Source organism: Pristis pectinata, chromosome 2 (genome assembly GCF_009764475.1).
Source record: "Pristis pectinata isolate sPriPec2 chromosome 2, sPriPec2.1.pri, whole genome shotgun sequence".
NCBI classification, from domain to species: Eukaryota; Metazoa; Chordata; class Chondrichthyes; order Rhinopristiformes; family Pristidae; genus Pristis; species Pristis pectinata.
This window is the reverse complement of record NC_067406.1, coordinates 111,840,907-111,912,995: the sequence shown is the minus strand read 5'-3', so window position 1 is coordinate 111,912,995 and position 72,089 is coordinate 111,840,907. Positions and strand designations below refer to the sequence as shown.

The 72,089-nt window shown below is 39.2% G+C and overlaps 1 long non-coding RNA gene across 1 annotated transcript; it reads right to left on the bottom strand.

Annotated features, from left to right (window-relative positions):
• Nucleotides 1-27,424: 27,424 nt before the first annotated feature.
• LOC127567386 (uncharacterized) lies at nucleotides 27,425-64,855 on the bottom strand. Its single transcript, XR_007955868.1, has 3 exons — nucleotides 64,731-64,855; nucleotides 51,498-51,557; nucleotides 27,425-28,343 (listed from the first exon to the last, which is right to left on the bottom strand). It is a non-coding gene; the product is annotated as an uncharacterized LOC127567386 (long non-coding RNA).
• Nucleotides 64,856-72,089: the final 7,234 nt, after the last annotated feature.

The following is a 72,089-nucleotide window of genomic DNA, read 5'->3' as shown; positions in this document are numbered from 1 at the left end:
TCATGACAGAAAGGTAGTGAATTTCTTGACCGTGTTCAGGATAGCTTTTTGCAAAAGTAGGGAGAATTATAACTATTATGAGAGGTTTTGTGGGTACAAAACCCACTCATCATAAAAAAAGGGTTGCATTGCATTGTGGTGTTAAGCATGAACATGTTGTTCTATCTGTATCCTTGTGTATGTTCATGTTTTGATCCAATTGGAGAGGAGAATCTTACGATATACCTGCTTTTCAGCAAGGTAGCACTGTCATCAAAAGTCGTTCTACACAAATAGTTTAAAGTTTCAACATAAATAGTTTTGTTGTGCTGCCTAGCAAATAAACCATGTACACACTGTGTCTTAATCCATCTATGAAGACATTACCATAAGTAATGATAGATATTCAAATACATATTTAATTATTTTCAACAAGAATACATTCCACTAAGAACAACAGTCCAAATGGAAAAGGGGATCTGTTCATGGCTAACTAAGGAGGTTAAGGAAAGTATTGGATTGAAAGAAAGAAAGACCCTTCATTGACCTGAAGCATTAACTCTGTTTCTCTTTCGACAGATGCTGCCTGATCTGCAGATTGTTTCCAACGTTGTTTTTATAGCAAAGACTAAAACATTGATAAAGGGAGAAAATTGACCATAAAGTAGCAAGAAATATATAAACAGGTTGAAAGAATTTCTACAAGCATGTATAAAAGAATAGAATAACAAAAATCAGTGTTAGAAGCTGAGAAGAGTGAATTATTAATGGCAAAAAGAATTGATCAACATGCTCAACAAATATTTTACTCATGTATTCAATGGCAGACATTAAAGGCACACCAAAAATAATAGGAAATAAGGGGACATAGGAAAGTGAGCAATTTAAAACCATCATCATCATTGGAGAATAACTACTAGATAAACAACTGGGATCAAAGATTGCAAAACTTTAGGATCTAGCGGGGTTATAAATGACATAGTAACATTTGTCATCTTGCAGTTTTTGCTTTGCTTTTGAGATTCAATTTAATTTAACCGAAGAGATTTGTTCATGAATGCAACAAACCACTATGGGTACAGGTATATTGGTTATAAGCACACAGATTCATTAACTAGGTTGTATCCAGCAAAAGAAGTAGTACTTAACAGAGATGATAGAGTCTTTACCTTGAAACCCTGAAGACTGGCCACCTGAGTAACTGTGGCACCGTCTCCTTCCCTGCTAATGGTTCTCCTCCAACTAGTCACTCTTAGTTTCTTTCCTGGTCCCCTGAATATTAGTAGCCTCTTTCCCTATGACCCTACATTTTAACTAACAAGCTCCTGAACTATCTTGCTCCTTATCACTCCTCATCCTCAAAAAAATCAGCAATTTTTCTTTCTGTAAAATCCTGAACTTCTTTTTATCCTATGTTTTTCCCATCATCAGTCCTGTATCCTGGTATCAATCTGGCTCTTGTTCAAGTGCTAATGCTTTCTGTTTCTTAGTCAATATTCAACCCCCAAATCCTCCTTGTTTGACAACCATTCCTCATTGGTATTGGTATTCGTTTATTATTGTCACTTGTACCGAGGTACAGTGAAAAACTTGTCTTGCATACTGATCGTACAGGTCAATTCATTACATAGTGCAGTTACATTGAGTTAGTACAGAGTCCATTGATGTAGTACAGGTAAAAACAATAATAGTACAGAGTAAAGTGTCACAGTTACAGAGAAAGTGCAGTGCAATAAGGTGCAAGGTCACAACAAGGTAGATCATGAGGTCATAGTCCATCTCATTGTATAAAGGAACTGTTCAATAGTCTTATCACAGTGGGGTAGAAGCTGTTCTTAAGTCTGGTGGTACATGCCCTCAGCCTCCTGTATCTTCTACCTGATGGAAGAGGAGAGAAGAGAGAATGTCCTGGCTGGGTGGGGTCTTTGATTATGCTGGCTGCTTCACCAAGTCAACGAGAGGTAAAGACAGGTCCAAGGAGGGGAGGCTGGTGTCCGTGATGCGCTGGGCTGTGTCCACAACACTCTGCAGTTTCTTGTGATCCTGGGCAGAGCAGTTGCTGTACCAAGCTGTGATGCATCCAGATAGGGTGCTTTCTATGGTGCATTACTGGTTGAGCTGATTAATGTCCCATGTGGCAAACTAAATCTCATTAATGCGTTTCTTGTAGACTTAATTGTTACCTTTATTTTTTGGACCATGCCTCATTGATGTAATTCTTGGAATTGTAACTGGTAATTTTGCCCCAGTAATCTGGTTATTTGACATGTAACACCGCTCCAGGTAATCCTCATTCTGGTCCTCACAGTCTGTGGTTGTAACCAGACCCCTGCTTCATAATATTCTCTGCAGTTAGCATCGCGTTGGCTTACTTGACCATCTGCTTTTTTCACCTTACATCATGTTAATAATGAGTTAAAACTTAATTATTATAATACAAAATACATATTTTAGTTGCATACTGAGTTAGTGCACCTAATAGTTACATTAACAGTCTGTTGGAACATTACTCTAAGACTGGAATGTTTAAGACACCAAGATATATCAGACATATATCTACTTAAGCTAATATGTTCAAAACATTTTACTGTTTAAGCTGCCTCTTACAAAGTGGCTGCAGAGATATTAGATGCCTTGAGTAAGATATTTCAAAACTCACTAGATTTTTGAAAGGTCCTGGCTGATTGGAAAATGAAAAATATAACACTGCTACCGCAGAGTGGGGGGGGGGGGGGGCCGGGAGGCAGAGGACTATAAACCAATTAGCATAACAGTTATTGATGGGAGGAAACTTGGAAAAGCTAAACAAAATAGGCAGAGTCAGCATGGTACTATGTAAAGGCAATGTGAGATTATCCACTTTAGTGGGAAGAATGAAAAGCAGAATATTATTTAAATAGCGTGAGAATAATGACTGTGGTTTTCAGAGAGATCGGGGTGTAGCATTGTGGCACAGCAAGTGATGAGAGAAGCAAATAGCTTGTTGGCCTTTTTAGCAAGAGAAATTGAGCTCAAAAGTCTTGCTTATACTCTACTGGGCTTTGATGAGACCACACCTGGACTACTGTGTACAGTTTTATGTCCTTACTTAAAGAGGGGTATACTAGCCTTGGAAGCAGGATAAAAAAAGCTCACTAGATTGGTTCCTAGGATGAAGATTTTGCATGATGAACATAAGCTGAGTAAATTTGGACAATGGGATCTGGAATTTAATAAGAGGTGATCTCATTAAAACGTAAAACATTCTGAAGAGGCTTGGCAGGATAGATGATGACTTCCTGGTGGGAGAATTTACAACAGGGGTACATAATCTCAGGATAAAGGGATATCCATTTAAGAATGAGATGAGGAAGAATTTCTTCTCTCATAAGGCTGTGAATCTTTGTAATTCTCTACCTCACAGAATTGTGGATGCTAATCCCTCAAGTATATTTGAGACTGAGAGAAGTGGATAGTTTCTTGGACTACAGGGGATCAAGGGCTATGGGGATCATGCAGGTAAGTGGAGTTGAAGCCTACAATCAGATCAGCCATGATTTATTAAATGACAGAGCAGGCTCCAATGGGATATGGCTCACATATATTCCCAGTTCTGATATTCAAACATTTTATGCTTTAGATAGGCTTGAAGCTGTAGATGGGACAACTGATTGGATGGGTTTACACCAAGACAAAATCCATGATTAATATTGGATAGTTAAAAAAAGGTGCCATAAATTAATTGGCACAGCACAATGCTTTTATCTGCTACACAGAAAGAGTCCATGGGGTCATAGAATTATACAATATGGAAACAGGCCTTTTGTCCCAACTCATCCATGCTGACCAAGTTGCCTACATTGGTATCCATGCTGACCAAGACTATTGAATGGTTCCCTTATACAATGAGATGGACTCCTGACTTCACAATCTACCTTGTTTGACCTTTCACCTTATTGTCTACCTGCAATGCACTTCCCTGTAGCTGTGACACTTTATTCTGTATTCTGTTATCGTTTTTACCCTGTACTACCTCAATGCACTGTGTAATGAATTGATCTGTACGAACGGTATGCAAGACAAGTTTTTCACTGCACCTCGGTACAAGTGACAATAATAAACCAATACCAATACCTAAGCTAGTATCACTTGCCCTCATTTGGTCCACATTCCTCCAAACCTTTCCTATCCATGCACCAATCATAAATGACTTCCATTTGCACCCACCTCTACCACTTCCTCTGGCAACTCGTTCCATATACCCACCACTCTCTGTGTGAAAAGTTTCTCCTCAGGTCCAACTTAAATCTTACCACTCTCACCTTAATTCTATTCCCTCTAGTTTTAGCTGCCCCTATGCTCGGAAAAAGACTGTGACCATTCACTTTATAGATGCCCCTCATGATTTTATATACCTCTATAAGGTCACCCCTCAGCCTCCTATGCTGCAGAGAAAAGGTCCCAGCCTTTCCATTCTCTCCTTAAAACTCAACCCTTCCACCTTAATGACATCCTTCTTATAATCTCCAAGTGCAGTCTCTCCAATGTCTTGTACAGCTGCAAGATGACATCCAAACTCTTGTACTCAGTGACCTGACCAACGAAAGTAAGTGTGCCAACTGCCTTCTTCACCACCCTATCTACATGTGTTGCCACTTTCAGGGAACAATGTACTTGTACCCCTAGGTCTCACTGTTCTACAACACTCTCCAGCACCCTGCCATCTACTGGGCAAATCCTGCCCTTGTCTAACTTCCCAAAATGCAAAACTTCACACTTATCTGCATTAGATTCCATCAGTCATTCCTTGTCCCACTTTCCCAGTAGATCTAGATCTGCTTGTAATCTTATATAACCTTCTTCACTGTCCACTATCCATGAATTTTGGTGTCATCTGCAAACTTACAAACCATGCCTAACGTCATTCCTTAACAAAGGTCAGACATCGGTGTGTGCTTGCAGATGATTTGACCCCGGAGAGTGCAATATTTCATCTTATGTGCCTATTCTCATAGTTTTCAAATTTCCTTATGATCGAAAAGGAGACCATTCAGCCCATCAAGACTCTGCGAGCTCTCAGACCAATCCCAGCAGTCACATTCTCCACTTATTTCCTTGTAACTCCTTCTTTCTCACATGTCCAACCCCACCCTGATGAAATAGGAAGTACTGTATTGGAGGCAAAGAGAAAACAAATTCATCATAAGCATATAAAATTGTACCAGAAGAGGTCCCATATCACATCAACATAAATATTGGTAAGATATAAAGCATTTCAATTAAATGCACGCCAAAATGAATTGATTATATGAAAAGTACAACCTCTTCTGAAACTAAAACCTATAAAGCCTGTGCTGCCTCCTTCATTTATGAGGCTGTTATTCCAAATCCAAGTACAGGTTAGAGAAAACATGCCCCAAAAGCTGAAGAATGGTGTAGAAATTAGTTTTCAATCTTTAAAAAAATTCTGGGCCTTCTTGATGCTAAGGCAAGAAATGTGCACAAACATATCAGCTCAACAAATGCTGAGGGTTGTGAAATATAGTCCAATGGAAAGTGGCTCCCAAGACTTCAGGGTCTTGGCTTTGTTGCTTCATTCCATCTATTAACCCCCCCCCCCCCCACTTCTCTCCACCCCCACCCCTCTCCACCCCACACACACCCCTATATTCACACAGCCCCTGCTATTACTGCAGGTCATATGCCTGGCTGCCAATCAATCATCTTGTCATGTGACTCTGAGGACTGGTATTGTGGCGCATTCAGTTATTCTTCCACTTCTACCATGGAGTGATACATAATTCACCTAGTCCAGAAGTATCAGAGAGACAGAAATTAACATACAATGCTTAACTACGTAATGCAGTGCCCTAAGGTAATAGCATCTCCACCTTTCTTAAAGCAACACTGACATGCCATACTAATATATGATATTCCACAGTAATGCTGAAATGACATAATTGGAAACTATTGGATTTAGCTGACCCTGAGAACTGCTCGTGCATCACAACTCCCAGAAATCAATATATGCCCCGGCTTGATAAATGATATGGGCTCCCAGCCAATGGGCAGGAGTTGGAGCCAATGCAGGGGCACTACACTGTGTGTTGAGTTCAGTTCATTTGTGCCTTGAAAACCTTATGGCATCCACTGACATCATTTCCAAATGGTCATCAGGTTGACTACTCATCAGATAGTTGGTCCACTTTAGCAATACCCACTCCATGGTACCAGCAAATAGTTCTTGAAAACTTCCCCTCTGAGTTCCTCCAGCGGATACACACACACACACACACACACACACAAGACAGAGGGAAACACTAAAATGGACGGTTGTCCCAATTCAGCAGCATCCCTCCCCCTCACTCTAGCAACTACATTGCTGCATTATGGTATCACCTCATCACCTCAGTAAACCAATCAGACCAGTGGAACAGGAAAAGTTGCCCTGACACCTTCCCCCACCCCACCTTACTAAAAGCATTAAATGATTGGCTCTCCTTTCTGGGGATATTATAATAAACTGAAGGGGGGCAACTGTAGTCGGAAATTTGTCAGGGGCTATGGTGGTAAGGCTTTGTTCTGTCCACACATCCTTGTGCTGAGCTTTTGTCCTTGTTCTTGGAGTACTTCACAAAATAGTGGTGCTTATTCAGTTTCGTACAGTTCATGGAGTCATTTTTACATCAGGATGCTGGCCGGGTCACAAATGAAGCAAAGGGAATTTTCTGCCAGCCACTCACGATAGCACTGTGTGTATTCTGTACATGGTTCTGAATGTTAGAGAAGTTAATAAGGTCTGGGACTTCCTCCGTGTCCAGTTCTGTGTATTCTTCTTGTCAATTTCAAAATTAAAATAACCTAAGCGTTATTTGGAGCTTTGAGTGTCTCATGCCATCCATGAACAGCTTCGTGCACATGAGGGAAATGTTTACAATCTGTAGAACAGAATAACTCTCTTGCTTGCTTGTTTCCATTAGGAAATATATGAATTTGTAGCCATCCTGATTTGAGCATCAGAGACCTTTATAATGAGTGGTGAGCAGCTGCTTGACTGATGTGGCAAAGGTCATCTACTGCTGCCTGGAGGGATCCAGATGCAAAGAAGTACAAGTCAATAGGAACAGCAACTGGATTAAACAATGCTGTTCTGCTGATGGAAGTAGCTGTGATCTTCAGTCAGCAGTGGGTATGTTTCACCAGGGGAGAGCATGTGGCATGTAAAACTTAATCCTAAGAATTGGATTAGACAAAATCTATTTCTGGCTGTTTTTTATGCATAACTTGTGCATAAGATGCCTTATTGGTCACGTTTTGATTGCACATATTTCCTGGTAAAGTCCTGCCTAGTGAGAAAATAGACTGAGAACTTCCTGTCATTATTTACCTTAATTCTCATGTTACCTCCCTATTGTATTTCTGGCATGTGACAACATCATCAATACACATTATTTACTTAATAACAGAAATTTGTTGTGATTAACAGCCTTCGTTAACAAGTCACAATTCAACAAGGTTTGACACTGAAACCTGTATGATTTTAAGCATCTCAGCTAGGATATTGTTTTTACATTTCCTGTAGTTTTTATTCATACAAAACGAATGCTAACTGCATTACACAGAAGACTACCGCCACAATGCTACAGCTGGTCATGGAGTTCAGGACCTCACGATCAGGTTTTAATGTTTCCTAAAGACAGTAACCCACAATAATGTTGCTTAAGCAAGGACACCCCAATTATTTTTGAGAGACAACTATGTGGCCAAATTCTGCTCTAATTCCATTTACAAGTTTGCAGATAACACAACTGTAGTGGATTGGATCTCAAACATTGACGAGACGGAGTATTGGAAGGAGATAGAGAGCCTAGTGTTATGGTGTCAAGACAACTCCCTCAATGTCAGCAAACTTTATCGACTTCAGAAAGTGAGGTGGATTACATGTCCCTATCTGTATCAATGGTGCTGAGGTGGAGATGGTTGAAAGCTTCAATTCCTGGGTGCATATATCACCAGCAATTGTTCCTGGTCCAGCCAAGTTGACGCAATAGCCAAGAAAGCACACCAATGCCTCTACTTCCTCAGAAGGCTAAAGAAATTCAGTATGTCCCTAATGACTCTTACCAATTTTTACAAATGCATCATTAAAAGCATCCTATCCGGATCATCACAGCTTGGTATGACAACTGTTCTGCCCAAGACTGCAAGAAGTTGCAGAGAGTTATGAATGCAGCCCAGTTCATTGTGCAAACCAGCCTCCCCTCCAGTGACTCCGTCTACACTTTCCGTTGCCTCAGGAAAGCAGCCAACATAATCAAGGACCCCTCCCACCCCGGACATTCTCACTTCTCCCCCTCCCATTGAACAGAATATACAAAAGCATGAAAGCATGTACTGCCAAACTCAAGGACAGCTTCTATCCCACTGTTATCAGACGCTTGAACGGACCTCTCATATGCGAAAGATAAATTCTTTCTCTCCCAATCTACCTTGTCATGGCCCTTGCACTTTATTTGTTTACCTGCACTGCATTTTCTCTGTAGCTGCTGCACTATATTCTGCACTCTGTTTTCTTTTTACTACCTTGATGTACTTGTGCATGGCATGATCTGCCTGAATGGCATGCAAACAAAAGTTTTTCACTGTATCTTGGTACACTTGACAATAATAAACCAATAAATAAACCAGTATTCCAATTCACTGTTAGAGAAAATATCGTGACCATAAGTGTGTGCAGTCTAATTTTTAGGCATAAGACATTGTAACTTTTGTTGTGTCTACATCTGCTTCCTTTTCAGAACTTAAGAATTGAAGGATACATAAAAGGGAGGTTAATGATCTCAGTGCAAAGCAGTACTTTGAGTAGGACTGCCTGAGCAAGTTACAAAAGTCCTCATTAAGTTTTCAAAGGATTGAAAATAACAACATTCAGGCAAAGTAACAGCAACTTCTATAACAGCACAGAAAATGGTCTCTGTCGAGCAGTGTCTGCACAACATATATTTTTGTCATTCGTACTGTCTTTTGTATTGTAGTGTTAATTATCTGTGGAAAGTTAAAAGAAGTGTGTTGAAGAGGTTATCCATACCCTTAATTCTATTTGCATCAATCATTGAAGAGCACTGGCACTAATTTCGCAGGATAATTTAGGTGTTGATCAACTTTGACACTAACTGAACTTCTGTCAATAGTTAAAAACGATCTTTGGTTTACTTCTGTGTGTAGTGACCTTATGGGGTAAACGGCAGATTTTTTTTGAAATCCAGCCTAACTTCAATGGAAACAAATCTGGGCATATCCCATAGAAGGCAAGCAATCTATGGCACCATAAAACTTTTCATTCAGAGAAAATAATCTGGCTAAAACATAATAAAAGATGAGCAAGCTGCTGGGTCTCTGTAGAATACTGGACCTGAACCTTTAAATTAAATAAGTAGGAACCAATTTTTCATATTGTCTTTTAGCGCAGTAAAGGATTTAGAAGTTGGTGAATATTTACCATCTGTCTAGAATTACTCTGAATTCAAAATTTTAAATGCAAGGAAAATAGAGAAGAAATAATATCAGTGATGAAATGAACTAAACCAACCTGTAATGTCTATTAACAAAGCAGAATGAAAACCTTAAGTATAATGAAATTCATTTTAATATTTCATTCTTCATTGAATATTCTATCTGAATTAAAATGATAGAAGTTTTCATATGACAGAATTTGCCTAAAAGATGATGAAAAACATATTAAACATATCACCCTTGTTGACCTGGACTCTTACTCACTATAAGAGAAAACTAAGTAATCAACAATATCTTCTATACATTTAATAAAGACTTTTAAGGGAAGAATAATTAGAGGAAGGAAACTCAGAGATATTCCAGTAACTGATAACAAAGTGCTTCAACAACTACAGATTGAATTTTGGAAACAAATATGAGAGAGCTTTGATAGAGTATTGACATTTTCTGGGATTATTCCTTTCATTGTACTATTAACATTGAGGTAAAATCCAGGATTAGTTTACAAATAAAAATATTAATAACTGTTTAGATAGTCCCCAAGTATAATAAGGTGGATTCTTGACCTTACAATCTACCTCGTTATGGCATTGCACCTTATTTTCTGCATGCACTGCACTGTCTCTGTAATTGTAACACTTTATTCTGCATTCTGTTATTGTTTTTCCCTTGTACTACCTCCATGCACAACTATGAAGAAATGATCTGTATGGATGGCATGCAAAACAAAGTTTTTCACTGTACCTGTACATGTGACAATAATAAACTAACTTACTCAACTTGTTTTTGAGCCAGTTTTCACAAAACTAGCTGAAATTTTTGGGAGAGTCAATATTAAGCTGGAAAAAGGAGTGCCTGTGGATATTATCTATATAAGTTCCAGACAGAATTTTTGTAAAATTCCATCCAAAAGATTATTTGCGACAATGAGAGTGCTTGAAATTGGAGCTAGTTTTTTGATTTGGATTGGAAATAGGCTGGGCAGTAGGACACACTAGGCTCTCTAATTGGTAGGATGTGATGTGGTCCCTCTGTTCCTGAGATCTGAATCTTTCCCATCCTCTTTAATGATTTGGATGAAACGATGAAGAATTATTTTTTTTAACATTGCAGATGACATTTAGTTAGGAGGATTAATAGATGGTGTGTATGAGACCAGGAAGTTAAAGAAAGACTGGCATTAAGCAAATTATCAAAACCATGACAAAGTATTTGCTGTACACTTGTGAGGTCATCCACTTTCAATACAAGAAAGACAAATCAAGAATATTTAAGTGGTAATAAATAGAAGTGAAAATTAGTAGACAGATATAAACAAAAACAGTTTGTGAGTTTCACCTTGCAGGAGTTGGGACTTGGAGCAAGATTTGGATTGGGAGATTTGAAAAGAGATGAGTTTCTGTGCTTGTGCTTGGGAGTTTCACCTTGCAGGAGTCCAAAGGAGGCACATTTGCAGGTTGTTAATAGTTGGTTGGCTCATTGTCTAGTTAACAGCAGCCAATAAAAAGAAGTAAGGGTCAAGTGGAGCAGCCATTGTTGGAGTGGGCTAGTGTTAGAGGGGGGAAGCTGAGACTTTGGCTTGAGAGGCTTCAGCTAGAAGAGGTGGAAGCTAAGGAGTTGGTGACTTGGAGCAAGAGCGGGAGAATCGAAAAGAAGTGAGTCTCCTTGCTTGCTTGTGAGCTTCACCTGCAGGAATTTAACAGGTAAGTCAGCTAATTGTTAGTTAATAGGTGATTGGCCAATTAGCTAATTATCAGCAGCTAATAAAAAGTTAGGGTCAAGTGGAGCAGTCAGTTTGAGAGTGAATACTAGGCAGGTGTGAGGCGTGAGGCGTATTCTTTTTCTCTGTCTCTTTATTTTCCCTCAAAGCTTTTTAGTGATGGCAGGTGAGCTCAGACTTGTGTCATGCTCCTCCAGTGCCATGTGGGAGCTCAGGGAGGCTGCCTGTGGCCCTGATGACTGTGTGCAGGAAGTGTGTCCAACTGCAGCTCCTGACAGACTGCATGATGGCACTGGAGCTGTGCATGGATTCACTTTGGAGCATCTATGATGCTGAGAATGTTGTGGATAGCATGTTTAGTGAGTTGGTCACACTGCAGTTTAAAGGCCTAGGGAAAGAGAGAATGGGTGACTAACAGACAGAGCAGTAAAAGGAAGGTGATGCTGGAGTCCCCAGCGATCATCTCCCTCCAAAACAGATATTCTGCTTTGGGTACTGTTGGGGGAGATGGCTCATCAGGGGAAGGCAGCAGTAGCCAGGATCATGGCACTGTGAGTGGCTCTGCTGCACAGGAGGGCAGGAATAAGAGTGGCAGAGCTATAGTGGTAAGGGATTCCATGGTAAGGGGAATAGACAGGAGCTTCTGTGGCTGCAAATGGGACTCCAGGTTGGTGTGTGGTCTCCTGGGTGCAAGGGTCAGGGATGTCTCGGAGCAGCTGCAGGGCATTCTGGAAGGAGTGGGTGAACAGCCAGTTGTTGTGGTGCATGTAGGTACCAATGATATAGGGAAAAGTGGGATGAGGTCCTACAAGCTGAATTTATGGAGCTAGGAGATAAATTAGAAAGTAGGACCTAAAAGGTAATAACCTCAGGGTTACTACCTGTGCCATGTGCTAGTCAGGGTAGGAACAACAGCATAGTTAGGATGAATATGTGGCTTGAGCAGTGGTGCAGGAGGGAGGGTTTAGGATTCCTGGGGCATTGGAACTGGTTCTGGGGGAGGTGGGACCAGTACAAACTGGATTGTCTACACCTGGGCAGGACTGGGGTCAATGTCCTAGGGGCATTGTTTGCTGGTGCTGGGGACGGTTTAAATTAATATGGCAGGAAGATGGGAATCTATGCAGAAAGACAGGGAAGCAAAGATCAGAGCAGAAGTTATGAAAAGAGAAAAGTCAGAGTGGAGTACAGAAAAGTCAAACGCAAAGGATGCAAAGGTTACTAGATTCTAAAAGGACAATGAGTACAAGGTCACTTTAGCTGAATGCCTGTAGTATTCGAAACAAGGTCAGGGAACTTGTGGCACAAATCAGTACAAAGGGCCATGATCTAGTAACCATTACAGAAATGTGGTTACAGGGTGGAGATGAGTGGGAATTAAATATCCAGGGGTATCAGGTAATACAGAAGGACGGGCAGGAAGGGAAGGGAGGTGGGGTAGCACTCTTAAGAATGAGATCAGGGCAATAATGAGAGACGATATAAGATCTAATGAGCAGAATGTTGAGTCCATCTGTGTAGAGATTAGGAATAGTAAAAAGAAAAAAAATCACTGGTGGGAGTTGTCTGTAGCCCACTGAAAAACAACATTACAGTGGCACAGGCAATAAACCAAGAAATATCTGATGCATGTAAGGATGGAATGGCAGTTGTCATGGGGGACTTTCCATAGATTGGGCAAATCAAGTTGGTTGAGGTAGTCTTGAGGATGACTTCATAGAATGTATCCATGATGGCTTTCTTAAACAGCATGTTAGTGAACCTACTAGGAAAAATGCTATCCTAGATCTGGTCCTGTGCAACGAGCAAGGTAAAATTAACAATCTTGTAGTTAGAGATTGTCCTGGAAAAAGTGATCATAGTGTGATTGAATTTCCTCATACAAATGGAGAGTGCAATAGTTTGATCTAAAACCAGTGTATTGTGCCTAAACAAGGGAGACTACAACGGGTGAGGGAAGAGTTGGCTAGCGTAGACTGGGAACACAGGCTATATGGTGGGACAGTTGAGGAAGAAATCTTTCATGGTGCTCAACAAAAGTATATTCCAGTTAAAAGCAAGGACAGTAAGGGTGGGGAGAGCCAGCCTTGAATAATTAAGGAAATAAAAGAAGGCATCAAGCTAAAAGCTCATGTATACAAAGTCGCCAAGAGTAGTGGGAAACTGGAAGATTTGGGAAAACTTTAAAAAAAGCAACAAAGGATCACTAAGCAAGCAATAAGGAAAGGGAAGATGGATTATGAAAGTAAACTAGCACAAAATAGAAAAACAGATAGTAAAAGCTTTTATAATTATATAAAGTGGAAAAGGGTGGCTAAAGTGAATGTAGGTCCCTTGGAAGATGAGAAGGGGGAATTAATATTGAGTAATGTGGAAATAGCTGAGGACTGGAATGACTATTTTGTGTCAGTCCTCAGAGGAGGACACGTCTAACATGCCAAAGATGTTATGGATGTGATGGAGGATGAGGACCTTGATATAATTGCTAAAGAGGTAGTGCTGAGCCTAAAGGTAGACAAGTCTCCTGGTCCTGATGGGATGCATCCCAGGGTACTGAAAGAAATGATGTTAAGTTATGGTAGAGGCATTTGTGATAATTTATCAAAATTCTCTGGATGCTGGGCATGTCCCTGCAGATCAGAAGACTGTGAAAGTCATGCCACTGTTTTTCTTTTAGAAAAGGATGTAGACAGGTAAATATAGGCCAGTTAGCTTAACGCCTGTAGTCAGGAAAATGTTTGAAGCTATCATAAAGGAAGAAATAGTGAGACATCTGGATAGAAGTGGTTCCATCAGGCAGACACAGCATGGATTCAGGAAGTGCAGGTCCTGTTTGACAAACTTACTGGAGTTCTTTGAGGATACAACGAGTTCAGTGGATAGAGGGGAACAGGTGGATGTTGTATACTTGGATTTCCAGAAGGTGTTTGATAATGTACTATAAGATAAGGATGCATGGAGTTGAGGGTAATGTATTAGCATGGATAGAGGATTGGTTAACCAACAGAAGGCAGAGTGTTGGGATAAATCCTTATACAATGAGATGGACTATGACCTCACAATCTACCTTGTTGTGATCTTGCACCTTATTGCACTGCACTTTCTCTGTAGCTGTGACATGTTACTCTGTACTGTTATTGGTTTTTACCTGTACTACCTCAATGCACTCTGTACTACCTCAATGCAAACACACTGTGTAATGAAATGATCTGTGTAATCAGTATGCAAGACAAGTTTTTCACTGTACCAAAATGGGTGTTTCTCTGGTGGGCAATCAGTGGTGAGCAGGGTGTCACAGGTGTCAGTGTTGGGCCTGCAACTGTTCACAATCTACATTAATGATTTGGAAGAGGGGACTGAGTGTAGCATATCTAAGTTTGCTGATGACATTAAATTGAGTGGAAAAGCAGATTGTGCAGAGGATGCAGAGAGATATAGATACCCTGAGTGAGTAGGGGTATGGCAGATGGAGTACAATGTTGGTAAATGTGAGGTCATCCACTTTGGAAGGGAAAATAGATCAGATTATTATTTAAATGGTGAAAGATTGCAGCATGCTATTGTGCAGAGGGACTTGGCAGTGCTTGTGCATGAATTGCAAAAGGTTGGTTTGCAAGTGCAACAGGTTATCAAGAAGGCAAATGGAATGTTGGCCTTCATTGCTGGAGGGATTGAATTTAAGAGCAGGGAGGTTATGCTGCAACTGTACAGGGTATTGGTGAGGCCACACCTGGAGTATTGTGTGCAGTTCTGGTTATCTTACTTGAGGAAGGATATACTGGCTTTGGAGGTGGTGCAGAGGAGCTTCACCAGGTTGATTCCAGAGATGAGGGGGTTAGCCTATTGAGTTGCCTGGGCCTACTAAAGTAAAGTATACTCATTGGAATTCAGAAGAATGAGAAGGGATCTTATAGAAACATAGAAAATTATGAAAACTATAGATGAGAGGCAGGAAGGTTGTTTCCACTGATAGGTGAGACTAGAACTTGGGGACATCGCTTCAAGATTCAGGGGAATAGATTTAGGATGGAGGTGAGGAGAAACTGCTTTTCCCGGAGTAGTGAATCTGTGGAATTCTCTGCCCAGGGAATCAGTAGAGGCTACCTCATTAAATATATTTAGGACAGAGTTAGATGTTTGCATAGTTGGGGAATTAAAGGTTATGGGGATAAGGCAGGTAGGTGGATCTGAGTCCACAGCCAGATCAGCCATGATCTTATTGAATGGTGGAGAAGGCTCAATGGGTCAGATGTCCTACTCCTGCTTCTATTTCTTATGTTCTTAAAAATAGGGCTAAAGGAATAGTGTCCATATCTCAAAAGATTTGAATACAAAGGAGAGATGTTATGTCTTAGTTATATAAAATCTTGGTGAGATCCCATTTGGAATCCACAGTTGGCTTTAGGCTCTACTCCTCAGTTGATGAACTGTATCAGAATGGCAGACACAGCCTCTCCCAGGGAAGTAGCTCCTAGACCTTAGACTGACATGTTGAGTGACAGAATCCCACATGGAGTCCAAAAGCAGAGCTTGGTCATTTTGGGATTTCCCAGCATCATGCTGGGCAATTTATTGCTGCAGTCAAATGCCAGAAAGACATGATGTGGGATCAGAGTCCCCACTGATTTGAATAGGGATTTCCAGCCTGTGGTTTAGTAGGAAAAAGGTAAATGTATTGCTTGTTTTTAATGTCTTTAATTATTTCTCAATATTTTATTGTGATTTTAGTTCATTTATTTCAAGCATTTTACTTTTGAGTTATCTACTGGAATTTTAAGTTTTTGGATGCCCTGGGATAGGTTGCTCAGTCCTGCACACCTGGGCCAGCTGAGTGGGAGAGTTGGGCTAAATTCTGTTTGTTTGGCAATATATTGGTCTTGACAACAAGGTGCAGCAAAATGCCATCAAAATAAAATGACTTCCTCTGGTGGGGAAATAAAGATCAGGAGGGACCTTCTAAAAGTTAGAACTAGGGCATTCAGCAGTAAGATAAGAAGCACTTTTTCTACAGAAACTATTGTAGAAATCTTGAATACATCCCTTAATGTTCAGATAATCTCAGCTTTTGTGACTGAAGATCACAGACCTTTGTTAAAGGATGATGTTTGGCAAAGTTGGGAAACAGAGCTTAAGGAACTAGGTAGACTAACTTTTGTTCCTAGTATTTGTTAACCTATAGAAGGAATATTAGAAATTATCGCAGCAGAAAATCTGCTCTCAGGTGGTAAGTGGTGGGTTGGAGTGTGGGGTGGTGGTGGTAGTTTACTGCTGAGGAAATGTAAAATAATTACGGAAGTCCACCAAGTTGATTGAGACCAGTGTGATCCAGCCTCAGGCTAAATAAAATCAATGTTTAAAACAAAGCAGTGAAATGGCATCACTTTCTTTGGCTGTCTCATTTAAACAGCTCTCTTAATGAGGGTATCTCACGATCAGAGCTTTTTAAGAACCAACCAATTAAAAGAATTAACATCAACTTTGACATCCTTTTTGGGTATCTTTTGCGTGTGTCTGTTTTATTTGATTTATTTGTGTTTAAACTGCAAATGTCGATGACATCATTGGAAGATTGCTTGTGGGAGTTACCAATCTCAATTCTGAAATCTCATTAACATTAATGAGGCTACATGAAGCTGAGTAATGGCAATGCTGATTGGTTTAATTAAATATTGTCACACTGTTAAGTTTAGCAATTCCAAACAATAACATTGTCCCCTATGATACTATTTATACAGTTTCAGAATGCATCGCAACATAACAAACATATCCAAAAGGCTTATTTACAAGACAGCACATAGACTATTACATGTTGAGTCTATAAATTGTTCCTGTAAATCTTAATATTCCAGACTGTCTTTGAAATTGTTTGAAAAATAGGCACACAGATGACTCTGCTGTCTGGCAGGATCACAATATAAACACAGTTGCAGCGGGAACAGCATGCTCCATGTAAAGGTACGTTGCACTATCCAGATCTTGGATGGCAAAATTGTGCTCACCATAATAAACATTATAGGCTGCATGATCTACCTCCTTGCAGATTAACCCTGATCGATCACAGCAACAAACAATGTTCTTTAAATCACCCTCTCAATTACCATTCTGGTAGATCCATGTGCTGCATTTGAGCACTGCTCCCCTGCTATTCTTGCAGCTTTTAAAAGGATCATCCATTTGGCTACTTGTTATCCACAAGCCATCCATTCACTAGACTGTCTTCCATGGAGTGCTCAGACAGGGAATACTTGATTCATAGGAACTTGAAATACATCAGCCATTTATGTCTTTACATCTGGCAATATACAATATGGATACAAAGGGAATGGTTTGTCTTTATGTTCAGACAGTTGAAGGATTTCGGTGCTCTTATTATTTATCCACCATCTGTTTTAGGTAAATCTAGATGTCATGCTAAGTTACATGACTCTTGCATCTGTCATATTAAAAGGCACCAGTTGGCTGACAGAAGCAAGCTGAGGTGGGACCTTATGATTACTGCACAAATACCTCAGATATTGAATACCTTCACAGCCACAATCAAAGTCATGTGAATTATACTAAAATAGGTGGTGTAGATAGCGTAGAAGGTTATGAAAAATTACACAGAGATCTTGATCAGCTGGGTATGTGGGTTGAGGACAGGCAAATGGCTTTCAATCCAGATAAATGTGAGGTTTTGCATTTTGGGAGATCAAACCAGGGTAGGACTTGTACAGTGAATGGTAGGGCCCTGGGGAGTGTTATAGAACAGAGGGATCTAGGAGTGCAAGTGCATAGTTCACTGAAAGCAGTGTCACAGGTAGGTAGGGTGGTGAAGAAGGCATTTAGCCCACTGGCCTTCATCAGTCAGAGCACTGAGTATCAGAGTTGGGAAGTTATGTTGCAGTTATACAAGATGTTGGTGAGGCTGCACTTGGAGTATTGTGTACAGTTTTGGTCACCCCATTATACGAAAGATGTTATTGTCATGTACCAGCAACAAAAGAAACACACTGAGTCATGTATAAATATTAAAACTATTTTATTAATAACTACTTATGATAAGAAAAATAAAAGTAAAAATGTTAGAAGTAAAAATGTTAGATTGTAAACATTAACCTCAAAAACTAAACTCTGAATGTGTGTGTGGCAAATTCCCAAACTCCAAGTCCAGGAATAGTTCTCAAAGTTCAGTTCAGCAAGCCGTAAGGTGAAACGTGAGCAAAGGCTTCTGCAAAACCACAGTTGACGGAAGACAAAACATAGAAAGAAAAAAGAGACATTATGAAATCCAAATGTTCCATGATGGAACCCATACGACACCTCAGTGTCTACTCAGCAGTGACTACTCCACTGCTTTGTTCCGAAGCATCTGCCACCTCAAAAGGCATTTGAATCATTACGTCCACACAAATACCTGTTTCCCACTACAGGTTAATGACAAAATGGACTCCACTGAATTATTCCAAAAATCCATACGTGGATTGTAGTGACAGACACAGACATTGTTTTTCATCCATTGATACAGAGACCAGCAGGCTGGTCTCGCTCTTGATCTCGCGCTCTCTCTCTCTCCTCTGACTCTGACTGTCTGCTCCAAAAACGTCATCACATCCTTATCTTCTGTTGACGTAAGCATGCCAAACACACACACCACTGTGCTATGTCTTAAATAGACACTCACCAATAGTAACCTAATCCGTAACATTATTAAACTAGAAAGGATGCAGAAAAGATTTACCAGGATGTTACCTGAACTTGGAGGCCTGAGTTACAAAGAGAGGTTGCGTGGACTAGGACTTTATTCCCTAGAACGTAGGAGATTGAGGGGTGACCTGATAGAGGTATGCAAGATCATGAGGGGCATAAACAGGGTGAAAGCACATAGTCTTTTTCCCAGGGAGGGGATGCTAAAAACAAGAGGGCATGGGTTTAAGATCAGAGATGAAAGATTTAAAAGGGACATCAGGGGCGGCTTCTTCATATAAAGGGTGGTGTGTATTTGGAATGAACCACCAGAAATAGTGGTTGAGGTGGGCACATAATTAACATTTAAAAGCCATCTAGATAAGTACAGAGGGCTATGGGCCAACTGCGGGCAACACGGTTGGCATGGATGAGTTGGGCCGAAGGGCCTGTTTCCATGTCTTATGACTAGGGTAGATTAATTTCTGTAAGAGAAAAAAAATTTTATATTAACTTTTAGTATGGAACTTCTTAACACAAGATGCTTTTAACCTGCTGCTGTATGCTTACAGTGGATATTTTTTACCTCAGTAATAATTACTATAATAATTGCCTCTGTGCTGCACTTAAACTTTTTCTGGTGCTGTGCAAAGTTAATATACACGGTATGTTAATAGTCCTCGACTGCACAGTAAGGAATGTTATAAGCTCAAGTCCTATTTCTGAGAATTCTTCAGCAGGCTTCAGGATGTACTAAGTGGATGCTTTCTGGGGAATGCAGTTCTGATTTTATTATCAATAACAATCTGAAAATAATTGATAATCAATTATGATAGAATGGGTGTAATTCCTTCCTACATTTGAATGCCTATTTTTCTTGCTTTTTGAGAAGCAGTTACCAGTTGGAGCAGTGAACTGCAAAAGAGAAATACTGAAATCAAAGGGTCTGTTTATACTGCACACTTCCTTCAGGCATTAGCTGCACACCTGCTAATACTCACCAATATGGTCTCTGACATGTATCGCTCCACAAAACACACACGCGCATTAAGCTCAATTTTGGATTGAAAATGGCATCCCAGCACTCAAAATCAAGCCAGAGATCCAAACTTGTACTCTTCAATTCTGAAAGAAAAACTGAAAGATTCCTATTAAATATTTAAGTTTTGATAAGAATAAGTCCTCAAAGCATTTTTGGAGTGCCAAAATATATTGCTGTTGATACAGTTTCAGGTATGCTAAGAAATTGTGAGGTACAATTAAGCAGTATGGTATATACTTAATGGACTTTAGCTGACCTTATTGAAACACATGGGATTCTCAGTGGTCTCAGCAGGATAGATGCTCAGTGGATGCTTGTGAGGAATCTAGAACAAGAAAACACTTTTGGAATAAAGAATCACCCATTTGAGGACAGGAGGAATTTGTTCACTCCGACAATTATGAATCTTTGAAATCGGTACCCCAGAGACTGATGGAGGAATAGATGTTGAATATATTCAAGGCAGAGACTGACAGATTATTTTTAGCTGTATGAGAATCAAGGCTTGTGAGGAACAGGCAGGAAGGTGAAGATTAGGAGTATTCACTGTATTTGAATTGGAAACCTGATTTCATAAAGCAAAATAGATGCTGGAAAATACATTTAAGAAAAGATGGGCTGTCCCAACATAATTCATTTCAAATATTATAATTACATGGTGCAGTATAATCTTAATAATTAAATAGATAGGCAGCTGGCCAGGATGCCTGCAGATCACTGCATCCCAAGATTGGTTCCTTTTACCTATCTTTCACCCACACAATTATAGCATTGAGAATCTGTTTCTAATCCTTAATATTGGAAAAAAAATATTAGTTCACAGGATGTAGGCATCATTGTCAGTGTTTATTGTCCAACTGCCCCTGAACTGAGAGGGAACTTGAAGAAGCAACCACATTGTTGGGTCTACAGTCACATATAGGCCACACAAGGTGAGGGGAGCACATATCCCCTTTGAAGGACATTAGTCAACCATATTTTTTTTAAATGACTGTCTGGTGGTTTCATACTTACTGAAATTAGCTTTCTTTTTTTAAAATCCAGGTTTAGTTAATTACTTGAATTTGAATTCCCCAGTAACTATGACAGCAGCTAGGCAGCTTCTATGGGGTGACCTCCATTATTAGATCACCTTGAATAGTTATTTTTAATGTATCTGTAGAAAGCCATTTAGTTATGCTTTCAATGTATGTATAGGTATGATGTATCAGGCTTACAGTGTTATGGTGGCTGATGACCAATAACATTTTAACTGTTTCTTTGAAAAAAATGAGCATCAATCTATACAAACAATTGAAAATATTTCAGTGGCACAGTTAGGAGAAAGCTAGAAAATACTTCTACAATCAGTTCCCTGTATATTGTCCAGAAATTCTCACCTGTCTACTGCCCTTTTCAGTGCTGCCACAGGTTTTTTCTGACCTATTCACACAACACACTAAAAATCAGCCTGATGCTTCTCATTACAAAGCATGCTTGCATAAATAACCCGCACACTCCATAGAACAGGTATGCAGTGTCATCAACCCACACTTATGGCAGTTACACAAAACAAGTCATGATTTAAAGGGTCACTAACATTTTGCATGAAGCTTTGCAGGTTGCTACAGAATACTCTGAAGGCTGAGTGCACTCTGGTCCTGTTGACCACCGAGAACCTGAATGAGGCCCACTGCTACTTCTACAATTAAAATCTCCTTACCGTGGCTAGTTCTCAGCGTAGAGCTGCAGGGCAGGGATTGAAAGCATCAGCTAAGCTTTCTGACATTTATTATTTCATTTTCATCTGGCCTACAGGAGAGTCCAGCCCTTGCTGAGAAGGAATATTGAAGGGATTTTCTGAACTAACTGCCCACTGCATTTTGTCTGTCTAGAAATCATTCAGTCCCTTTTTGACTGCATTCTCTTGGGCTGTGGAGTGACCACATCCTGAGATGTGTGATCCATAAAACACTCAGCCTTGCAGATGGACTGCAGTGACATCAGCTGGAGCTCAAGCTCCAAAACCTGGAGCTCAGGTTACTCCAAGTGATGACAACTAGCACCCAAAGTCATCCAAGACTTGAAGAGCACCTTAGAGTTCTCACGTAGCACAGGATGTCTGTTCCACAAGTCTAAGCAGGAAAAAAAGTACCGGAACCTCACCTCTTGCCCTCTCTACACTGAAATTCCTCACATAAGAAAATCCAGAATTTTAAAGCAGTACCCCGTGAAACTGGACTCCATACTACCTACTGTGCATATTAGCAAAATCTTCTTACTTTATCATAGTTGAAGTTCCAAGGAGATGATCAGCTTCTCCCAACAGTAAATCACCTGGTGTAGAGGTTTAGCTAGTCAGCTAATTAATTATGCAACTATCACTAGTAAGGAGCTTGTATACCAGCGGTTAGCAATATGAAAGTGACTTCAAGTTAATTGAAACTTAAATGCTAAATGTACAACTTAATCGTAGAAAAAGATCAAACCCCCCCAAGTCCTTAAAATTCCCTCACTAACTAAAACTATTGAATCTCATATTCTGCAGCAGTATTCAGTAGAACCAGAATGCATGCTACTTACTGCATGAACCAGCAAAACCCTTTTTGGGACTTGCAGATTGGCTGGGCCTTATTTTACAGGACAATTTAACCATTCACCAATCAAACAATAGGTTAGATCACAGGCTGAAGAAATGAATTCAGCACCAGCATTGAATTTGATTCCATATATTTATTTTCCATGTAATAACTTTCTGCTTTTGACTTTAATTTTATTTATCTACAGTAGATTTAGACCAGAGTAAGCAGCAGATACCATGTAATTTGTCCAACCATGAAGAGTGAATTTACTGCTAAGGTTACAAGTGACAAATTTGAATTTCCCTGACAATGTACGTCTGGGTAGATCTGCACATAATTCTAGCCAAAACAAGAACGTTTGCATCTTCATGATGAAGGGGAACGGGAAGATACCCTGGCTACTAGCTCTCAGATTTCACAAAGGCATCCATGGCCTTTCTGCTTTTTGGAATTTTAGACAACAGAGGGAAAATGAAGGCTTCAATGAGGAAGACCACTGTGACATGAAATGATCCATGCCCCACAAGACACTACAGTAACTCCATGTGTATATACTTTTGGATTCTTGATGCTTAAATGATTGAAAGAAAGAATTTTGATTAATACATGTCAGCAAATTATAAAGAAACAACCTACATCATTATGAATAATGGTCTGAATAATCCTTGATCCAGACCACTGCCCAGACTTACCTCCCACACTTTCCCACAGCTGCACTTACTTTATGAAGTTCTGCATTTCCAAGCATCCCAGAGGTCCAGCTGCTGTGCTCATCCTGTGAGGTGGAACAGTCTGTGAGCAGAGTCTAGGTGTCAGGCTCTGCTCGGGGCTGCTCATTAAAAACTGTTTAAATTAATTTAAATAATAAACATATACTAAAAAAATAAGTTTACTTAAACACCTTTAAGTGCTAGAAAACAATTAAAATATTTAATTATGTAAAATAATAAAAATAGAATCCATTTACTTTTTCAGTCAAGAATGGTGACATTATTCAAATGCCAGCTGACATAGAACTGAGAGTCTGGATACCAAGTTCATACCATCCTTCTGCTCAGGGTGTTTGTGCTCCACCCCACTGCCGAGCATTTCGTTATGACCTCCTGTAATGCAATGTGCAGATGTGGAAGTCAGGAACACACTGACCCACTGTTGTTAGCCACTGGTTTTCTATGTTCCTGTTAGCCGAAGATCCGTATTATCTGACTCAATAAATGAGCTTCCTGGTAATTATTTTCTCTGATTGCCTTCAAGCTAAGAATAATAACCCTACCTCAACAGTGGAGTGATACACTGTGGCTGCTGGAAGATTGCTCTCTTTCATCTGAAAGGATAGCATATGAATGACCTGGAAGGACTGGCTTCCATTGTAGCTTTTCCCAATGAGAGGTTGCAGTCTGAGGTAGATGGCAGGGGCAAGGACACTGCCTGTGAACCAATGATGGGAGGACAAACATTGACGTCCTGATTTGGGCAGCACCGTCATATTCCACAGTGCTGGTGGAACTCTCCCAGGATTGGGCTTTGGATCTGCTGTAACCCTGATTGCACAACGACCATTAAAGCCTTCTGACCTGTGCTGGCAATGGAGACCAAATCTGACAATTTGCTCCACGAGGGCAACGTTGTTCTCCTGTCTGTCAGCCCTCTCGCTCGAACAATAATCTGCTAGCACTGTCTATGCCATTCCTGTGTGACATCTCTCTGCACCAGCTAACTGCACTTTGTTACTGGGTGGCATCTTACCATGGCATACTGCTCCCAGAAGACAATAAGTAAGAGTTCTGATTGAATCTGACTCCACTCCACAGAGGCATAGAGGGTATGAATGGCTGCTGCCTGTTCCAGGATTCCCTACCTTCAACACAAATTCTCATTGCCATGCTAGTTTTTCTGAGTTTACTTTTGTGAGATTTAGTGAGCTTCTCCTCCCCCTTCTCCTTCACCACTTCCTCCTTTTGTTTGTGATTATAAGGTTGGGGTTGAGTTATACTGTGTACACTGTGCTAAATTAATTCCAGAGTGGAAATAACACATTCCTGGCTCTGTGTGAACTCCAGTGCAATCTTGTAGATAATCTCCTGAATATTCATTGTCACCTTTGGCAATCTGTCAGATAGGGAAGCATTTGCTAATGCATTGCACCATTATTCCCATGTGTGTTCCCCTATTGTGGTCCTCATCTGAGTCCTTGAGGAAAATTAATGTATGATCTTTCCCTCCAAGCACACTAGTTTTCATTGTGTCTGGTACGAATACGGTCTGTTAGTGTCGGATGTGTCTCTATGTGAAAGTCACTGCTAGTCTTCACAGAGCCAGTTTGTGAGCTGGTACCCAGTAGTGTCAGGCACACTGATGCCTTCTCTAGCTTCTCCTCCTCCATCTCCTTCACCAGCTCCCCTTCTTGATTGTGAAGTTACGGGTGGGTTGGATGGAGTATACTTTTCTAAATTAATTACTTTTTAGTTATAACTCACATTGCTTGTCTTAAATGAAACCATTGATTACATTCACAAGGACTGTAATGATAAATTCACAAAAATTAGCATGGCAATGTGAATGGAGTTGTTTATGTAAATGGCCAGTACGTGTGTATACAGATCACTCATTGTAATGAGGGAGGGGTGGTGGACAGGCATGAGATGCTTGCATACCAGGGTGATTCAGGACTTTATTCAAAATATCAGCATCACGTGTATTTCCTCCAGCTAGGCTCAGCTCTGAGTGTAGCAGTATTCCCTCTGTCTGCTGGAACTGTCCTCTGGTCCTTGCAGTTATAGTCTGGAAAACAAGTTTATTATTTCAAAGAGCAGCAATAATGTTGCTGTTTTCTATGAATTCTGTGTGTCTACCTACCTCTGTGTGTGTGTGTGTGTGTGTGTGTGTGTGTGTGTATGTATGTGTGTGTATATTTTGGTGTCTACCTATCAGAACATGGGTACATACTCATTTCACTTGTTTCTGTGGATTCTGAAATGACTGAGGTGTGTGTGTGTGTCTGCTGCCTGTTTCTGAATGCAAGTGTATGAGAGTTGCTGGCTGAGGTACTTAATGTTGTAGTTGAAGGCAGCAGGAGAGGCACATTTGTAAATTTCAGAGCTCTCATCTTGACATATCTTGTGAGGTCCCAATGGCACTGCTCTATGAGAGATAATGGCACTTGCCAACTCCCAAAATGACCTCCTGATCCCCAACACAAAAAAACTTACATCGCATTTTCCAGCTCCCCAACAAGAGCAGTGGGGGTTATTGTCAGTTAAAGCATGAGTACAAAGCCTCCCCTCTTCTACCTCTCTCTCTCTCTTCCATTTCACCACGAGATTCAAGAAGATGCTGTCACTTTGTGGAGAGTTTGTATTAAGGGTTTCTCACTGGATCTCAAAGTGATTTTGTGCTGCAAAGTGTTGGCAACTTTATTGCTTGATTATCTCAACTTGAGCTGTTTGTCTTCCATGGTAATGTTGACAAACAAGGATGCACCTGAGCTCTTATACAGGGTTCATGTTCTGAAATCAGGACCCTGCAACACTGGTATGAATCAGCACAGGTGAACTTCACAGTATTGGAATGGTGTTCCAAGTCTGGAATGAAAGACTATTTAGGCTGTTTTCTTTTATACACACCTCTATTGTTTTGGTCTCTCTTTCCTCCCCAAGGTCATTATCCTTTCTTCCTAACTGCTGCTATCTGTGAAAGACCTTGGCAATGTTGCATTCAATCCTGAGGTCCTTTAGGAGGATGTTTTGCTCCAAAGCCCACTTGCCTGTTTAAGTGGATGTAAAACAATCTTGCCCTCTCCCCCCATGGACTTTTCCCCTCCATTTTAACGAAGTTCCAGATCCCAGCTCACAGTTTTAATCCTTTTGACCCTAGCATTTTATTCCTGTAACCTCTGCCCTACCAATACTGATAGGAGCCTTCGATAGAAATGTACCAGCACTCTGGAGTATTATTCTTAAGTTCCTCCACGTTCCAATCCACTTTCTAAAGCTTTCTCAAAGCCTACTTATTCAACATTTTCCTTTGGCCACATCCCCAGCCTCCCTCCCAGATATCTGCTGTGTCTAGCCACTCATTTTAAAATGTCCTGAAACATCTTGCATCAATAAGTAAATATATAAATGTAATTTGCTGTTGCAAACATGCAGTGTATTTTACAATGTTCAGGCCAAAGCAGCAAAATATTTTATCGATCCTTTACAAAATCATTTAATCCTTACATTTTAATGAAATTTAAGCAAAACTAATTTTTAATCATGCAATATATTAAGTCACCTTTTGCATCATTGTTTTTACTCAGTTGTTCCTTTCTAATCTTGTCCTTTCCTTTCCCCGTTCCTGTAAACACTGCAACTTCATGGACTTTCACAGAACAATGTGAAGGCATAAATCCCTGCTGTGATTTCTGCACCCAGTCCTGACTAAATTTAATACTAAAATTCAGTGCTTTATTGCTTTCAGTAGAATGAAATTGCATTGTCCAGAAATGGGATTGCATTGCACTGGTTCTCTGAACACAATGTAACTTAAAAGCAATGTAACCTGTAGCAAGTTGCATTAATAATTTCTGGGTGACATTGCCATTCATGCATTGGCCCAAGAGCTTCCAGTCAGAATCTTTGCTGGTGCATCAGATGCACATCCAGGGATGCTTGCAGTTCTCGCTAGCAACTGCCATTTGATAATTACTGAAAAAAAAACAAGGACCATATCCATTAGATTCTCCATTTAGATGTCAGCTAGGGGGCCACCCTGCTGTCACTCAAACACTTCACAAGGCAACTCCCAAATTCACAGGGGAATGGATAGGACTTCTACTCCATCAATGTTTAGGTAACCATCGTCAGACCCTGATCCACAGACAAACAGTCCCTGCTATCGGCCCTCCTCCCATAGGATTATCTCCCCATGAAATTAATCTGCTCACAATGGGAAAATATGTGAAATTAGGAGGCACGTGTCAGCTCCTGAAGAAGAGATGAGGTTACACATAACATATCACTGTTCCTATAGGAGAGTGAACTGTTCATGTGTAGCATCCCTTTGCTTGTACTAGAGAACAATCTGGTCTTATGCAGCATCTCTCTGTTCGTGGAGGACAACTAGCTTCTCGTATCTTGCTTTGGTATGAACCATGAGCAGTCCACAAGTTGTAGCTTGTTGTCCACGGAGAGCAGGAATCTGCTTAAAAGTAGAAACTCTCCACTCATTGAGCACAATAAGCTGCTCCCAGTTGGCAACTCATTGCTCCTGGCTGCTGAAACAAGAGATCTACCTGGATTAACATGAAACTCCACAGAGGCAGTAGGACATCAAGTGGCCTGGCCTGTGACTCTGCATCAGCTGCCACCTGACTGAAGAGCTGCTACTTGTGGCAATTGTTTTCAAATCCTTGCAGAAAATTGCATGTTACCTTCAATGAGGAAGTGATGCCCTTGTGGCTCTGCACAAACTCCTGAAAGATCAGGGAGATGAACGCCATCTCTTGCTTTAGCCAGGCAGGCCTGACTATGCACTTGTCAAATTCCTACATCAACCTTGACATGTAGAGCTCATCAGAGCCCTCTGTGCAGCATGGGTGGGTGGACCTTTATCTTTGCAAGTCCGCACACTAGATTCCCTGTGCCTCATGCCAAACTACAGCCCATTAGTGTTTGGGTTCTCTCTCTTTGTGACCTCTGGTCCTCTTAGCACATTTACTCTCCCTTCACAGTGCCTGAGGTGGTGTTACAAGTGCAATAAGGACTGTGTTCCTCTTCTTCAGCATCATTCTCTTCTAATCCCTCCCCCTTCTTGCATTTCCTTTTTCTCCTCTGTGTTTATTTCTGGAGCCTCTTGTTTTCGTCAGGGGGAAGTAGCTCATTGCTTATTCCATTGCTCATTCCTGCAAAGGCAAAACGGGAGAGAAGTGCACATATAAAATACAGCCAAGCATCTTTATGGTCATGTAGCAACACACATATTGAGAAATAAAACAGGGATGAACTAGGCAGAGAGAAACATGGTGAGGCATTGCATGTGAAAGGGTCTTCCTCCCATCTGAATGGTCTCCTTCCTGTACATGGCAGTCTTTGACTAAAGAAAATGAACATGAGGGTCAATGCAATTTTATTATTGTAAATTTATGAGCTTAATGTATGCATGGGGTGTTGGTGTGGGACAACTGTCTGTGAGGGGCTCTGGGGTAAAGAAGGAGATGAGGTTGCATGAAGGTGTGTAGGTTGGGGGCATAGAAAGGGATGGGATATGTGGAGAGAGGGTGGAGTTGGGAGGTTGGAGTGCCAGTGTGTGCATCTGTGTGCCTCTGTCTGTCTCTAAAAGAACAGTACCTTAGCTGAGGTATAGCTCACCCCTTTTGGCATTGGAAAGCACACTGGTGCTGCTCTATTTGCAGCCAATTTCTCAAATATTTTGGGGGGACCCGATTCAGCCTGTTCCCTACAAAGGGGGAAATTTAATTTCTGGGCTCATATGTTTGGACTACCATGGCATTCCATAGATAAATTTATTAATGGCTCCAGCAAGAAATAATGAAATAAATTTTTAAATTACATATGGGTTGGAACTTTATTGTCTTCTTTAAATTAATTTAAACAGTTGCATTGCTTTTTAAGGCATAACTGAAGTAACATACAATAATTATTGCTACAATACTTCAGAGAAGTAGTAAAATCATTAGGAACAAATATCCTCACAGATAAGGTTAAACTGGAAAGAAATTATCTAATACCTGACCTGTATATTAAGTTCTCTAGTTAGTCTTGTATCATTATATTTATTTGAATCAATGTTATTATTCAATGGATGTGGTTTACAACTTATGCAAGCATAATTCATCTTTTTCCACGTAACAGTTTGGTTGACTGTTTTAGCTTGTGATTCCCCATGGATAGTTCCAGCATGCTGATGAACATCCCTCTTCATATATTCTCTGTACAAGGTCTCTTCAGGGAAACCAAAGATGCAATTTGCATACTGAATTGGTTGAGGGACCTGCCAACTGAGTACATGTTTGTATACCGAAAACTCTTTTAATCTTTACAAACCAGATGTTCAACTCATTTAATCAATTGGATAAAACTAATTTTTAGAGCTTTTAAAAATCTTCTTAATCAAGCCTTTATAATTTACTTTTCCTGCACTATATTCTTTATTTAACATTTGTAAGTACAACGTAACAAACTAAATTGCCAAATATACAAAAAATATTGCATATCTGTCTAAAATTTCCAATTTACACATATACTAGGGCATGTTGGAGAAGAACTATTCAGTTTCATTGAGAAACCATTTTAAGATTATTTATGAATTTCATTCCTGAGATATGTTTCTCAGTGTACATTCTAGTTAAATATCATAACAGATTTACTAATTCAACATCTCTGTTTCCAAATTACTACATAATCTGTCAAAACATAAACACAAATCATCAGAGAAAATACATTGTACCTTGTAAGATTTTGTGTAGTGAAATTAGTCTTTGGTGATAACACAAAACCCAACAGTGGGGCAATAATGAATATCTGCCTGTTTTCCACATGACTCTTTTTCTCCATTGAAAGGTATTACCCAAAATGACTTATAAAACAATCAGACATAATTTTAAAACTATAAATTCATTCACAGGTCAGATTTAGTTTGAGTATTTAAAAAAAATCCACCAAATCAAAAAAATGTATTGTTGATACCAGTACTATAAAGAGTTATTATGTTTTACTATGTTTGCAGGATCATTTTGTGTTAAATATATCAACTTCTGTATGCTGTGAAATACTCCCACAGAGGTTACCACATCTAGAACTTCATCTTAATAATAAGTATAGAGGAGATAGTTATTGACTGCTATTTGAGGGATACAGTGAATTTAATTAATTTTTGCAGATAAATTGGTCATATTCATTATTTTGAAGACTGTTTTCTGCTATAAACCAAATAACACTTTTGACAATATTTGTTTCTCAAATCTAGTTTAAGAATGTGCAGTAACATTAACGTCCTTTAAAATGAAATAAATTTTACTTCTGCAGATCTGTATTTTTCAAGCTGTTCAAGAATATTTTTATTACATTCAAGAATAAACCAAGCTAGTGTGTACATTGCTTAATATTAAACTTTGATGTATATTGAAAGAAATATTTGTTCAAAATTCTGTGGTAGGATAATTAAAAAGACTTCTATCTCAGACACTCAAATTTTAAGCTCATCTTATTCCCTAGCACCTTTGCCGTAGATTTTATTTTACCTGCTGTCCAGGTATAATGTGGCTTTTAACCACCAATAAAAGAGGACTGCTCACTTTCATTTCTGTTGACTTCAACACAATGAGAGTCGAGGAGCTCTTAGAATCTGAGATTCCACAATATTAACTTTAACACTTGCCTGTGAAGTTGAAAATCTAGTCCAATAATTCAAAATATTAATTGATTAAATGAATAAACTTTAATTTTTTAGTTGTGATGTTCCATCAATTATAATTTGTTAATTTTATAACAGCTTCTGTCTGTAACATCTGATTTAATTATACAAATACACCAATTAAAAAAACAATGAATGAATCTTTATTCAAACTAAAGCTACAAGATTTTTCTTTTCCAGAGTGATTGCAACTTTGAACCTGTTAATTGATTTTATTGCACATTGAAAGATTACTTTGAGAAACATCTGTGTTGTAAGTGCAAATGATACACAAATAGATTTGAAGCACAATAATGTGAACTCATCATCCTCCTGTTAAATGAACAGACTGAAGTGCTTCAGAAAACTGTTTGTACAAGTGTTTTGGGTTCCTACTAATACACATGCCTTGTTTATCACATTTGACTGACTACTTCTCACTCGGTATATATTTCTTTACATTCACATGTTTGTGCATTTATTATACCTTAAGCTCAAATAGCTTCATACAAATTTTTATCCATGAAAATTTGTTATAAAATTATCATATTTTCCCCCTATTTGCTTTGCTTTTCGTCCTGGTAAACTATAAAACTGTGCTGCAATGCTTCAAATCAAACATAGTCGCAAGTTATCTCAGTGAGGTGTTATAGAAATTGTCTTCATATGTTGATATCACAACACACTTTAAAATGAAAGTGATCCTAATGTCACATTGTAAGAATAATCTTGATACATCTTGATGGAAAATCGAAGGAACTGAATTGTTACTTGCGGTGCTTCATACTACTTCAAGACTAGTTTTATATGCAGGAACATGAATCAGCCACAGAAACTAAAGAGAAGCAATTTTTAGCTATATGTGCTGAGTTTGAAAAAATTAAAATTTTAAAGGTTCTTAGCTTTTGAACTGTGAGTACCTGTCAGGTATTTATACATTTAAGGTAACTACGGAGGTTCTATCTCCAATTATATATCTTCAATGTTTTCACTATATTGTCTAGCATAGATTAAACAAAGATTATGCACAAAAGAACAAAGGCAGCTTGTCATATCTAGTGGCTTCCTAAATGTCATTAAAGCCTTGTAAGATTTAGCTTCCAGATATTAAGAAAAAGTGTAGCTGTTATTTATTTTAGGAAAATTTCAGGACATTAAGACAAGCTGTTAGTGGAGCACAGAAGCTGTGTTTTGGCTGTAATGCCCTCTGGCTCTGCTGCCAGTCTCATCTCTCAGATCACAGCCATAAGCCAGACTGATCTCGAATACCAATCACCTAGCCCAGAACTAGTCCTTTGAGTTCTCTTTAGCATCTACTCCTTCTGCCAGTGTCCTCTTCAGCTGCTTGCTTTCCGTCTGAAGTTGACAACAAAGACATCCTTAGGGTCTTCATTGATGTAAGCCCTGCTCTTGATGTTGCTGCATGTTTTTTCTGTACCTTAAAGTTAGACTACTTTTATATTCAACTAGCACAATATTTGCACACCACAAGTCAAAGAAAAAAGTAAAGCTTTTCATGTTAGGTTACATACTACAAGACTCTTTATGCAGTTAAGCTCTTTCTTAAAATATCTCTCATCTACACAAAGAATAAACTTGAAAACAACTTTACAATTTGGTGGCCAAGTTGTACATTTTTTACCTAAATTAGCTTGAACTGTCATTTTAAATATTAAATCATAGCTGTACAGAATCGACGAGTGTGGAATTTCTATCATCTGCAAACTTTTGAACAATTCCTGCCCTCTGTGATAGCAAGTTTTAAAAAGGGAAATCTCCAAAGAGCTAATTAGTTCTGGAATGGAGCACAAGCATGAACAGAGCTGCACATATACCAGATAACTAAAAGGACCTGGCCAAAGCTGACAGATATCAAAGGCATGACTGTGCACTAGCAGTAACCTTAGGCTGCTTGCTGACAGGGACAATCAAAAGCTTATAAACATGGTGCTGAGTGACAGCTACTACCACAGGGTCTCAGAAGGGTATGAGACCTTTGCCAAATGAGCTAATCTCACTATTGACAGCTGCCGTAGGACAGAGACGGGCAGTCAGTCTGCAGATTTGAGAAAACTTGTGTAAATAGATCAAGCAGAGTGGAACAAGGTTCATACTGAAACAAAATGACAATAAATTACCCCAAAACAACAACATTCAAATGACCCTATCTTCTTATTACATGTGGTAAATGGATTGGTTGGACTGTTACACAACTGAGCAGATCATGAGCCACCAGACAGATGTAAGACCTGGGGTTGAAGTCGTCAGTAACACAAGAATATCTTGCACCTCATATCTTCTTTCAAACTCTTATAAATATACTCTATATGCAGACATTGGCAAGAATAAAAAACAAGGGAATAAAGGAAGGGTTTGAATACAAAATTAGCAAAAAAAAATAGAAAAAGAATGTAGAGCTTGTTTGTCAGACTGCACAAGGGCAAACACAAGTGTTCCCCAGGAGTTGGTATTAGGTCCACTACTTGTTTTGATATATTTTATTGTCCTGAACTTGCTGATACATGGCATCATTTCAATGTAGAGGATAGTAACAATCTTAGGAGGACATTGACAGACTGGTGAATTGGACTGACACACGCTGGATAAAATTTAACAGAGAGGATTGTGAAGAGATACGTTCTGGTGGGAAGAATGAGGAGGAAGTATACATTGAATTGTGCAAGTTTAAAAGAAATGCAGGAGTAGAGGGAGCTGGGGGAATATGTACACGTGCCTTTGAAGATGGTAGGACCAGGCTATTAAAAACACACACAAACACACCTTTGCTTTATTAATAAAGGCATTGAGTTAAGAAAAAGAATTAATATTAAACCTTTGTAATACTCTGATATAGTTTAGCTAGAGTACTCTGTTCAGTGTTGAGCACTACATATTGGGAAGGATATCATGGCCATAGAAAAGGTACAAAGGAAGGCTATTATAATGGTAGCAGTTATGAAAGGTTTCATCTTTGTTGAGAATTTACAGAAGCTGGGTTTGTTCTCTCATAACAGGGGATATTGTAAGATTTGATTATAAATGATTTTGCAAAAAAGTAAATACATGCAAATTACTTATTGTTGCAGAAGTGTCTTTAGCCAGTTGGAACTGATTGACAAAAGAACCTAGAGGAGATGGAAGGAGTTTCCGTTTACATCGTGAACTGTTATGATCTGGAATGTATTGTCTCAGAAGATGGTGAAAACAGATTCAAAAGTGACATTCCAAGCGAATTTACCAAATACTCAATGAGGAAAAACTTAGGGGACATTGGGAAAGAGCACGGAAATCAACAGAACTTGCAATTAGCTGGTACAGACATGATAGTCCAAAATGGAATCCCTTCTGCACTGCATAATCAAAGGTTCTATGCAGAAGAAGCACATTGTTTTATGTATATTATACAAATTAATGGCTTTTTTCTTATTAATAATTGCATGTGTGTTATTAGACTGAAATTAACTTTTGGTGGTGGGCTAACATAGGCAACAATGAAACACATACCTTGTTTACTTTTTCAATGAGGTCAAGGTTAACATATATTCTGCAGCAATGCCAAAGGCCATTTCTAACTCCTTTAAGTGCAGGTATCTTAACTATCAATTGGATTGTCTGCTTTCAATCAGCATTTAAACATTTTATACTAGAATATCCATTTTCCTGAGAGTGATGATGGATTCTTATCTTTAAATCATCTCATTCCATTATATGAATTGCACAAATGGAGATTCTCCTTTGAACCTTGGACCAAGGCATATTGCTGAAGCCATAAACAGTGAGATTACAGTTACTTTAAAGTTTGCTTGAGTGTGTGATGCAGATATTAAACATAAAAAGACAAAAACAGTGTAGTCCCAACACTTAAAATCATAATGCTGATGAGCAAGAACAATATACAAACTGAAATCAAAATATACAAATTGAAATTAAACATTCTTATGATGTGATGTCAGAAATTACTTTACTGCACACACCTGAACAAAAAAAAGCCTCTTCATGACAATTTAACTATTCTTCAGTCTGTTAATGCTCTTGTTCTTCATTACTTAACTGACTATTATTCCCAGTTGGTTAACGCTCTATTTGTTTTTCCTTTCTTATTTGCTTTGATGATTCCCAAATCATAGTTGTCAAAGCTTTTCAGCCAGTCACAAACTACCAAAAATAATCAACCTGATCATTTGTAATGCACAAAGATCCCCAAAGAAAAAGTGACAATTTTAATTCTCAATCTATTAAATGCAACCAAATTATTTTTCATGTAATATAGAAAATATAGAAAAATGAAACAAATTTATCCAGAACCTCACTTTAACAACAAATAATCTGCTGAAGGAACTCAGTGGTCCAGCAGCATCTGAGGGGTGAAAGGAATTGTTCATATTTTGACTCGAAGCCCTGCAAACGGGACAAGCTTAGATAGGCATTTTGTTCGGCATGGACGAGTAGAGCCAAAGGGCCTATTTCCGTGCTGTAGTACTCTATGACTCTAAGACTCTATGAAGTTCCAGCATCTGTAGTCTCCTCTGTCTCCACCTACTCCAACAATTACTCGAGTCTTCATTCTACATTCAGCACCACATAGTCCAGTGAGGTCTCATCATGCTATGTTCCAAAGTGGGTCATCAACTTTGCTCAGTGGTTAAATGAGAATTATCTGAGCCCTACAACTGATGAATAATAAATTTTGCTGGATTATTTCACAGTTGATAAAGTTCAAGACTATTTCACCAAGCAAACAGGATCCTATATTCAAAGATTGAATGTTAATAAAGAAATGAAAGGGGCCATCTCAATCTCAGATATAAGCAACGGCAATTTTCAATAAGCCAGGCTTCAGGGACCAAATCCATTTACTTATATGCAGCATTGTTACAGAAGGAAATCTGCCATTCCTGCAACTAGAGGGCATTGGTTCAGAATAAGTGGGTGTCTAGTTAACACTGACTTGACAAGGATTTTCTTCCTGCAGAGGGTCATGAAACTTTGGAATTTTCTGCCCTCGAGATCTGTAGAGGAAGAAGCATTGGGTATGTTGAAAGCTGCAATAGACAAGTGTTGATCTATAGTGGAGTCAAGGATTATGGGGAACAGGCAGGAAAGTGGAGCTGAAGCCAAAATCAGATCAGCCATGATCTTATTGAATAGCAGGTTGGGTTCAAGGGGCTGCATGGCCTACTCCTGTTCCTATTTCTTGAATTCTTGTGTTCTTACCTGTTCTGGCTTATATGTGACAACAACGTGTTTGACTTTACTCACTTGGCTAGAGTACATTTGATTTATTTCCAAACTAGTAATGCACACTCCACCTTTATTAGACATTTCACTTTGGAAACAAAACTTTAGGATAGGTAGCAAGTGGATTATAATGGTGAGCAAGGTAGGTCCAAGCTTTAGTTCCACCGTCCTGTGCTGCTGATTTGGTTGGATTCTGTATCAGGAGACAACTTCCTTCCTGAACTAGTCAAATAGAAATCATGGTTCCAGAATTATTGGTCAATTAGATTGTGACTCCAAAATAGAGTGATGACTTCAGCCCATGTCAGCCATCCAATCAAAAATAAGATCCTTGACTTAAGTAAGCCAAAAAGCAAGGGGCAAAGAGGGAGAGGTATTTGCCGCTGAAGGGTGTGGAAGGAAAAATGTTAAGTGGGAGGATTGGGAAAAAAATAGATGTAATCAGAGAACACCTTTATCTCACAATTCCAATGTGTTCTTTTGTTTCTTCTCTCTGACTGTTGACATCACAAGCAATTACATTTCCTGGACAATTGTGACGATCGTGGTCTTGACCCTATCACAGATATTTACTTTCCATCTCACTCACACCTCCCCCCCCCCCCCACACCCTCCCAACCTTCTCTGCAACTTAAGACATGCTTACTTTCTCATTTTTCCAATTCTGATGAAGGGTCATTGATCTGGTATGTTGACTCTCTTTCCCTCTCCACTGATGCCTCCTGACTTACTGTTACCAGCATTTTCTGTCTTGATAGAAAAAGATATACTCAGTTGGAGAAGATTGATCTATTTTGGAGATGATGAGTGAAGGGTTGCAGCTGATCAAATGGGGAAGTGGGGTAAGTCTGTGAGGAAGTCCAATTACTGCAGAGGGACCATCAATGGTTATACTGGGAGTGTGAAGCAAAGTTGCAGTTTGGGACTTTGTGGGCCCATTTATTTATCCTGTGTCTCACTGTGATTAACTAGTATAGATTTACGGCAAAAGATAACATAGAAATATGCCTTTGTTATGCTAACTGAAACCTTGGCATACTGTTGCTCTGACTTTCATTATTAATGATATAAGATCCAGGCACCAGACATGAATTTAATTTTAATCCATTTTAACAGTACTTATTTCAGTAGGCTACACATTATTAATCTAACAATATTAACTGTTGGTTTTAGAAGATATAATTAAGGGATTAAGATAAACCTAGGTCTTAAAGTCATTATTCATAATTAATGTGCACCATAAATCTCATTAGTCTACAACACTTTCATTAATACAAACATGATTTGAATAAAATATCTTTTCAAGGATTTACATTTATATTGTTGAATCCACTAAAAAATCTTTAAAATGTGTTAGAATTCAAAGATACTTGTGATGTTTGTTAACCTGAGAGACACCAATTAAGACTCTGCAGAATGGAGAGAGGGTGGAGGGGCAGTTGCTGAGTGGAGAAGAGGGTAGTAAAATATTACAAAAAAAAATCCTTCTACAAGTAAATCTATTGTTGCCAATCTGCTAGAAGCCTATTCAAGAATGTGGTTGCTTGAAAGTATGTGAAATTGCACCCATGCACATTCATTTCAGGAATGAAGTTTGGCAATATTGATTGGATTCTCTACCGCAATCCTGCCAAAATCTGAACTAGGTGTCTCTGAACCTTGAGGGAGAAGTTAGGGCAAATAAGCTTGCTATTGACTTTCTGCCTGGAATTCTGCTGACGTCAGGGGTTTGGATGGAAGCCCCACATGATCAGATGATTGTGCAAGGGAGAAGGGTATCTATCAACTGCTGATTCTAAATAGGGGAAATCCCAAAAGCACATAGTTCATCAGTCTACTTCCTCAGTCTAGTTACTTTCTCTGATCATATGCAGCTTTTCATTTTATTCACAGCTGGTACAGAGATTTGGCTGCTGCTTAAGAATCCTACAATGATATCAGGAATTTCAAAATGAGTTAAGTCCGTAAATTCCAATGATTTTATAGTCCATAAAGCCAGTGAAAAATGTGTCACTTAGGTAAGCTGGAAATGAAATTTCCTAAGTTTATATACTCCACATTCAATTCCTTGTGGGTTCTGAATCAGCCAATTAATTCCTCATTTTGATCTTCTTTTTATAAATTTCCCCATGGATGTGACAATTACTGAAAAGGTCCCATCTCTAAATTATGTTGATAAGATGGTAGTGAGATGGCTTCTTCAGCCACCACAGTTCATGATGAACCTCATGGCAGTTTACTTGAAACGAGTGGTTTGCCAGACCAATAAAGTCAAACACATTGCTGTCACACTTAAGACAGACCAAGGAATAACATGAGGACTTAAGAAATAGGAGTAGCAGTAGGCCCTCTAGCCCTTCGATCCTGCTCCACCATAAGATTGTAGTTGGTCTGATCTTGGCCTCAGCTCCACTTTCCTGCCTGTTCCCCATAACCCTTGACTCCCCTGCAGACCAACAATTGTCTATTTCAGCTTTCAAGAAGAGCCACAGTAATGTTACTTCCTCAAAGAACTGCAGTAAATTTGTCCAACATGATATCCCCTCCTCAAAACAATGGTACTTTGCCTATTCATCCTTGAATTTTTCTAAGGGACCTGCCATCACGTCTTTAATAATAGCTTTTAACATTTTCCCTATGACTAACTGTCCTGTAGTTCCCATTTTCTATCTCCCTTTTTTTTAATAAAGGAGTTACATCTGTGATTTTCCAATCTAATGGGACCTTCCCTGAGTCTAGGGAATTTTGGAAAATTAAACCAATCCATCAACTATCTCATTATCCACTTCTTTTAAGAATCAGGGATGAAGACCAGAAACTTGTCAGCCCACAGCTCCCTGGAGATTTTAATTTTCCTTAGATACTTCCTCCCTTCTAATTCCTGATTTACAGCTATTTCTAGGAAGTTACTTGTGTCCTCAATAGTGAAGACTGATGCAAAAATACTTGTTTAATTCATCGGCCATCTCCTTGTGTTCCATTATTAATTCCCCAGACTGACTTTCTATAGGACTGGTTCTCACTTTGTTAGATCTTTCCTTTTTGAAATATCTATAGAAACTCCAACTACCTGTTTTATATTTCTGTCCAGTTTTATCTCGTGCTCTTAATTTTTCCTCCTTTATTAATCTTAATTGTTCTTTGTAGTTTTTTTTACATTTTAATGACTACCTATCTTTGAAGGGTTATGGGTTTTCTTTAAGTACGATTGTACCTTTACTGCCCGGAGTATTTCCAGCATTTTCTGTTTTTATTATAAGTCCAGCAGACCCCAATTTTAATATAAAGAACTGCCTGAAAAAAAGTGTATCAGGTAATTCTTTAAAATTTGAGTTGTTAAATTGATACATTTTAAATTATTTCCTCCTGTTTTAAGTGTTTTAATTTTGATTTATTTTTTGAGTTCTTTTAATAATATTTAATGGCTTTATTTTTTTTTATAGCTTTAAAGAAATTTATGAATGTTTGTCAGCTTTGATAGGAATGTCCCCGACCTGCACTTGCCTTCATCAATTGGGTGGGTGGTAGCTGGCTTGTGGAAAATTGTGCCACATCCACTTCTGGAAGGAGTGGGCTTCATTGGCCATAGAGCCAGTTAATGGAAGATCGGAAAATGATTTTCATGACTTTCAAATATTCTTTTTGTTGAACTCACGTAAGCTCAAAGTATACGCTTTAAATAAAATAATTCAGTTCCTGTCTCTGGCTATTAGCACTCATGGGTACAACTCCACTCTCCCTCTCCCACAGCCCTACCACAGATCTCCATTTTCCTAGCCAAGAGAACGTGTAGGTTCAATTCATTTCTTCCTCCCGCTGCTGTTCCATTCTACCATGTCCTTTCCAAGAAATATGCTTTTCTTTTCCTTTAAAATAAAAGTATGTTTGTTATAGGAAGTGATAGACTGTCGAATTTGATAGAAAATTGAGAATTCTCATCATTTCTCGTGGTAGAATTCCAAAAGAAGTTGTGAGTGTTCAACGGGCATATGTGCTGCATCCCCTTAATTGAAATCTTCTGTGTGAAGATGCCACATCCTTTATTGTTTCAAACGATACCTTAAGATTGTGAATGGAAGGTACAGATAGGTCTACTGCTCCCAAAAGAATATATTGAGTTAGATTGTAATGTCTTTAGCTGCTGTCGTTCCGAAGGGAGCAACTAGTATTTAACAAATCCCACTCAAGCAAATTCTGGACTAAAGCAGGTCTGTTCCACAAGGAATTCAACAGTGCAGCCCAGACCTGCTGGAATTCCACAGCAGTCCAACAGGGAATCCACCTCTCCAGTCCTAAAGCAGTCAGATCTGGCACTGAATCAGAGACCCCATGGGATTCTCAGCCTAGAGAATGGGGAAGGTGAGTGATTTTATTTTAAATTAGTCTAAAGTTGCATTCTACATTTAGACACCATTTAAAAGGTCACTTGGCTCACAATTCAACACTTCACAAGGCAGCTCTAAACTTCACTGAAGACTGCTCATACACATCCCAAAATGCTTAGCCTGTGCTCAAACTAGCAAAGGTGTTTTTTTAGAGAATTTAGCTGCTCAAGCGGAGGAAGACTCTCTCTACTGGTCTGGTTAGGCACTACGTATTCCCGTCTGGGTATATTTCTGCTATTCCTGCTTTCTGCCTGAATGGAGGAAATGAAGCAAATAATCTTTTTAATGACATTCGAGTGTGTGTGTGTTTGTATGTCTTTGTGTCTGTGTACGTGTGTAGTATTACTCCATTGTACATGAGCCTTCCTTCACATCACACATCCCACTCACAGGCACTTATGATCTTCTCAAAGAACCTTAGTGACCTGTCCATGCCCTTTCCAGCCTCTCAATTCTCCATGGCCATGTGTTGCTATGATAGGGATCTGAGAACTAAATTAGAAATGCTGAAAAATGAGTCCTGGTGTTGTGATGTATGATTAATATGCCAATTCAATGTTGTACAGGTCACACATTACATTTGTGCTATCTCTTTGTTATCATGATTTCAGCGAGCCACTTTGCTAACCAAATTGTTTATTCAATCAGTGAGGAGTGGCCCTGCAGCCAGTGCAAGGAAAAGGCTCCAGGTTCCAGCTTGCTGGAAGGCAGTGTACCACATGAGCTCTGTTGTGGAGTTCTCAGTCAAAAACATCAAAGGGGCAATCTACAGAAAGGCATACACAAAAAAATGTCCGCTGCATTGGAAGACTTGAAGCCTGTGAGTAATGTTACGGAACATGGGGGAATCCAGGCTCCAAAAACCTGCACAGAGCTTGGAGCTGTGCCTCGAGCCCCTCCTCTCCAGCATGGAAGTTATGGCCAGGTCTTTTTAGACACATAAGGACCCAACCATCATGGAGCAGTTACTGGCTAATGCTGTACTAGCACAAGCTATTCAATGTCTGAGTGCTGAAGCTGAAGCTCACATTTCTGCCATGCAAACTCAGATACTCTCCTGCTTCTAGCTTCTAGTGAGAAAGGGCTTTCTGGAGGCATATATCTGAATTATGCAATTTTCTAACTATTTAAAACGGATGCTAGATCAATTCCTCCTTTACAGCTAAATGTTTGCTTGAACCTAGATATACCTGTTGAATATACATGTGGCACTTTTAGCTGAGGCAGATATGGGGCAATGACATCTTCTGTCAATACTATCACACTGATGCTGTACCTCATGTTCACCCCTATTCAACAGGAACCAGTGTTGCTGATCAGCACAGAATGAACATTTTTAAAATCTCAATGGAAGGACCACTGATTTCTTGTCCCATGCTTACTATTATGTCTTTACTGAAGCAGGAATCTTAATTTCATCTTGGAAGTTGTCAGGCCCTTTAGGCTGCAGAGGGCATCAGAATCTAGCAGGAGCAACGATTTCAGTCAAGATTTCCAAGTTGTGCTGCCAGCAGGCAAGCATTTCCCCAGGCAGAGTACATTCACAAAATTATCTCCCATATGTTCAGTTCAGATGTGCCAATTGCAGTATTTTAAACTGTAAATGCTCCAATGTGTATCAACTTGTTAGTTTTTCACAGGAAAATCAACTCTTTCACTTGGATTCAAGGCTGTTGATTTGAAAAATCACAAATTTGAATTGTTTTGGAACCTGAATTGTGAACTCATTAATTTTTTTAAGAAAGTATTTTGTGTTACGTGGGTGACTACTGAGCTACAGAAACAGGCCTTTCGGCCCATCAAGTCTGTACTGACCACCAGCCACCTACTTACATTAATCCCACGTTAATCCTGTTTTTATCCTCCCGCTTTCTCATCACCTCTCCTAAGATTCGACAATTTATCTACACACTAGGGACAATCTACAGTGGCCATGTTATCGACCAACCTGCATGACTTTGGGATGTGGGAGAAAATGGAGCACCCGGAGGAAACCCATGCAATCACAGGGAGAATGTGAAAACTTCACACAGATAGCATGAGAGGTCAGGAGTGAGCATGGGTCTCTGGCACTCTGAGGGAGCGGCTCCACTAGCTGAGCAACAATGCCACCCTAAATGGTCAAAAGGTTGTACCAAATCAGGTATAAAAGATTATCATTTTCCAGCAGACTCCACTGGCAATTATACCTCACATTTTCAGTATACTCATTCCTTTCAGTAGTTTCTAAACTTGCCAACAGAAGTAATGAAATAAAAGTGATCTGCATTACATTATTGCATCCTAAGTTATGAGATGTTTAGATCCTATTACACTTTCAGTTTTTGTTCTCATTTAATAAAGGGTTTGCTTTTTGTTTTCAATTTACTCAAACCAATTGATTGGCATTTGCTAATTTCCATATTTGTCAGTAACAGAAGCATACTTTTTAAAGTGGTACTAATGTTCTGGCATTTCTTTTGGGTACAACGTAAATCAGCAACATCAGCTGACTAACTCCTAGATGGCTAACTCTAACTTGTATTGCTGTTCGTAACAGTGGGCATTGGATTATTGAGCAAAATAGAACGTCTGATTGAAAAGCTCCCTCTAATTGAAGCTGATCACAAACGGATCAACATTATTACTTAAAGTACAATGTCGGGGTTTAAGATGAGAGACAGCTGGTTTAAAAGGGAGATAAAATGAAATAAATTGCCATCATTGTAGAGCAAGGGCACTGCAAATATGAAACCCTAATCCCAATATTTTTAACATGTTTTTGTCGATGATTCTTCGTCCTGAACAAAAAGTCACTTTTTACGCATGTCATCAAAGCTCGAGACATTTGAAAAAAACCTCCATGCAATTTGGTTGGAGGCAGCCTCAGTCAAAGGGTAAGGACAGGTGAAATGTTCCTTCTTTAAAAACTATGGATGCTTGGTTAAGTAACGTTTTTAAGACTGAAACTGACACCTCTTTTTAAGAGAGATAAATCAAGTTGTATTGTGGAGGGTCATGGCTGTCACGTGACAGTACTGCCCACTACCTGGTCGGAAGACACACCACTGCAAATCAAGGTTTGGCCCTGAGCTACCCATCAGCGCACACCTGACCATTGGCCTCTTTAACTACCTTTGTACTTGGCTTGGGCTATTGGCCTTTGTAATCGATTAGTTCTTGCTGGCACCGAGCCATTGGCCCCCTGTAAATTACCTGGGCTGGACCCCCCAGCCCTCCAGCACTATAAAGGGCGCCACGTGTGCTTGGCTTGCTCTCTTTGCCATCTTTGAGGGACGACCCTGCTTCACTCCAGGCCAAGTACCATGGAACAGCGCTGGAGGAATTGTTGGTGAAGTGTGCACCGTTAAAGGGTTGGGAGCATTTTAGTTAGTGTCCCTAGTAGCATAGAGCCATGCCTGCACTGAGTCAAGGGGTGGCAGGTATTGTAATGTTTTTCCTTGATTGTATGTACCTAGTTCGTTGTGTGTGTGTATTTTGTCCCCGGTGGGATTTTCCCATGCTCACTATAAACTGTGTGCGTGTGTGTGTTATCCCTGTTACCATTTTCCCATGTTTCGTCTCTGCCAGACTGAGTCCTTGCTTTTGAGACCCATTGAATCTGTTTTCTCACTCACAACACAAGTAGAGTTGAATTTTTTTTTATTTATTCATTTTCAGAGTGTGGGCTTTGCTAGCAAGATCAGCATTCATTGTCCCTCACTGATTGTCCTAGAGTCATACAGCATTGGAAACAGGCCACCTGGCCCACCATAACCATGTGGACAGTGTACACTCATCTGTGTTATTCCCATTTTCCAGCACTTGGCCTGTACCCTTCAGTGCCTCGGTGTTTCCCGTTCTCATCTGGACACCTCCGAAATGCTGTAAGCAAACTTGCTTCCAGCACTCTCTCCAGCAGTGTATTCAAGGTACTCACCACTCTCTGGTTGAAAAAGGTCCCCCTCAGATCCTCAACCTCCTTGATAAGATGGTTGTGAACCACCTTCTTGAACTACTGCAGCCCTTCTGGTGAAGCTACTTCCACAATGCTGCTGGGGAGGGAGTTCTTGGATTTAGACCCAGCAACAATGAAGGAAGAGCAATATATTTACAAATCAGAATGGTGTGCAATGTGGAGTGGAATACGAAGGCAGTGATGTTCTCATGCATCTGATGCCCTTTCCTTCTTGGTGATTGAGGTCATTGGTTTGGGATGTGCTGTTATAGTAGCTTCAGTGAGGAATGCAATGTTTTTGTGGAGGGAATGAATGTTTAGGATAGTGACTATGTTGCTAATTTAGCATGCTGCTTTGGCCTTGATGGTGTTAAGCTTCTTGAGTTTCGATTGTGCTGCACTTATCTTGGCCAGTGGAGAGTATTCCATCACAGATCTGAATTGTGTCCCACTTGTTACGACAAATGGTTAGACTCTCTTTTGTTAAAGATGGTCACTGCCTGGCTCTATGACCCCATGCCTGAAAATTGTCTGAATCTTTTTTTCCAGGCAGGTATGAACTGCTTTATTTGTTGAGGAGTTGTGAATGGAAGTAAATATTATGCAAGAAGTAGCAAACATTCCTACTTCTTTCCATATGATGGAAGGAGGTTCATTGAAGTATCTGAAGTTGGTTGAGTCTAGGACATTGTTCTCAGAAATTCTTGCAGTAATGTCCTCGGGCTGCATTGATTAACCTATAACCACAACCTCTTTCCTTTCTGTGAGTTATAACTCTAAACTTTGAAGGGCTTTTCCCTTCTAAATCTAATTTCACTTTTCTCAGGGCTACTTGATGCTTCAGTCTCAAATGCTGCCTTATTATCAAGGGCAGACACTCTTAACTTACCTTTGGAATTCACTCTTTGGTCCATGTTTGAATCAAAGCTGTGATGAAATCACAGTTCATTGTTCTGAGTTCATCGCACTTAAGACAATTACAACCATTGGCAAGTTCCTTGGTAACAGGATTTTCTCTTCAATAGGACTAATGCTGATCTAATGGCAGTGAGAAAAATTGCAACATCTTTGAGATAGATACAGAAACCACATGGATGGAATTAAAAGATAACAAGCTAACTGCACTTTATTATGGTTATGTTATACAGGAAAATGTAGTTAGATCTATAAGCAGAGAAGTCAGCACAGCATAGTTATAGAAGATTTCAAAGATCCCCAAATAAACTTTGTAGAAAAGTAGTAGAAGGTGAAAAGGGAATCAAGAGTTTATAATGCGTACAAGACCACCTCATCAAAGAACCAGTTTGTAATAAGTTCAATGGAGACACATGAGACTGCAGATGCTGGAAATCTAGAGTAACATACAGAATGGTGGAGGTACTCAGTGGATCACACGGCATCTATGGAGGGATATGGACTGTCAACGTTTCGGGCCAAGACCCTTCATCTGGTCTAGAAATGTTGACTGTCCATTTCCCTCCATAGATGTTGCCTGACCCACTGAGTTCCTCCAGCATTTTGTATGTTGCAATAATTTCAAGAAAAGAAGAATTACTGCTGGATATCATAGTGAATGATTAAGCTAAACATATGGGAAACTATGAGAACAAGAGTAGTGAGATTCAAGAAAAGGATCAAGAGCAACACAAGCAACTCGGGTAATCAATTATAAAGGAGTAAATGAGAATGGAGTAGGGGAAGCTGGGGGAAAAAACCCTGAGAGACAAGACAGCAGGCTGTGGGAAACTTATAAAATTCTAAATAACCAAGAGAAACAGTTTCTTCTAAAAGCCCAAAACAGGCACTTTATTATGGGGGCACTGTGGATGAATAAAGAACCATCACTGAAGTGAAATAGTGTTAGTCTGACGGGCCTCCATTCTGACACTTGTCTCCTTCAACTTGCATCCTGTCAAATACTATTGACACTATGAAATAAACATTCATAGAGTTATAGACTAATACACCATGGAAACAGGCCAACTTTCCCATGCCGACCAAGTTGCCTACCTGAGCTAGTCCCATATTCCTTTAAACCTTTCCTATTCATGTACCTGTCTAAATGTCTTTTAAACGTTGTAATTGTACCACTTCCACTGGCAGCTCATTCCGTATACCTAAATCCTCTGTGTGAAAAACTTGCCCCTCAGGTCCCCTATAAATCATTCCCCTTTCACCTTAAACCGATGCCCTCTGGTTTTGGACTCCCCTAGCTTGGGAAAAAGATTGTGACCATTCGCCTTATCTATGCCCCTCATGACATTTATAAGGTCACCCCTCAGCTTCTTATGCTCCACGGCAAAAGGGCAAGCCTACCCAGTCTCTTCTTATAACTCAAGCTCTCCAGTCCTGGTAACAGTCCTTGTGAACCTGTATCCTTTCCGGGTTAGTGACATCTTTCCTATAGCTAGGCGACCACAACTGCACAGAATAATCCAAGTGCTGTTTCACCAATGTCTTATATAGCTGTAATATGACATTCCAACTCTTGTTCTCATTTCAATGCCATATCTAAATGCAACATTGGCCCAGAGATTCCAAATAATTTTGTCCTATTTTTAATTAATATCAGTGACATGCATTTCACACCTTTATCTCAACTTGACTTTCCGAATTTGTCCTGGCCAGCCTGTTAACTTGCAACCTTCATAAACCTGACCTCATCCATTCAGCCTACACAGCTCTCTGGGATATAGAATTCCAAAGCTTCACAACTCTCTGAGAGAAGAAATTTCTCTTCATATCAGTCTTCAATGGGCAACCCTTTATCCTGAAATAAGTTCTAGATGCCCCAATCAGGGGAAACATTTTCTTACCGCCTCAGAATCTTTTGTTTCATGAGACCATGTCTCATCATCGTAAACTCCAGAAAGTAAAAACCCATTCTATTAATCTTTCCTTCCCTGGAATTAACCTAATAAGCCTCTAATGCAAGTATGTCCCTCCATTAAGAGACCAAAACTGTGTGCAGTACCTTATGTTTGGTCTAATCAAGGCCTTGTGCAGCAAGACTTCCCTACCTTTGTGCTCCATTCTTCTTGCAATTATTCCATGCATGGCTTCACCTTCCCTGCCTTTGTAACCTTCTCCAGCTCCACAATGCTCCGTAATTTCTGCTTTCTTCTAACTCTTGTCCTTTTATGGATCCCACATCATTCCACTGATGGCTGCTGTGCTTTTAACTGTCAAGGTGCTAAGCCTCTCCATGTCCTGCCCTCCTTTAAAATGCTCCTTAAAACCTATCTCTGTTCTAATTCTCCTTAGATATCAAGTTTTGTTTAATAAAACGTTTTTGGAACACCTCAAGATGCTTTGCCATCTTAAAGCTGCTCTATGTTGTGAAATCAGGAAACAAATAGGATGTTAATACTTTCAATTAGTATTTTTGTCCGAGCTGCTTCTCATTTTTCAATGATACCCCACCATCTCAAAAAATTCCCCTGCAAGACAATTAACAGGGTTTACAGTGTCTCAAAGGTAATGTAACTTACCAGCAAGGCTCTAGCTGATATAATTCTTGCTAAGAAATGCTAACTAAATAATTGTTTAATGAGAGACATGTTTATTGGGGGCTGCTGCGAAATGAAATTTGATTACTCTTTTAATGCTATGCATCAGGAAATTTGTGTAAGATGGATGCCAATAAAGTATCAATCTCACTGAATATAGAATTCTATATCTATGTGAAAAGCTTAACAATTGACATTATTTTACCACAGGAAAATCTGAAGTTTCAAAATAAACATGAATAAATAATGTGTTTTATACAAAGATTATATTAAAAATGCTAAAAAGTAATTCTCTGGTCTGTGAAATTGTTGTGTAATTATGGTATTCCCAAAACAAAAATAATATCAAATAACATAGGTTATATTATCTATTAGGTTGCTGTTCCAATTATGCTCTGGGCTAGAAGTTACAGCATCAAGGGTCTAAAAATGATATTTCATTCTGGCAACATACAACATCCTGGAAGGTTGGCATGTATTTTTTTTAATAAATGGAATAAATGATTGATTCTGAGAATTGTTTAAGAATTAAGCTCCATATGTTTTGCACAATTATACAATAAATTCCATTAACTGTATAATTTTTAAAATGAACTGACCTATATTCCTCCAACTATATAAGATATACATGAACTCAACTTCTTCAGTACAGTATAATTACCAAACCTGTTCACAGACATTTCATCAATGTATTGATTGTGGCCTTGCTTAGTTTTAAAATATTTGATGATTTCACAAACTTTAACTCAAGTTTTGTTAATCTCTATGCATTGTGTAATGGATATGGATAGCATAATGGATTTTGAGATGAAAGACAACTTTGAATTTCAATAGGTGGTGCATGTTATCCAGAGAGACATTAATACAGATTCAAAATGTGCATAGAGGAGCATCATCCCCATGACTGCTGACCTATATATTCTCCTGATTAAACACCTCAGTTTTAAAGTTATCATCCTCTATTCCAAATCACTCCAGACTTACAACCTCCTAGATATTTACTAGTCTCATTTTGAATCCCTCCGCCACTGGCAATTATGTCTTCAACTAAATTCATAAGCTCTAGATTTCTCTCCCTTAACCTCTCTACCATACTCTCTAATATCTTCTCACATGGCTCAGTATCAAATTTTGTTTGATAATGCTTCTGTAAAGTATCCTGGGATATGATACTATGTTAATGGAGCTAGATAAAAACACATTGTTGACTAATTGCTTGTAGAAGCATTTAAATAATATAAGAAAATTAATGGTCATATTGCAATAACTATTCTCAATTCAACTAAAAGTTGAAATAAGGTAGTTAGCAATGTTCCCATGGCATACACACCTTCACCATTTACACCACAGACAGCAAGAAGTTTTAAGCAGCTGTAAGTTCACTACTAGGCATTTAGTGGGAGCATTCAAAGAATTAGTAAAGTAGATCATTGCCATGGAAATCCTAAGCATTGGAGACAAGTCTGCAGGACTTAGTATGGACTGAGACACGTATGAAGATTAGAATGAATGTATCAGTTACTTTGATTTCAGTAGAAGTACACACCAACAGAGATGTGATCTCTGATCCATGTTAACCCTGGAATAAGATCTGAAGCTAACTGTAGCATCTACATATCCTTAAGTGGCAATTAAAACAATCACTGTAGTAAAATACCATTTCCTTTTATGAACAGTAGTGAAAAATTGTTACTACAACAGAACTTACAGAATCCTGTTTTCAGCATAAGCCTATATATATTGTTGCACCACAGTGTGACTGGTAGCAGCTAGACAGACATTTGTTTCCAATGTCTGACATTGCTATGTGTAAGTCATACGAACATGTATTCCATTCCTAAAGAATTCTGTTGGAAAGCAGCCACAAGTTTAAAAAACGATCCAAATACTGTAACTGCTTCATATCTGGATAGTCTTTTTTTATGGTGTCAATAATTTCCCAATGAGTTATGAGAGGATAAATTCTGCATGTTATTTTCCTAGAAGATGATACAGAAGCCTTTGAGTTCCTGGGAAAGAGCATAAAATAAATTATGTTCTAAAGGAATGAATACAGAAGCGTATATTTAAACGATTAAAGCAATCTTTCTGCAGTAGTTACCATATAGTACAAGCCTAAACCTGTTGGGAGAATAATAGTAATGCATTGTGAACTGTCTAATATTTTCATCAAACCAAACCTAACACTGCTTGCTGAAAAGAGGCTGTAACAACCAGAAAAAACGTTAGTAACACGATACTGTGAAATAAAGAGGGCCATGGAGGGCATTGGCACGCATTTCAAAGAAGAGAAGAAATCTTTGTAACAGCAATAACTCAGGTTGTTTAATACGTTTAAACATTTTAATTTTTGAGCATGATTTACTTGAGAAATATTAGAAATCAAGTACGGGGATAATGAAATTATGTAGTATCTGACTCACTGTTTTAAGATAAGATATCTTTAGTAGTCACATGTACGTCAAATCACACAGTGAAATGCATCTTTTGAGTAGAGTGTTCTAGGGGAAGCCCGCAAGTGTCACCACGCTTCTGGCGCCAACAATAGCATGCCCACAACTTCCTAATTCGTATCTCTTTGGAATGTGGGAGAAAACCAGAGCACCTGGAGGAAACCCATGCAGACACAGGGAGAACGTACAAACTCCTTACAGACAGCGGCTGGAATTGAACCCGGGTCGCTGGCGATGTAATGCGTTATGCTAACCGCTACACTACCGTGCCTGCCCCAATTAAAGAATTCTTCTATTTCTTTCAGCTTGTTCAGATATCTACCAGTAATGCACAATGCAAATCAAAGGTCCTGGGCAATTGATCTTCATCCACACATCTAGCTGGTTATTCAATGATATCATTCGTTTACCATGCACATCAAACACATGAATTGATCTCCTATAATTTTTGACTGGCTGTAAGATATTGAAGCTGATATTTCACTTTTGCATAAATAATTCCCTGGGAGGAATATAAGTAGAGAATTGGGAGGGATGGATAATCCTACAGGAGTTCACTTAATTATCCACAAATAAATTAGGGTTGAAAATAGGAAAGCATCTTTACAGGTGTGTGCTCATTCTCATACAATTTTTCTCAGTGGACTTTACGCAGGCAATTATTTTTGTTTAACCACAAAACAGGAACTTAGTTGCCAGGATCCTGCTGGTGTATGACTCCCATGCTGACCCATGCTATTCCTCAGATTGTAAAACATATTCCTTTTCTCATGTATAATATCAGCTAAAATCTTGCTAGCATTGCACCTTGTTATCTCCATTGCTCTTCAAACTGCTTGTTTTATAGTCCTGGGCCATTCCATACTACAGATGTACTTATTGTGCTATATGTAACCCTTGTAGGACAACTGTCCTGGTTAGACAATGATTTTATTCATTTGCATTACATGTAGTCCGGCTGTCTGTTCTGTGCTGGATCAATACTAATGTAACAGATTTTAAAAATTGAATAAGGTTACTTGGAAATGATAGTGAGTTAAAAAACTAAGGAATTGCAATTAACACTTACTTAATGCACTCTTAGTGAAGCAAGTATAAATTAGACCCTCAGGAAAAAAATACCTTATTAGTACATAAATGGTTGTAGTTGGATATTCTCCTCATAGATCTTTAAACTGACACCTATAAGAGATCAAAAGATGAATCAAAAGGAAGAATAAATAAATAGTTAAATACAAGAATGATAACAAAATCTGAATATAACTGGCAAAATAAGTGAACTCCTTAATCTCATAATAACATTATACTCAGAGAATAATCAATAGTGTGATGTCATTTTTCCACAGAATTAGTTCTGCAGCTAGGTGCTTTGTATTTCAGAATTACAGTTAAATTAATCTTTTTACCTAATGCAAGGGGCATTGGTTAAATTTGCTCCATTATCAATTACTAATATTGATTCAAAACTATTGCTTTCCCTAAGTTATTTCAAATACGGCAGTTTTTGGTTACATCTTTTCCAGCTGCAAGTTTGAAAAATATGATCAAACAGTTTTACAGCTAATGAGTCAGTCTACTCCCTTCTGACTCAACTAGCCTATGGCCATTTCTATCTTACCTGAGGCCTTGGCAAGCCAAATCTAATACTTGAATTCATGTGTAGCACTGTCCATCAAGATGTAACAGAGCAATACCTAATCTAAGATTTTTTGCTTACAGGGGATAATTAAAAAGTACATCTTGGTTTACGCAGTTTTGACTGTGTAATTCTGATGTGATCAACATTCAACCTTTAAGAAAGAGAAGGGTCCTAGTGTGAAGAAATGTGAAAAACTTCCACATACTATTAAGTTTTGAGTTTAGTCAAAGCTGACATGAAAGATTAAAATGAATTTGTAGGGGTGAAGAAGAAAGGTTGAGAAAAGAAACAGCAAGAACAGTCATCCAGTGTATTACCACAGACATGAACAAAATTGTATGTTCTCTGAAAGAGAATGGGCAATTTTTAAAACATTTTTCTATCAATAGTGAACCTTATGAGCAGAAGAGCATATAAGGAAATTTCTCTGCAGCAGTAGTTGAATTTCTGATCAAATATTAGTGCCAAGTTGGAGTAACTTGCTTTCCAGACATTCAAATAGTTAATAAAGATTAAATAGATAAATATACAAGGGATCTACATACATTTCAGCATTGATTTATTGGTAGCACTCAGTTGGTAGGTTCTGGGTTCAAGCGTCACTCCAGATATTTGTGAATTAAAAAAAAAACAGAAAATGCTGGAGATATTCAGCAGGTCAGATAGCATTTGTTGGGGAGAAAGACAGAGCTAACATTTCATAGTGATAATCTTCACAAGATCACAAGACAAGGGAGCAGAAGTAGGCCATTCGGCCCATCAAGTCTGCTCCAAAGAAAAGGGAAAAAAAAAAGAAATGAGAAATTGGGGGGGGGGGCAAAAAAACCCACACTATTCTAACCCCCTTTTCCGGCCTTATCCCCATATCCCTTGATACCTTGACTATTTAGATATCTATCTATCTCTTCCTTAAACGCCTCCAATGATCTGGCCTCCACTGCTGTACCTGGCAAGGAATTCCACAAATTCACCACCCCCTGGCTAAAGAAATTTCTCCTCATCTCTGTTTTAAACCTGTACCCTCTAATTCTAAGATTGTGCCTTCTGGTCCTGGACTCACCCACCAAGGGAAACAGCTTGGCCACATCTACTCTGTCCAGTCCTTTCAACATTTTAAATGTCTCTATGAGGTCCCCTCTCATTCTTCTGTACTCCAGTGAGTACAGTCCAAGAGCCGACAAACGCCCATCATACGTAATCCCTTTCATTCTGGGAATCATCCTCGTAAATCTCCTCTGAACCCTCTCCAACATCAGCACGTCTTTCCTAAGATATGGGGCCCAAAACTGTGCACAGTAATTCCAAATGAGGCCTCACTAGTGCCCCGTAGAGCTTCATCAACACTTCCTTACTTTTATACACTATACCTCTCAAAATGAATGCCAACATAGCATTCGCTTTCTTTACCACCGATCCGACCTGGTGGCTAACCTTTAAGGTATCCTGCACGAGTACCCCCAAGTCCCTTTGTACTTCTGTACTTTGAATTTTCTCTCCTTCTAGACAATAATCTGCCCGTTTATTTCTGTTTCCAAAGTGTACAACTGCACATTTCTCAACATTGAATCTCATCTGTCATTTCCTTGCCCATTCTCCTAAACTATCTAGGTCTCTCTGCAACCTTCCTGTCTCAATACTCTCTACTCCTCCACCTATCTTGGTGTCATCCGCAAACTTAGCCACAAAACCATTTACTCCATCATCCAAATTGTTAATGTACAAGGTAAAAAGAAGCGGCCCCAACACCGACCCCTGCGGAATACCACTAGTAACCGGTAGCCAACCAGAACAAGATCCCTTTATTCCCACCCTTTGCTTCCTGCCAACCAGCCAATGCTCCGCCCATTCTGTTATCCTACCTGTAATTCCATGACCTCTCATCTTATTAAACAGTCTCTTATGTGGCACCTTGTCGAAGTCCTTTTGAAAGTCTAAATACACAACATCTACTGCCTCTCCCTTATCCACCCTACCTGTGATTTCTTCAAAAAACTCCAATAGGTTGGTCAGGCAGGATCTTCCCTTCACAAAACCATGTTGGCTAGGACCTATCTTGCCTTGCACCTCTAGGAATTCCATAACCTCATCCTTGAGGATCGATTCCAATAACTTTCCCACCACTGACGTCAGACTAATAGGTCTGTAATTTCCTTTATGCTGCCTCCCATCTTTCTTCCATGAGAACCTCAACCTGAAACATTAATTTTTGTTTCTTTCTCTACAGATGCTAAGTATTTCCAGCATTTTCTGTTTTTATTTCAAATTTCCAGCATCTGCAATTTTTGCTTTTCGATTTGTGCACGTAATTTAGGTTCCCCATGAGTGATGACCAGTCAAAGTGGCTGTCTTTCAGATGAGGTGTTAAACTGAAGCCCTGTCTGCCCATCTCAGCAATCCCAGAGCATTATTTTAGGTAAAAGCAGTATCTATGTCCTGGCCAATATTTATTACTTAAGCAATGACACTTAAAACAGGTTATTTGGTCAAATCTCCATGTTACTTTGTGAAGCACTGCTGAGCAAAAATGACTGCTATATTTGTCATAACAGTGATTTCATTTCAGAAGTATGTGACAGACTCTGGAATGTTCTCAGGTCAAAATGCACCATATAATTGCGCGTCCTTTCTTTCTGATTCAGGAAGCTTGAATTAAACTTTTAAATGTGTTAATACTTTTGTGTACACAAGAGAGGTGTACTAACTAATATATAAAAGTATTTGTTTTACTTCACTAAATTTGGATGATATTCTTTCCAAGACTTCAGTCAACTCCACTTTAAGCTTAGAATATCTGTTCTGGTGAAAGTCTGAGTTTAAATTTAGCACTGAGGAATATGTGCCCACTTGACCCCACCACATATTCTAGATTCAACCTCAGTTGAATATCAACTTCACAGATTCCTGTCATGGGAAGACAGTGATGAAACACCATATTGCTCCAAGTCTTAAAAGGACGAAGGAACAACAGAAAGAGAAATGCCGCCAAGATCAGTGTTGGAAACAAAATTGAAATGTAGGCTGCATTAGGGTCCATAGTACCCAGATTTACTGGTGAAAAGGTGGAAGTCTGCTTAAAGTCAGGCAAAGGAGGAAGGCATTCTTTGACACAGAGTGTTAGAAAACCACAGGGACATTACAGCAGGAGTGGCAGACAGTCACCAGGGTAGAAAGTAGCAATAAATATGGCAGTTCAATGCTGTAATAAGTTAAAAATCCTTATGAGGATGGCAAGGTAAGAGACTGCTGCATTTTCTGAGAATGCACTCTACTATTTATAACTACCTCTTTCTTGTGCTCTAATTACTGCTAAAGCTCATAAAACTAAATAACTTGTATATCACCAGCCTTCATCTGGAATTGTTCCTTGCATGTGTTCACCCTTCTGAAAGTTTCATACGATAGGCCTGATTTTGGAAAGCCCTATTGGTTGGAAAATTGAACATCCAGACAATTCATGAAAAGCCCTATTTTCAAGTGAGCTACATGAAGGCAAACAATAGGAATATGGTAGACTGAGAGAGAAGTATCCTATTTTTCTGGAATACAGCATAGTTCATCTCAGTTTAATTTTTAAATAGGCTGATTAAAAAAGAACTTCACACTTGTGAATGAGGTTCCATTGGGGCAAGGAATCTCAAGACTACAGTTACTGAATAGACAATAAAATGATTGTCTGATTTTTCTACATTTGTGCAGAGACAGTTCCCATTTTCTGAATGAAAATACAGAGAGGAAAGGGACTAAGAATCATTAGAAAGATGGAATATGTTTTAAATGGTGTGAGATTGAAAGGTTTTGGTGTTCAGAGTGGCTTGTGTTCCTCTTACACAAATCATTTAAAGTCAACTTGCAGGTTCAACAAGAACTTAGTAAAGCAAATAATATATTGGCCTTTATTGTAAGAGGATTTGAGTACAAGAGATGTCTTGCAGCAATTATATACAGCCCTGGTGAAACTGCATCTTGAATATTGTGTACATTTGGGGTCTAAGGTAGGATATACTTGCAATTGACGGAGTGTTCACCTGACCCTGGGATCAAGCAGCCTGTACTGTTGTTTTGATGAATATGAAGTGATCTCATTGAAACATACAAAATTTTTAAAGGGATTGATAGGCAGATTCAGAGTGAGGCAATTGTTAAGAATGTTATTTTTTAGAACCATCAACTGGAAGACTTTAAGCTGTTCTTTTTCGAACACAAGCCAGAAAATGGCTGATCTTCTCCTCCGGCTGCAGGAACATGAAATCCAGCCAGCACTAGACAAACATATGACAAATGATCTGAAATAAACACGTGGGAGAAACTGGAAACACTCAGCAAGTTAGGCAGCATAAGTGGAATGAAAAAGTTCAAGCACCTGAAACATTAACTCTGTTCCTCTTTTCACTGATGCTGCCTGGCCTGCTACCTGTTTCCAGCTTATTATGTTTTTATTTCAAATTTCCTTCAGCTGAGGTTTTTCTGTGCTCCAATGAATTACATCTGGGAATCCAGGTCAGCTAGGATCACCTATAGTGGAAATGGCTTCCAGGTGTTTTCCAACTGAGTCACACCTAGGTGGGAGGAGGAGGAGAAGGAGGAGGAAGAGTGGTGAGCAGTAAAATCAGCTGATATAATCTTGAAAACTCTTCAATGTTGATTTTTATTTATCTCCATAGAAGACTCAGTTTGCTGGATAATACTCTTTAAACTTGCTGTTCTGGTTTGCTGCTCACTTTGGCATTAGCCCTCAAAAAAAGTATAATCTACTTACAAATGTAATCTGTAAATGAGTTGAGAAAATAGTCAAGAATTGTCGGTGCAATAACTCCTGAGATGCTTTGGTTAAACCTAAACCTAAATTTGGGGACTTGTAAGGAAATAAACACTAAGTGATAATGTGTTGCAGGCATTCAACCAAACTACATGTTGAGAAATCCTTTCTACTTGATGTATAAAAAGCATATATGGCCATGTGAGTGCCATCAGTGACATCTTAGATTTGGGGAATTCTGCACTTGGTACAATGTTGCCCTGATATACTGTTAATATATGTCTATGTCAAAGTGACGTGTATCTTGGAAGAGAAGATGGAAGTAGTGGTATTCCCATTGTGGCCAAAAAACCCCAAAGATAAATAGGAATTCACAGTGGAAGGCCCATTTCCTGAAATATTCAATAGTGTAGGGCTTATTCTTCAAAAAATATAGGTGACAATTTGCTTCCAATGTGATTGGAGAGCCATGCTTAACTGTGGCATGTTTTTGCCCAATTCTCTTCATCTTCCATCCATTCCATTCCCCCAATCCCACCACAAGCACCTTTTGCATTGTTTACTAATTTTTAAGTATCATGCCTCATGCGAACTTTAAAATAACACCCATGTCCAGGTCCTTAATACATATCAAAAGGAGCAGTGGCCCTTTTCTTGAATGCTGGGGAACACTCTTCCTTTGTGAGAAAAATGCAGTTGTTCATCCTTACTCCCTGCTCTCCATCCATCAGCCTTGCCATAATCATTAGTTAATTTTGTTAACATCTCTATCACTGAGCTAACTTATCAAATGCCTTTTGTAAATCGATATATAGTACGCTAACCACACTGTTACTTACATTCTTATTTTTGACAACTCTGAAGTGACAATAGAAGTTACAATTTGAAACCAGCAGCTCCCAAAGCTATGCAAATCTGGTACATTTTTGTATGAGGATTTTTGATTCTTTTATAGAAACACTTTTAAATAAACAGCCCAAAGAATCCCAGCCTGGAAACATATTGAAGTCCATTTTTACATAAAGGCACTGTCATAAAATGTTCCACAGAATCTTTCAATAAGTAAATAACCCTCAGTGAGTTGGTTATTTTATAGCCCAGGATGCTTTGAACAGGAGAATTGATAAAAGAGATCCTTTTTCCCTACAAAGGGAGATTTTTCTGGATTTACATGTCATGATATAGAATCATTTGGTCAAATAGATATCATAAAATTATATGGATTGGAGTGCATTCTTATTAAAAAAAAACCCACTAAATTTGACTCATTAATTTTAGTCTCATGAACCAAATGCACATACTTCAATGCCTGATTTTCAAACTCGTGCTCCTGTTGAATGCAAACTCCTTTGCGTCTCAAGTACAAAAGTTGCTTAGTCACTGTTACAATCCCAGGTTCTTCTGTGAGTTACGGAAATAAAAACAGGATAAAGCCATTGGGCCCCTTGTGCCTGCTCCACCATTCAGTAAAATCATGGTGATATTTTACTCAGACACAAAAAATTCTGCAGATGTTGGAATTTGGAGCAATATATACAAAGTGCTGGAGGAACTCAGCAGGTCAGGCAGCATCCACGGAGGGAAATAAACAGTCAACATTTCGGGCCTAGACTCTTCAACAGAACTGGAAAGGAAGAGGGCAGAAGCCGGAATAAGGTGGTGGGGGAAGGGGGAGAAGCACATGAAGGCAAGGGATAGGTGAGTTCAGGTGATAGGTGAGTCCGGGTGAAAGCTGGATGAGGAAGTGGGGGGGGGGGGGGGGAAGATGTAATAAGCTGAAAGGTGATAGAAGAGGCAAAGGCCTGAAGGAGGAGGAATCCGGTAGGAGAGGGCAATGGACCATGGAATAAAGGATGGAGGAGGGGAGGAGAGGAGGTGGGCAGGGGGTGGAGAAAAAGAAGGGGTGGGGTTACCAGAAGTTAGAGAAATCAATGTTGAGGCCATCAGGTTGGAGACCTGGCTGAATATGTTGACAAGATGGCTGACTTAAGTTTCTTTTTGAGTTCTGGTTACACAGGTAGACCTGTCTGACAGGATTTACTTGAAATGTGGTAGTTTCCAGTAAATCACTATCAGTGGTCTTGTCTTATATGGAGTTGTGATTCAAGTAGGGGAAATAAGGGAGACCCTGAACGGTATAATAGCAAGCCTTTTCAAGGGATTTTTTTTGGAGCTTCTCCGTGGGCTAGATCGCAACCAGTGCCTGGCGCCCTTGATACCCCTTCACGTCTCATCAAACTGTTGGGACTCCCTGGCAGCTAAAGACTGAGTGGTTATGAATACACAAGCAGCGCTGCTAATTGTTAATTGCTGATAAGTATTACTATGAATTGCATGCAACCTTAAGCTTGATTTATTAGTGGAGAATCAAATAAAAAAGTCTGTTTTGTTCTTTTAGCCGAGTTAGATTAGATTTGTAGCTGTAGTTACAAAAGTTAAATTAGATCTGTAGCTTAGAGTTAAACAAAATTACTTGAGTTACTAATTTCTTTGTTATTTTAGTTAAGAGCTAAATAAAGTTACTTAATCAAACTATTTGTGTAGTTGTGTCTTTCATTGCCAATTCAGTTGCTCGAGGGGAATCAAAAGAAACCTGAGCTCTGTTTTGAGACTCCACCTGAAAAACTGTTCCTTCCTCTATACTTGCTCCCTGACCTGCTGAGGAATTTCAGCATTTTATGCAAAATATTAAACAGATATTTAAATCTGACAGAAAACACAAGTTGTGAAGGCCAATATCCTCAATAGGACCAGTCTTCTAAAAGAGAATGATGGGAACTATCAGGGAATCAACACCAAAGAACCATCTGGACCCTCAAAGAAAACAAAGAAGGAGAAATTAGCTTCATTGTTTAGAATGCCAGGTGTGGTTGCTGTGTGTTGCCTGCATGATCCAGAATGTTCATTGGCTGCATGTGTCAACAAGAAACCTAATATTGTGGGAAATTAAAGCTGTTTAAAGGCATTTTGTACATATTAAGGGAAAGGTGCATTGTGCTTGCAAGGAGTGGTAGTTATTTAAAGGTGTATCTGATTTCCAATGCAGCACATACTGATACATTGGGACAGACCTTCCAGATCTGGTCCAGTGAAGTATGACAATGTAAACAACAGGGGCAGTAATTCCAGGCAAAGGACCTGGTCCATCCCAACCTAGCCATTCTATCTTATTAAGAAGTCCCCAACTATGTTTACTCACCCAACAGCTTACTGCTGTTACTACTTCTGTAGTGTGTCTACCCACAGTCCCAGCCCATGGTGGCAAATAGGTCAAAGAAAGGCTACTGTCCATAATGGATGGCTATGTGTAGCTCCAGGCTTTGTTGCCCTGCTGCAATCTGTTCCACCAAGTTTGATCTGCGAAGCAGCAGTCTGGAGTAGCTAGCTGCACTGAACAGTCAAGTCATTGCTGGAGAATCAGTATAGGAAGGGAAGATGAAGACATCCTGAGAAAGGGCAACACATTCTAGTGCTACAGTCAAATACTTCTGGTAAGAAGTTGTCAATGAAGTCTCTGTAACAACTTAAGTGCAGTCTGTGAATGCCTGCATTTGGGGAAGCCTGTTAAGCTGGCAAATGCCCATGTCCACTCTGCCAGCTCCTAGGGATTGAAGGAAAGTTAACAAAGTTTCCTCTCCTTGAGTAAGGAGTTTGGGTGACATGCAGCTGTGAGCAGGAAACTGTGGCAAAGATCAGCAGCCTAGAATAGCCTTAAGGCTGAAAGCTGAAAGTATCTGTGACCCTGACCTCCATGGTCAAAGCAGCAAAGGCACAGATGTGAGGTTGTAATTGAGGTCATGGAAGGTCAGAGATCTTAGTGAGGACAAAGAATGCACTTTAACATTTGACTTTTTAAGTAAAATGTTTTCAGAGGAAACAGACTTTGTTAAAGCCAGCTGATCTGTGAGCAAACATGAATGTCATACATTTTTAGAGCATAAAGTTGAAAATCTTGTTGCAGATAGATGTTGCATAACTAGCGACATCATTTAGCAGAACTGGAAGAATAGTTCTTGGGAGAATTAAGATCCCACCAAGAAATGAGGAGATACATTTCCTAGGGTCACCAAGAGGGTGTGCCAAATTGCTTTACTCTGGGTTAAATTGATTTTCAACAGCATAGCACCGATTTTTTTGAACCATGTGAACAAATTTCTAGTTCCTTTTCATTTTTTTAAATACTGCTTCTTCTTCAATTATCCTTGTTTTTTTTCTGTCTTTTGTTTTTTTAAACAATTCTGTGGGGTTACTGATAAAACAACATACCACATTCATCACTATCTGTACCACTTTAGGCTGCCAATAGTCAAAACTACAGGTATATTTAAAAATCACCACATGTCCCTTAAATTCTAAGCCATACCTTTTAGAAGACTCTGGATGTTGTTTTGACTTAATTTGATAATATTAAGCAGGGAAAATCAGAACAGTTATTATTAGGCATCACTCCTAATTTTTCATCCTATTGAAATCATTTGAAGTCATACTGCAGGCAAATTATGGGTGAGCTGAATTTGTCAATAATTATGTCAACTACTTCAAATCTCTTTATTTCAGATATGACAAATGCTTTTTTTAAATCTTTTCTAAGTCTAACAAAACAAATGGCATATTTTAATGGCAATGACATTAAAAACTGCTGCAGCAGGACCTGCTTTAGCGCTAACAGACCCAAAACTGCCCACCATTACCTCTCTGCCTTTGGTCTCCTACATGGTTACAAGAAAGCTCATTGTAAGGTTAAGGAACTGCATCTCATCTTTTGATCTAGCACATTACAGCCTTCAGGTCTCAACATGGAATTGTATCTTGTACTTATAGCATTCATCTTTTTTTTTCTTTCTGTTCTTCTGGCATACAGATTTCACTTCCATTTACACCTCCTTTAGAAAATATCTTTTGTTATTCACTTGCCTTTCCTACCACCAATTTTGTCACTAAATTTCTCCTGGTCTCCACCCCATCACCAACCTACCACTTTGTTCTTTCTGGTCCCCCCCCGTGTTGACCTCCTGCTCAAATTACTAGAAAAATGAAGCAAATTCCAATATCCTGGAGAGGTTTCAATATCTTGTTGCCCTTTTAAGAACAATTTATTATAGGAGAATTTATTTTATTTAAGAACAAACAATCTTCCCATTGTACATGTTGAATATAGTCAGCGGAGGGGAAATCCTTCAGCATAAATAATTTGTGGGATGAATCATTATTTTTCTTGTCCTAATGAAGTTATAAATTGTAATGTTGCTTGGTAGAAATGGTGCAAATTTCAAACAATTAGAAGATATGCAGATATTTATTCTTTCTATAACTTGCAACTTGATATCACTGAACTAGAAAACCACTTTGCAGTAGCTTCTGGTTGTGAGGCACCGGCTGCAGGAAATGGATTGATTTCTCAAAATTCCTTTTACATTAGACACCTAAAGGTGGACTGGAGTTATGGGTGGAGGGGGAGAAAAATTGCATTATTACTTTGATTTGGGCTAGGTTTGAATACAGTTAACAGAAATGAATGGTCCCCACTGAAAGCAGTGCTTTAGTTGTTGATGTAACTAACAATTCGAAGTGCATGCTAAAGGAAAGCAAGGATATTAAATTGGATGATTTATGTACTTATTCACTATTCTTGTGATTTACCTCACTGTTTTAAGCAATATCGAAAATGTTTATATAATAAACATACGATTAAAACAAGATAAATAAATCTAAGAGGTATTTCAAAAATGTAGCTTTTGTTGCATTCAGTCTGGCTGCTAGTTTTTTTTATTCTTTTTTTAAGATGCATTTGTAGTTGAAAGATCAAAAAATTTCAGTGAAGATTTTCTTCAGTGGACATGACTCTTCTGTAAAAAAAAATTGCATCATGTATTCATTTTATTTTAGTCTTTTTTTAGTCTTTTTCAGTTCTTTTCTTACCTAGAGAATTATAATGAGATGGCATGAATGAGATCTACTGGGAAACCACTGGACCTTGAGACTGGAAATAAGGAAATGATTGATGGTATGAAATTACCATGAAAGTACAATCAGCTTTAGATTATAAAAAAGAATTATTAAGTTGGCAAAGAGATACTCTTCAATTTGTCATCCAACTGGGTATATAGAAAAAGTCTAGCATAAGACAACTTACATGGCTTCTGACTTTTTTGCTAGATGTAAAACAGAATCTAAGGCAGACATGGTTTCTGTTACATTTTATGTAATTGATGCCTTAAAAGCTGTTTTATTATCAGGAATTTGCAAGCCTTCAGCTATCAATCTTGAAACAAAAAAAAACTCAAATGAATTCTTTGAACTGAAACTTTTGTGAAAAATATGACATTCTTGACTGCAACTTTGTAAATCATTGTAATCAAATTCTATTGCTTTTCAAATATGCATTTCAATATAAAATCTTGCTAAAATAGTTCAAGCTTAAAATGTTAATAAATAAAATGTAAAAAACAATTAACTCTTTTGAAGTGCACTCATTGCATAATGTTGGATGTGAATGTAAATATTTTGGCACTTTGTTTCTTTTGCTTTGGAATGAATTATTAAGGTTAATTTCAACTAATCGTGGATTTCAATTAGATTCATGAATCCCAACACGACAATAAAAAGATATTAGAAATAGATCTAACAACCTATCCACTAAAATGATTTATTTAATTAATATTGCATCCAAAAATACATGAAATATGAAACATGAGCAAGCGCTGAAAGTACTTTGCAAATAAACTCAATAAACATAACTTACTTTAATCAATCCGTTCACCATTTAAATAAACCATAATTAATTCAAATGATTCCAGAGTGTGATCAATCAAATTACTATTGTATTGTATAAGACACAAGTTAATCAGAATTAATAAGTATGAAATGATTTGTTTACTATGTTATTATTAATATGATAATTATAAATTTATATGAATACCAGCCTCATTCAATTTGATTCCAGCACTGATACATCTACCCCTTCCCTTTCAGCATTACAAAGGAGCTATTTCCTTCACAACTCCCTGGTCCACTCATCTGTCTGCACTAACCACAGCACTTTAGCACACAACCATGGAAATGTAGCTCCTGCCCTTTTACCTTTCCACCATCCAAGAACCCAAACATAATTAGAAGAAATAGCATTTGCTCTACATTGGAGAAACCAAATGCAGATTGGATGACTGAACAGTCCACAAGGACAACACTACCCTTCCAGTCATGTGTCACTTTAAGTTTCCATACCACTTCCACCTTAACCGCTCCTGTCTTTGGACACCTATATTGCTCCAGCAGTGAACAATTTAAGCTTGAGGAAGAGCATCTCTTTTTCTGTATGACTGCACTGCAGACCTCAAGACTTAAAAATGAATTGAACAATTTTGGATAACCACCTTTTATTTCTCTCCACAGGCTGCACCTTTCTGTTTCATTTTTGTTTCTCCTGTTTCTAAGTAATTGTTACAGTGACAACTTTGGTCTCCAGCCTATCGTAATCATAATCAGAATGCAACTTCGATTTGACAGCAGTACTAAATAAGACTCATACACACTTATTTTGCTTGAAAGTGTGTTCCTTCTGACTACTGCCATTGTAATGTTTTTAACTCAACTGCTCCAATTTAAACTTGGTTGAACAAACCTGAAGTATGTTCTGTTCATCAAGAGTTATGCAGAAACATGCCCGGTGGTTGTGTGCAGAAATTAGCCAAGTGATGTTTTGTGCTGAAATGTGAATATCCCAGCAACACTTGCTTTTTAAGAGCTTATTTTAATATATCTCTGTCCTCATTGAAGCCTGATGATATGAAGGAATAAAAGTATGTTTAGTACTGTTGCACCTCATAAATTATGCAGAGTAGATTGAAACTGGGAGGTGTGGAATCTGTAGGTTCTTTTCCGTGTTAGTGTTTAGTAAGGCAAGTAAACAAGGATAGAGCTTCTAAACAATTATACTTAATTAATGGTAAACAATACTTACTTGACAGCAGAGGCGCACAGAACAATGTATAAAAAATTATACCAAATAGCACACATAGTTCGTAAAGACGTACATACTAGAGGCCATCAGCAGAAAAAAGCTCTTCAGATAAACCTCAGCAATTCACACATTAACTCATGAATGGCTCACTCAGTAGTGGTATTTGAATCCATGTGCTTCATTCTATTCCTCTCAGTGACTATTGATCTGTACCAGGAAATTGCCATTCCCTTTTCCACAGAAATCTACATGTACTCACTGAAAATATCTAGTAAGCCATGACCATGATTACAAAAGAGTGTTGTTAATGATTGCAGTTGACAGTGCAAACAGAGTCATTGAACCAAGCTTTCTGCAATTGCCTGCCCATCCCCAGACACTTTCCCGTGCAACCGTAGGAGGTGTAATACCTGTCCCTGCACCTCCTCCCTCACCTCCACCCAGCAACCTAAACAGCTCTTCCAGGTGAAACAGAGATTCACAGGCACCTCCTCCGACCTCATCTATTGCATTCGGTGCTCTCAATGTGGCCAAGCGCATCGGGGAGATCATGGACACACTAGGTGACCGCTTTGCCGAACACCTGCGCAGTCTGCAATGGCCATCTGGAGCTCCCGGATGCCAGTTATTTTCATTCGCCTTCCCATTCTCACACCGGCCTGTCTGTCCTCAGCCTCCTCCACTACCAGGGTGAGGAGAAACTCAAACTAGCAGAACAGCACCTCATTTTCCACCTGTGTAGTCTATAACCAAATGGCATGAACATTCAAATTCTCCATTTTCAGGTAACATACTGCCCCCCCCCCCCCCCATCTACCCAGGACCTCTTATGCACATCCTTCTTTTCAACCCCCTCTCACCCAGTTTCTTTCCCTTCCTCCATCTCATCTGTCTGCCCATCACCCACACACTGCTCCCACTGGATTCCCCATCTTCTCCCCCCACTGTTCCCATCTTCCCACCATCCCTCCCTCATCTGGTTCCACTCTTCCTTACTTATCAGATTGCACAATGTGCAGCACCTCGTTTTCTCCATTTATTACCTCCCAGCTTCTGTCACTATCCCCACCCTTCCCTTACCCACCTGCCAATCAACCCCTCCTCATCTGGATCACTTGCCAGCTCTTCCTTTTTCCTCCCCCTCACCTCTCTTATACTGGCTATCTCCCCTCTGCTCTTTCAGTCCATACAAGGGGTCTTGACCCGAAATGTTGACTGTCCATTTCCCTCCACAGATGCTGCCTGAACTGTTGAGTTTCTCCAACAGCTCATTTTTGCTCCAGATTCCAGCATTCTTTATAGGATGTAAGTCTAGTCTTGGCTCGTAACGGAGAGCTTTACATTTGGCCTGGAGCAAAAATGTACATTGGAGTCAAAATGGTCACCTTCATACATATCCAACAATACAAATTTAAGCATCATTGATGAAAATGTTGCTCCAATCTAGTTTTCAGGGTCTCAGCCTGTCCTTCCTCATTAAAGTTAGCCTGTTTTCATAGGTTAATACAATCGTGGGCAGCTACACTCAGTGTGCGTGGTTGTCCATTTGCCCCAAAGTTTGTAAAAATCAGACCAGACTAAGTTTTCACTGCTAATGTCAACTTTATTAGGCTTATTTTGCTAGAGTTAGTATCTTGATTCATTCATGCACAGTCTGCAGAAGTATCAGTTTGCACATAAATGGATTGGTTGTTAATCGACAGCTTTACTTGAAAGTGTCTCTGTTTTCTGCCATTACTGATTGTGTACAATCCCAGTTCATCATTGTTTGAATGAACTTCTGAGGTATGAAGTCCCTCTTTCTGTTGTTGTTTCATATTGCCACTGAAATTGTTTTTGTGGCTTGTCTCAGCAGGCCATTGAAATGTGACCTTTCTTTTGGCAACTGAAATACTTGGCTATTCTAAGTTGTTAAAAGTATAGTGAATGGCAGGCACTGAAACAATAGCAATTGACTGAATTGATCTCACCAGCATACTTTGGACTCTGTATCATTGTCTTGGACTTTGTTTTGGTCCACTGACTGTGGACTGCAGTCTTTTTGTTTGTATAGTCAATGCAATGCTCTAGCTTTCCTGGATGCCATTTCCATTGATGTAGTGATTTTAAATTTGCAAGTATTTATCTTTTATTCAATGAGCTGATTAGTAGTACTAGTTAGTATCTGCTATAGATTTGTATTAAAGTGTGTTTATATTCCAAAGACATACAGGTTAGTAGGTTAACATGGGTGTAATTGGGCAGCGTGGGCTCGTTGAGCCAGAAGGATCTGTTACCATGTTGTATAAATGACGTCTAAAAAAAAGTCAGATGATGTATGCTCAACAACTTGGATTGAATCTATTCACCTACCAGCCCGCACACAAACCTATAGGTAAGGTACTACCTAAAAAGGCACCAAAATTGTAATGTACCCACTAATTAGAAGGTAACTCCTTTAAGGGTGATCAGGACAGAGGGCATCAGTAAGTTAATAGCCAGGCCATGAAGGAGTGTCAGAAGGAAGTGGGTTTTTGGACAAAAGGCAATGGAAAATTGGAACCTTCTCCTACAAAATGCTGTTGGGTCTAGGCTAACTAAAAATTAAAATTGGATTGAATATTTTTTATTAGGTAAGTGTTTTGAGGGATATGGAACCAAGGTAGGTCCAGATTAGCCATGGTTTTATGGAATGACAGATCAGACCTGAGGGACTGAATACCAACGCCTGTGACGTTAGATTCCAAATTGCAATAAAGTAGGAGGCATACTTATACTGGTACTGTGGGGCATCAAAACCACTTAACTGCAAAATCTAATCAGACATTAGAAGACCCTGTCTGCAACTTAGGTTGGTGGCTCTTGATATGGTGTCCGATGATTTGGAATTAAGTTCTAAAGTCAAAATGGGAAATATGAGCAGGATCGAAAATAATCATGTGAAGAAGTAAGGTTCAGGAATATGTAAAAAACTTTTAATGGATCACTTGAAGATTATTCCTGGTTTTGCCTGGGATAGTTTGGTCAATAAAGTCATTTTCAACATTGAAGATGGTGCCAGAGTTTGGGAATTTCAAAAGTATACTCCATGCAGCCACCTAGTGCCCACTGCCTGCAACTACATTTACAATTAATAAAGTAACATTGAATGGAAAATGTTGACAGCAGCGTGCTCCCAAAATTTATGAAAATATCAAGTAAGTTTTGGGAACAAATCTGTTACTCATCTCTCATGGTGATGCACACTCAGATAAGGCAAGATTAGAGTGATAACTGAACCCATAGAAAGAAAATGAGGCAGATTGTAGAGAAAACAGTGGGGAGAAGGATCAAGGACAGTGAATAAAATAGATAAGGTGAGGGAAGAAGCAGGGATGGAATAAAGAGAGTGCAGGGGGTGGTGAGAGGATGGACCGTTGGGAAAATGCACTGGGAAAAAAAGGCAGTGGTAGGAATTAGGCATAATGGAGGGTGAAGAGAGCATTTGGCTAGAGCCAGGAGCGGCAATACAACTTGGTGAAGTAACTGCAACTGCTAGCGCAGACTAACAGAGGGACTGAATGATTAATTAACTAATTAGCCATCTGGAGCTTCTGACAACTCCGAATGGTCCACACCATTGAGGTTCATTTGGAGAGGGATGTCAAGATTGTAAAGCACGATGGCATTCTAAAGTAAGTACCATTTTTACCTTGCCTTTACCTACCAATAAATGATATGGTTGCTCTCAAAAATTTAGGCTTCTCCACAGTGATAAAACCTATAGCTGCATGTTGTCTGATCTGTTAATTCCCATTAGTACATGGATGGTCACATTAGGTGGCACCTATTGTTTTCAGACTCTCAGGTAACTCTACACTTACAGTTCCTTTGGAATCCTCAGACCATTCCCCATTTCAGATAGAGGTGGTAGATGGAGTAACAAATAAATAATAAATACACTTTAACACAAATATATAGCAGATACTAACTAGTACTAGTAATCAGCTCATTGAATAAAAATAAATACTTGCAATTTATCTGTTAAGGTATTCCAGGCTGGGTGCTGGAAAGGGATATGCTGACTACAGTTTAAATCAGGTGAGCCTTCAGCAGCTTGCCTTCTGGTGTTACTAGCATCCAGCGTAAGAGATCAAGAAAAGAAGGATTTCTGTTAAATAATGGATAAGAGTATGCCTTAAGGAGTCTCCTCTCTTCCATCTTAGTTCCAACAAAAAATTGGGAAAATTCCAGAGCAAAATATTGCTTTTAATATGTTGTGATGGAGTCTAAGCAATTTCAAAAGTAAAGCTAACACTAAAGCTAGACAAAAAACCCTACTCTAACTTCAGAGTGATAAAGTCTGAAAACAGCAACTACATTGCCAATCAATTTAAGATACACTAGTTTTGCACTGGTGGTTGATGACCAGATCCTCTCAGTTCATGATCATGTCTCTCTGCAGCAGCTGCAGACACCTGTTTTGAACAGTGCATGCATTTTTTCTGCTACCTCTTCAAACTTCAGCACATCTGGTTGGAGCAGGAACAATTGCCATCTTCCTGTGGTAAAGCCTTCCCAGACCCCTTGTCCTGACATGCCCATAAAGATGTTCCCTCCAACAGCATGAACTATGATTTGCATGAGGGCAGTTGTCCCTGACGTGAGTGAAGACCAGTATCATGGCTTGTTCTATGCAATCATAGTTTGCCAAATTAGCAACGATAGGTTCCAGCAACTGGTGCAGACATTGCTATGCCACCAGATAACTTCTTTGTCCCTGACCATTTAGGTGCTCCTACAGAAAGCCGTGATGCATTTTAGTAAAAATTTAATTTATATGACAACTTTGGGAAGAAAAATCACTTGGCATGCTAGAAAAGCATAATAAGACAAAAATAGAAGCCAAGCAGAAGAAAGACTTGTTTGATGGGATGACTAAAACTTGATCAACAAGATGGCTTTAAAGTTTGAATGGAAAAGTAGTTGGCAGGGTGGCTAAGTTTCAAGGAGGAAATGGCAGGATGTACCTTCAGAACTGTAAAGATATGTCACATCTCACAGATTGCTGTTCAACCCTGGTTTACTGCTTTAGGGAAGTCAATGACAGTCTCCACAATAGAAGAGGAGACTTTATCTATTCTCCTTCAGTCCACAGCCATTTGCAGGCCGCCCCAATGATTGCACTTATGTGGCCATTACAGCTCACAATTATAACCAACAAATATATCTCAACAGGAAGGCAATACATTTTCTCAATATCCAGATGGTAGTAGACTATCAGAGGGCCTCTCTAATTATCAGTTCCAGGTTTGCTTGAACTTGCATGACTCATTCATTGTTAGGTAGTCACAACTTTATCTTACCTTACAGCAGTTACATTGATGCAAATGTTGTACTCCGAGGAAGAAGGGCTATCCCGTTCTCAATGGCTGTTCATTTTGGTCAAAGTTATAAACATGCTAGCCAGGCAATACTACAATGACAGCCACACCAATACCAAGAACTTAGTGGAGACCACATTAATGTGCTCTAAATGAGACTTTACTGACAGTGTTCTACGGTACTTAGCAAATGGATGCTCTCACGCTATGCATTATGTAATTTGGCTATTAGGCTAGCTAAGCCAAGGGAGGACCAGCAGCCATGACAGCAGAAGAAAAACTACACCAGAGTGGCAAGAGGAGCTGCAACAAGATGAAGAAGACAAGGGCAAAGATTCACTTAGTCAGGACTCTCAGCAATAGGAAACCCATGCCAGGCCTCACCAATGAGACCAGCTTTCTGAATGTGTTGAGGCAGCTTAAACACTAACATTCATACTTTCCTGCACACTTATTTTCAAATTAATTATATGCTTAAGGGGTCATTTAAGCCAGTATGGTAGTTCAGGAACAGTCAAGCAACTTTTCCCACCTACAAACCTTTTAGGGGCTTATCAAAAGAACCTTAGATTCAAACATGCTAATGGATTTAGGGATCAGAACAATACAAAGTAGCAAAGCTATTCAATGAGATCAGAAGAGCATTTAATAATCTCATCTTAATCCAATAGAATACTTAGGCATTGTTTCACCTAATCAAGAAATGCATTCAGTAGCCTTTTATTCTCATTTATAACTGTAGCCCATTTGGCATATTGATCTGTACAATGACAGATGTAACATTATACTTTGACAGCCACACTCAGGTCCTAGTTCTCCCATGAAGCATCCAGAAAAGAAGCACATTATTGCAGCTATGCAACAATGTGCTTTGAACGGATATTTCTTTTTCTACTCTTCTGTGAATCTTCTCCCAACAGTGACTTTTGAATGACAGACATTTCTCAAACAGCAAGTCATGAAGCATGAACTGGCCTTCAGGAGTTTGACTCTTTTAGTGTAGTTGCGCAATTCAGAATATTCTCACTTTTCCAATAGCATCTCAAATCAGTGGCTATTGGGTCTGCCCATAGGATCATATTCAGCATTGTGCCCCTCCGTATTGCCATTCGATTTCTGAGGAAACACTGCCTCTACATTAAGTCACCACTGGAAATCTTTGAACCATCTGCATAGGACCACAATTATTGCTAACATTAATTCACCAAGGAAGCTCAAGAAGAGCAGGCTGTGCTGGCAGCATTCGTTACTCTCTGGTACCAGAATACATAAAGTACCCTGGGTAAGTGTACTTGGCTGTGTGACAAGAGTACCCCAGATTGTCCATATACATCTAGGCTCACCGACATTTGCTTTGAATGACTTTGTGAAGCTTATCTGAGAAATGGACAAGCGTCACACAAAAATGCAACTTTGTCATGATTACTAATTGCATTCATTTACACAGGTATGCATCTTTTGCTGTGCAGGAACCACTGCGAAACAGCTGTGTTACATACCTTGAGGTCGAGGTTTGAGATTTTCAAATTCCTAGGAGTGAACCTCACCAATAGCCTGTCCTGGTCCAACCACGTTGACACCATGGCCAAGAAAGCTCACCAGCACCTCTACTTCCTCAGGAGGCTAAAGAAATTTGGCACGTCCCTGTCAACCCGCACCAATTTTTGTCAATGCACCAGAGAAAGCATCCTATCTGGATGCATCACAGCTTGGTATGGCAACTGCATCACCCATGAACACAAGAAGCTGTAGGGAGTTGTGGACACTGCTCAGCACATCACAGAAACCAGCCTCCCCTCCACGGACTCTGTCTACACTTCTCACTGCCTCGGTAAAGCAGCCAGCATAATCAAAGATCCCACCCACCCCGGACATTCTCTCTTCTCCCCCCTCCCATCAGGCGGAAGATACAAAAGCCTGAAAGCACGTACCATCAGGCTCAAGGACAGCTTCTATCCCACTGTTATAAGACAATTGAATGGTTCCCTGGTACCATAAGGTGAACTCTTGACCTCAC